General features: G+C 39.2%; 2 protein-coding genes and 1 non-coding gene across 3 annotated transcripts; 1 reads left to right on the plus strand and 2 right to left on the minus strand.

The window, feature by feature from the left end:
* Window positions 1-9327: 9327 nt before the first annotated feature.
* On the minus strand, window positions 9328-9434 carry LOC118483519. The gene has a single exon (XR_004870809.1). It is a non-coding gene; the product is annotated as a small nucleolar RNA R71 (small nucleolar RNA).
* Window positions 9435-37477: 28043 nt separating this feature from the next.
* LOC110881011 (uncharacterized serine-rich protein C1E8.05-like) lies at window positions 37478-38685 on the minus strand. The gene is made up of 2 exons (XM_022129402.1): window positions 38229-38685; window positions 37478-37482 (listed from the first exon to the last, which is right to left on the minus strand). Exons 1-2 carry the CDS (start codon window positions 38683-38685, stop codon window positions 37478-37480), a joined length of 462 nt encoding a protein of 153 aa, XP_021985094.1.
* Window positions 38686-42928: 4243 nt separating this feature from the next.
* On the plus strand, window positions 42929-51298 carry LOC110884459 (probable anion transporter 3, chloroplastic). The gene is made up of 8 exons (XM_022132167.2): window positions 42929-43420; window positions 45347-45573; window positions 47559-47910; window positions 48528-48572; window positions 49026-49172; window positions 49273-49410; window positions 49580-49613; window positions 51032-51298. The coding sequence occupies exons 1-8, from the start codon at window positions 43022-43024 to the stop codon at window positions 51199-51201; spliced, it is 1512 nt and encodes a 503-aa protein (XP_021987859.1). The 5' UTR covers window positions 42929-43021; the 3' UTR covers window positions 51202-51298.
* The last annotated feature ends 20791 nt before the right edge of the window (window positions 51299-72089 follow it).

Below are 72089 nucleotides of genomic sequence, written 5' to 3' on the forward strand. Positions count from 1 at the left end.
AAGTTCATCTCATCACGTTACGAAACCGCACCGTGGGGCATGCGGAAGCACCACCGCCGACAGAAGAGACTACACCACCACCTCTGCAAGAAAAGGACTCCCTTCCATCGTCAGAACCTATCAAAGCTCCTCGAGTTCCGTACCCCGGTAGGTTAATTCGTCGGACCAATGAGCAATTCGCAAAATTCGAAAGTCTACTAAAACAATTGCATGTCAACATTCCTTTTATTGATGTCCTAACCCAAATGCCTAAATATTCTAAGTTCATGAGGGACTTCCTTACTCATAAAAGGAAAATTGAAACGTCGCAATTAGTTAACTTAGGCGAAGAATGCTCCGCCCTCGTACTCAACAAACTCCCCCAAAAGAAAATCGATCCCGGAAGCTTCACAATTCCTTGCTCGATCGGGGACTCCCCCGTTCGTAATGCTCTAGCCGACATTGGGGCTAGCATTAACCTCATGCCCTCATCAATGTTCAAAAGACTCGACCTAGGAACAACGAGTCCTACAAAAATGAGCATACAACTTGCTGATCGGTCCGTCAAATTCCCACAAGGTGTCATCGAAAATGTCCTAGTAAAGGTGAACAAATTTGTCTACCCGGCCGACTTTGTTATACTTGATATGGAAGAAGACACCGAAGTCCCCGTCATACTTGGGAGACCATTTCTAGCCACTGCACAAGCAGTGGTAGACATGAATAACGGAACGCTCACCTTAAGGTACGGAGATGATGAAGCAACGTTCGGGGTTGGGAAGAGAATAGAGGACGATGATCCGGTAAACTACATGAAGGTTATTGATTCGAGTTTGGATGCTGTTCTCCGACGGTGCAACATGGGATGCAAAACATCCCACTCAGAAATTATATAACCTCACTTTGGGTCTAGCCAAGGACCCTTATAAACGTGGCGCACCACGGAGGCATTTCGCGGAACTATCCTTAGCTTAGTTTAATCTTTTAGTTTTAATTTGCAGAAATAAAACACACTCGTGGTGGTAAAGGATGATAAGGGAAATGAGAAACATGGCCCCATGCACAAGAACAAGGCCACACGTCAATAATTTCTCCGTACAGTAGGGTCAACACGGGCCGTGCCCAGCCAACACGGCCCCGTGCTGAACCCCCTTCAGAAAAATGCCCAGTTCAGGTAACTGGACACGGGCCGTGTTCACCAGACACGCCCCTGTGTCCAGGCTTCTGTTTCTTTTTCTTAATTAACGGTACTGGCACCTGAACACGGGGCCGTGTCCGGTCCCCACGGGGCCGTGTCCAGACTGCCAGTAACATTAATTTTTGCTTTTAAACACCATGTTACACATTCAATCAACCTAAAAATTTATTTTTGGGACACATTGAGGACAATGTGTAATTTACGTGTGGGGGGGGGGATGCTTAAACCTTGAAATTTTGCAAGTCCTAATAACAAGCCTTACACAAAACTCTATTGGAACCGCTAATCACCCCAAATTTTTTCAAAAACTTTTCATTTTTTTTACTTGTCTTGGTTTAATTTGGGAACAACAAGTTCTAAAAAGGTTATATTTTTACAAGTTTACAACCGATAGCGTCGTGATAAAAAAAAGAACTAACATAAGAAAATTATGAAACGACATGACAAGCTTAGTTAAAATTCGATTATATATACTTGATCACATAGAAAAACCCATTCCCACAAAAAGTGAGTTTTGAGCCTTTATTGAGCATACAAATACACATCTTTAGACTAAATGCTCATTTTTCGTTTCTTGTGTGAATAGCCGCTTGGTTCTTACGACTCTAGAACTTGCCACGACGATTCATTCCCGGGCCTTACCAACTTAAACCCAAGTAAGTAAATGATGGAGGCATTAGGACTAACCCTTTTTCTTTCAAAACCATTATTTTCATTTTTCTTTTCACCTACCCAAAAACTCCCCCTAGTTAACCCCTTTGAGCCTAAACCTTTCATTTCTTTACCCTAAAACCCTTTTACCCACCAAAACCCTTTTTATTTTTACCCTTTATTTTAGTAACAAGCTCGGTTTTCGTGTGACTAAAAAAAAATGATGAAGTTAGAAATAAACAAACAAAGCTCTTAAAACAAAAGCTTGTTTGAAGAAATACTTCATTAAAAAAAAGTCACTAAAACAAAATGTTTTACGAAAACTGACGCTTTTTACGCTTTTCGCCCTTTTCTACTAACCACTAACCCAACTACCCACCTTTAGCCCAAGCCTTTACCCAAAAAGTCCTCTTGATATTTACAAAGGTAACAACTTAAAAAGAAGGAGGATTGATTGCTTGGCAAGCCTATGGTAGGGATAAGTTCCACGCCGCTCTCGAGTGATTCACTAAAAATACACCTTCGGCCGAGTGTGAGTGATTTCTCCCGTGAGGTATGTGAACTTGTATATATATGGAATTTTAAAAAGGCATGCTATGCCCAAATAAGTAATTTATCCTATGAAACGTTCTAAATAAATCATAACGAATAGGATTGTAAATAAATAAAAATAAAACCAAAAAGATCTTGGATTCCCGACACTCTATGACAAGCCAAAACCTTCTCTTCTACCCATTCCATTTGGGAGTGTAAGCCACATATTAAAGAGTTTTGCTTGAAGACAAGCAAAAATTCAAGTGTGGAGGTATTTGATGTGTGTAAAATGCAACATATAAATTACATCAAATGAGGCATAAAACTAACCCTTTTTAAGTACTAATGTTGGAAAAAGAGTGTTTTTGTCTTCCTTTTGTATTTTCAGGATTAAATGAGCTCAAATTCACAAAAGAAGCAAAAAGACAGCTAAATCTAACATAAATACAAGAAAAGGAACATAAGTGGATTGCCCAACCAACTCAACAGCATCCTCCCAAGCAAAATAGAGAAGGCAGAAGACTGAACACGCCCCGTGCTCAGCCAGCACGGGGCCGTGCCCAAGAAGCAGCAGAAAAGACAAACCTATAGAAGCTTCTATTGCCCACCACGGGGCCGTGCCCAGTGAACACGGGGGCGTGGCGAAAGTACAGCAGGCACATTAATTGTAATTGCGAATTACAATTAATGAAGAGAGAGAGTGTCAGACAGGCACGGGGCCGTGTCCAGCGGACACGGGGCCGTGCCCAGCCTTCTGTTCAGCCTATAAATAGGAGTGTTTGGTTTCATTGCAACTCATCCCTTGGCACACCACCTCTCTCACACTTCATCCACCACCCACCACCATCACAACACCATCATCCACCACCATCATCCATTGTCCATCATAGAGTGTGTGGGTCGTCTCGGGATCCAAGATTGATCGTAAGAGTTCTTGACAATCAAGGCCATGTTTGCCTAAGTCTCTTACATCACTTGGTGAAGACAAGTGTTTAGTATAATACTTTTTATTTTTAATCTTTTGCACTTCTTAATTGGTTTTGTATTAATGACTTTAATAACTAGTTGCTTATGTTGAAAGTGATCTTTCCTTATCGTTTGTCCGTGGTGTCTTGGCATTATTTTACTGTCTATATAAAATAAAAGATTTTCACCATTCATATCTCCACGGTCTATATGGAGGTATGTTGGCTACCTGGTCGGGGGTTAAGGGAACGGTTTGGTAAGGGTCTTGCCCTTGTTCAGCGTTTAGAGGTCCTGCAAGGGACCTGGGTCAAATTAAGTAGGATCTCCTTCAATACCCATAGGTATTGGATGGCGGGGATACAAACTCTTTGACCCCCTCATAAGTTAACTACTATTAATACTATAACCCGGCTATTTAGGACTGTATCCCTGCTGACTCAGACTACTTAGTCGAGGGTAACGTCACCTCCAAAAGAGGGGCCTACCATAATTTGCATTAATAACTTAATTCATTATCTTTCAATAATCCGACCCTTTAGGATTGTGTCCTTGCTGACTCAAACTACTGGGTTGAGGGTAACGTCGCCTTCAAAAGAGGGGCCTATTACAATAACTAAGATAATCTCTTAAACAAGTGCAAAAGTGCGAAAATAATCAAAGGTTATACTAATACACGAGTCGGATCCAAGTGATTCATCTTGTCTATCTGTTTTTATTTTTATTTTATTTTTCAGCATTTAGTTAGTTTTTATTTTCTTAGTTTAAAAATCTTTTCTAACATTTTTTATTTGATTAGACGTTGAGGATAAACCGGTACTAAAAGCTCTTGTGTTCTTGGACGACCTCGGTATCTTACCAACACTATACTACGTCCACGATGGGTGCACTTGCCCATATGTGTGTTTAGTGTTAGTAAATATCGTGTTTTATAAATTTAAAACTTGGCTAAAAGTGTAAAAAAGGGCTTAAATATACATCTAAAATATAACACACTTCACGCACATCAAACATATGGTAGTGTTTTGTTTTAATTGGTTGACTCGATGTAATTTTTATTCGCTAGCGCTCATTATTGGCCATGACAAATTACAGTTTTGCCTCCAATTTAAGATTATTGTTTTTCTCTATCGCTTTAGTTTTTTTTAATTAGTAAAGAAATATTTAGCCTGACGTCCCACAACGCGGACAGGGCAAAAACTAGTTTGATACATACCTTACCGATAAAAAAAAGAAAATAAAAAAGCAAGCGCATGTTATGGAATTAGATGGACCCACCCATTATGGGCTATGTACAAAACAACCCTTAGATTGGACCAATCTACAAACACGAATTGTCTCCCTACCTTAGCTTAGACCATATATTGGTCTAAGATTTGGTTTGTATCCATTCAATTCAAATGAAACATACTTGTGTTCTAGCTATGTTGTTTTTCTTCTTTATTCTTTATTCGGGCTACACTAATATGTCTTTTAAAAAATATACAGGCCTGCTTGTAAGTCTTGTTTATGTCATATGACGTTAGAAAGAGAAGAAATGAAACCAAGTGACGTAAAACTAAGACTACACGGTATGGAGGGGCTTGAAGGAAGTGCGTGGAGCGACATGTGGCAACCACGTCAACATGGTGGCGTGAAGAAAAAAGCACGGGGTGGGAAAGTGACATGAAAGAGAATGAAAAATTTTAAAAAGAAAATAAACATCAACAATCAAAACAAACCTAAACAACACCCGCCAATCAAGAGCCTCCACCTCACCCACATATTTGCCCTCACACCGGTGGAAATTCTCAAGCCCCAAACACAACACTGTTAACAACGCGGGGCACGGGGTGGTTTTGTGGACGTGGACTGACAACAACGCCGTGTTTCCACGCCCATACCGTGTGGTGTAACCCTTATAAAATTGGGTGTATAAGATAGATCTGTTGATCAGTTCTGTTTAAACATAAAGGAAAACATGTAAATAATACCTGATACAGCAAACGGACCAGCAGAGAATTCAGTCAGAGACGTAGCCACGAAGTTCAACATAGTTGTCAGCTTGATCTGGTTCCCCTTTAGGATGTATCTTCTTGATGGTAGTACCGAGTTCTTTGGGGTTGAAGAACTCGTAGTAATGGAGAGAGAGGAGGGGCGATTTTTAGTGTGATGTTATGAATGTCTAACCCTAATCCCTCTCTAGTGATCTCCTTATATACACCCAAGGGGAAACTCAATTAGTTAATTAGAGTAATATGGCCCATCAACAATTACCAACTAATTATATTATAGGTTTTATTATTTTGATCTATATTATATAAATGATAATGATGGCTACTAGATTAAATATAAATAAATAAATATTTAGTCTTACATTCTCCCACTTAGCCGAATAATCATTTATCATGAGTATTAGATAAGTCTGATCAGAAGTTATTACTCATTTTAGCTTTAAACCAAGAACCGTAGCAGGGAAATACAGCCGTTGAATCATTATTCGACTCAGGACCCCCATTAATCATACTACAGCCTCAATTTAAAAACTAACAGTTATGATCAAAATAAGTAAGCCCTTTAACGTTTGATTTGTATTTATAGTTGTCTATATGTCATTACACCGGCAGAACATATGTAAGAGACATACAAAATCAAACTGATGAGGAAAATTAATTAATAGTTAGTCATTCATAGTATGATATGCAGTTGTACATAGTCATCAATATGCCCGTGATTATTATAAGCGCTTACATAATAGTTATGGGTGATAGACTTTTAGTTATAGGATCATTAAGCATATCATGAATGCATTCGATACGAATATTTAGTTTCCTCAATTCGTTCATAAACGAATAATTAATTGCATATCGAAATTTAATGCTGCACCTCTCGAACTGTTATTTTTCCAGGAGACATGGTAGCTGACTTTATCACAATAAGTCTTCAATATATTAATTATATGGAGTTAATAAAGTTATGAGTCCACTGATAAATTTTCAACAACATTTAGTGACTATTACTTTGTGATCAACAATATATTATGTCTATTGAGATAGGTTTATTATGACTCCTCCATGAGATAGGTTTTGGCTGCTGACATAAAGATATACCCGAAATTACATTCTATCATTTTTGAATATCACAAAGTTAGAGTAATCAACCGGTTTGAGTTCTCCCTTCTTCTTTAAATTATAGCCTCTCATTTCTTTTAAAGATATTGTAATACTGTATTAGATGCTTCAAATTAATCTAGACATATCTAGTGTGTTGCAATGTGAGTAATATCTAAACGAGTATAGACTTGAACTTACATAAGGCTTCTAATCAGTGAAGCGTAAGGAAATAATCTCATTTATCCTATTATCCTCTAAAGGAGAGCAGTATTGTTTGTTACATATGCAAGGACCAATTTAATGTTAAACTTATGGAACGGAAGTAATGTCCCATTTGGTCTATGATGTGTGTAAAATGCAACATATAAATTACATCAAATGAGGCATAAAACTAACCTTTTTTAAGTACTAATGTTGGAAAAAATGTGTTTTTGTCTTCCTTTTGTATTTTCAGGATTAAATGAGCTCAAATTAACAAACGGAGCAAAAAGACAGCTAAATCTAACATAAATACAAGAAAAGGAACAAAAGTGGACTGCCCGACCCCTCGACAGCATCCTCCCAAGCAAAACAAGGAAGATAGAAGGCTGAACACGCCCCGTGCTCAGCGAGCACGGGGCCGTGCCCAAGAAGCAGCAGAAAAGACAAACCTGTAGAAGCTTCTATTGCTCACCACGGGGCCGTGCCCAGTGAACACGGGGGCGTGCCCAAAGTACTGCAGGCGCATTAATTGTAATTGCGAATTACAATTAATGAAGAGAGATAGTGTCAGACAGGCACGGGGCCGTGCCCAGGTCTCTGTTCAGCCTATAAATAGGAGTGCTTGGATTCATTGCAACTCATCCCTTGGCACATCACCTCTCTCACACTTCATCCACCACCCACCACCATCACAACACTATCATCCACCACCATCATCCATTGTCCTTCATAGAGTGTGTGAGCCGTCTCGGGATCCAAGATTGATCGTAAGAGTTCTTGACAATCAAGGCCATGTTTGCCTAAGTCTCTTACATCACTTGGTGAAGACAAGTGTTTAGTATAATACTTTTTATTTTTAATCTTTTGCACTTCTTAATTGGTTTTGTATTAATGACTTTAATAACTAGTTGCTTATGTTGAAGGTGATTCTTCCTTATCGTTTGTCCGTGGTGTCTTGGCATTATTTTACTGTCTATATAAAATAAAAGATTTTCACCATTCATATCTCCATGGTCTATATGGAGGTATGTTGGCTACCTGGTCGGGGGTTAAGGGAACGGTTTGGTAAGGGTCTTGCCCTTGTTCAGCGTTTAGAGGTCCTGCAAGGGACCTGGGTCAAATTTAGTAGGACCTCCTTCAATACCCAAAGGTATTGGATGACGGGGGTCCAAACTCTTTGATCCCCTCATAAGTTAACTACTATTAATACTATAACCCAGCTATTTAGGACTGTATCCCTACTGACTCAGACTACTTAGTCGAGGGTAACGTCACCTCCAAAAGAGGGGCCTACCATAATTTGCATTAATAACTTAATTAATTATCTTTCAATAATCCGACCCTTTAGGATTGTATCCTTGCTGACTCAAACTACTGGGTTGAGGGTAACGTCGCCTTCAAAAGAGGGGCCTACTACAATAACTAAGATAATCTCTTAAACAAGTGCAAAAGTGCGAAAATAATCAAAGGTTATACTAACACATGAGTCGGATCCAAGTGATTCATCTTGTCTATCTGTTTTTATTTTTATTTTATTTTTCAGCATTTAGTTAGTTTTATTTTCTTAGTTTAAAAAATCTTTTTCTAACATTTTGATTTAATTAGACGTTGAGGATAAACCGGTACTAAAAGCTCTTGTGTCCTTGGACGACCTCGGTATCTTACCAACACTATACTACGTCCACGATGGGTGCACTTGCCCATATGTGTGTTTAGTGTTAGTAAATATCGTGTTTATAAATTTAAAACTTGGCTAAAAAGTGTAAAAAGGGCTTAAAATATATAGCTAAAATATATTACACTACACACGCATCAAGTTTTTGGCGTCGTTGCCGGGGACACAAGGATTTTAAGAAAGTTAGGAATCAACGGCCTAATCATTTTTTTTATTTTCTTTTAATTTTTTTAGGATTTTCTTAGTTTTTCAGCTTCTGCAGAGCTCAGCACGGGCCGTGCCCAGCATTGTTACTAACAGTTTTTAGTTTTCCAAGTTACAGAAGGCTGACCACGGGGCCGTGTCGGTGCAACACGGGCCGTGTCGGTGCAACACGGGCCGTGTCCAAACTCTCCAGTAACTGGGATCTGGAAAACAATCACTGTAACTCCGACCACGGGCCGTGTTCACTGAGCACGGGGCCGTGGTGAACCTTCTGACCAACAGCCTTTTTTTGTTTTTGTTGCAGGACTTGGAACCAGACGCCACCTCTACGTAGTGTATGAGCTCCAGTTCTAATAAAGACATAAAAGAACCTCTAGAAGAACCCGAACACTTTCTCAGAAAAAAGACTAAAAGCTAAAAGCCAAGAGAAGGTTTCGGGGAACCCACTTCGAATTGCGGACCAACGTACCCTCATGGATTATCTACGACCCACTGTAGGTAATCTCGGTGCTGCTATCAATGCACCGAATGTTGAAGCCAATAACTTCGAACTTCGGCCGCATTTGATACAGATGCTTCAAAACTCTGCAACCTTCCATGGGCTTGCGGACGAGGATCCCCATCTACATATTACTAATTTCTTAGAAATATGTGATACCTTTCGGATCAATGGAGCATCAAATGACGCCATCCGCCTCCGAATGTTTCCTTTTTCACTAAAAGACCGAGCAAAAGCTTGGCTTAGCGCCCTCCCAGCTGGATCGGTAAACACCTGGAATGAACTAGCCCAAAAATTTCTATATAAGTATTTCCCTCCCGCTAAAATGGCTAAATTAATGACTGAAATTAATACATATTCACAAGAGGACGGGGAATCCTTATATGAAACTTGGGAAAGGTTCAAGGAGCTATTGCGAAAGTGTCCACATCACGGCCTTGCGATATGGCAACAAGTATCCACTTTCTATAATGGGTTGTTGCCACACACAAGGCAAACACTTGACTCTAGCTCCGGGGGACTTTTAGGTAATCGCCACCCGCATGAAATATATAATCAAATTGAGGAAATTGCTTAAACCAATTTTCGGTGGCACACTCCCCGAGGCAATAAATCCATTGCCCCGGGTGCCCAAAATGTTGATGAAAGCACTTCTTTACAAGCCCAAATCGAGGCCCTTTCTTCAAAAATAAAAAAGTTGGAAATGACAAAAACGGTCTCGGTTATGGCTTGTGAAGGGTGTGGTGGGCCACACGAAAATTGGAGTTGTATGAAAGAAACAAACGATCAACAAGAATCGGTAAACTACATTGATAATAGACCTAGGCCGTCGGGTCCTCCAACGGGCACCTACAACCAAGGATGGCGAAATCACCCTAACCTTGGTTGGAGAGAACCCGGCAATGGTAGTAACCAACAAAGCGTAAACCAACGAACAAACTTTCAACAACCAAGAAATGAGTCACAAAATTTCCCTCAACTACAAGGTGGACGAGAAAGGCTTGAAGATACTATATCTCGCCTCATCTCCGACACTGAAAAGAAAAACTCGGATAGGTTTCTACAATTAGAATCAAATTTTAGAAATCAACAAGCTAGTATTCAAATCATCGAAAAACAAATAAGTCAACTAGCACAAAATTTCTCCGAGAGACCACAAGGCGCGTTACCAAGCAATACCGAAACAAACCCAAAGGCGCAAGTTCATCTCATAACACTACGGAACCGCACCGTGAGTCCTACGGAAGGCCCGCCGCCTACCGAGGAGACCGTAACACCGCCCTTACAAGAGAAGGGTTCCCCTCCCTCATCAGAGCCTACCAAGGCTCCTCGAGTTCCGTACCCCGGTAGGTTAATCCGTCAAAAGACCAATGAGCAATTCGCAAAATTCGAAAGTCTACTAAAACAATTGCATGTCAACATTCCTTTCATTGACGTCCTAACCCAAATGCCTAAATACTCTAAGTTCATGAGGGACTTCCTCACTCATAAAATGAAAATCAAAACATTGCAATTAGTTAACTTAGGCGAAGAATGCTCTGCCCTCATACTCAACAAACTCCCCCCAAAAAAAATCGATCCCGGAAGCTTCACAATTCCTTGCTCGATCGGGGACTCCCCCGTTCGTAATGCACTAGCCGACCTTGGGGCTAGCATTAACCCCATGCCCTCATCAATGTTCAAAAGACCCGACCTAGGAAAATCGAGTCCTACAAAAATGAGCATACAACTTGCTGATCGATCCGTCAAATTCTCGCAAGGTGTCATTGAAAATCTCCTAGTCAAGGTCGACAATTTCGTCTACCCGGCCGACTTTGTCATACTTGATATGGAAGAAGACACCGAAGTCCCCCTCATACTAGGGAGACCATTTCTCGCCACCGCACAAGCAGTGGTAGACATTAATGACGGAACACTCACTTTGAAATATGGGGATGATGAAGTAAAGTTCGGGGTTGGGAAGAGAATAGAGGACGATGACCCGGTCAATTACATGAAGGTTATTGATTCGAGTTTGGATGATGCTCTCCGACGGTGCAACATGGGATGCAAAACATCCCGCTCAGAAACCATATAACCTTGCCTTGGGTCTAGCCAAGGACCCTTATAAACGTGGCGCACCACGGAGGCAATCCGCGGAACTATCCTTAGTTTAAGTTTAATCTTTTAGTTTTAATTTGCAGGAAGATAACACACTCATGGTGGTCAAGGATGACAAGGGAAACGAGAAACATAACCCCATGCACGAAAACAGGGCATCCGACAACAATTTCTCCATTACAGTAAGTTCAGCACGGGCCGTGCCCAGCCAACACGGCCCCGTGCTTAACATCCTGCAGACAAATGCCCAGTTCAGGTAACTGGACACGGGTCGTGTTCACCGAACACGCCCCCGTGTCCAGGCTTCTGTTTCTTTTCTTTAATTATTGTTACTGGCACCTGAACATAGGGCCGTGCCCGGTCACCACGGGGCCGTGTCCAGACTGCCAGTAACGTAAAAATTTTGCTTTTCACACCATTTTGCACATTTAATCAACCTAAAAATTTATTTTTGGGACACATTGAGGACAATGTGTAATTTAAGTGTGGGGGAGGGGGATGCTAAAACCTTGAATTTTGCAAGTCCTAATAACATGTTGGAACCTGAAGGTTTATACATGTAGGTTAGCATAGTTAAAGGGTTATTTCTGTATTTGCTTAGTTTACATTTGGGCCGATTATGTGTGGGTTGGGTTATTATGCTAGGAGTCGCTTGGGCCTAGGTTTAGAGTCCATTCGTTTTGTATTTAAACAAACCTCAACCATTTGGTTGAGGTTGATCAGTGGTTGCGACTCAAAGGGGATAGCCGAATTCCTCAAGGAATCTTGTATCAGTCTTAGTTCATCTTTGAATGCAAGATATTCCGGTTTGTGATTTAATCATTATTGTTTTGTTTATTTATTCATTCTTGAATCGGCTTGTGATTGTTTTCCGCACCTTCACAAGTTAGAGATTGATATCGTTGAAGGATCCTAAACGGATTTTACAATTGGTATCAGAGCCAAGAAACCAATCTTGGTTCGGTTTTGATATCATTCGGATTCAAGAACAACTTATGCTACTGACTGGTTTTTCAGTGTTTGTTTTGCAGTGATAACATCCAATCTACAAACTGTTCTTGGAAACTATTGAAAGAAATTACTGATTTTGGTTTGTGTGATTTCAGAAAATTGTTAGCTGATTTCTCGGAGTTTGGTGATCAAAGAAAATTCAAAGATTACGATATCTTTGAATTTTTTGAAAAGTGCTGAAAATCAGGGATTACGAGTCAACAGATTTATCTCACATTTGTTTTGCAGGTCTCGACTCGCAACCATCAGCTGTCTCGACTTGTCTTGTTCCGGTCTCGACTCGCAACCATTAGCTGTCTCGACTTGTCTTGTTTTGGTCTCGACTCGCAATCAACCAAGATCTCGACGTGTCTAGTTTTGGTCTCGACTCGCAACCAACTACGGTCTCGAGTTGTCTGCTTCTTAGTCTCGACTCGCAACCGTAGTCTCGACTCGCAACGTCACTTTGCAACGTGATTTGGACTTGGACTTTGAACTGTTGACAAATTTTTGGACTTAAAATAATTAATTGATTAATTAATTGATTGATTAATTATGTCTACAAATAACGTTGATTTGGCTGCCCTTAACAAACAACAAGAACTGGATTCAAAGCTTGGAACCACAACACGCATTCCAAGGTTGACTGATGCAAATGATTTTTCCGAGTGGAAATGGCGTTTTGAACAACACTTGAAGGTCAAAGATTATAAACTTTGGAGAAGCATTTTAAGGGGTCCAAGGGAGATTATGATGGATAGTTCCACTGAACCAGGTGTTAAAGTAAAGAAACCCAAAAGTCAATATACCGAAGATGATCTACTTATAATTGAAGAAGATGAAAGAGCACTTTCCTACTTAACCATGGGATTGGGTCCAGACATTACTATTGGATTTCGCACCTGCAAATCTGCCAAAGAACTGTGGGAATCATTGATCGACGTCTACGAAGGGAATGAAGATATGAAGGAGAGTCGAAGAAATCTGCTGCGACAAAATTTCAACAACTTCAACCATATTTATGGTGAAACTGTTGACAATCAAATTCAGAGGTTCGTGAAGATAGTAACACAAATGCAAATGGAAGAAATTCATACATCAAATGCATCTACCAATAGACAGCTTCTAAATGCATTGCCAAAGAGCTGGGATCATCATGTCGCTATGATCAAGAAAACTAAAGATCTTGCTAGGTGCAACCTGTCAGAGATGATCTCTCATATCAAAGCCTGTGAACTAGATGATAAACAAAGAGAAACCAACTATAAAAACAGCATGCTAGCCGCAGGATTCTCTGTTGCTCCCACTTCATCAAACGACAATAACACAGCTCTTTTGTCTCAAGGAGGTTTTCAAATGTTTAGCAATGCAACATCTGCTAAGACTGCCCCCACTTCAGCAAATGTCTATTGCTCTGGGTCCTCTAATCAAGCTACTCCTCCACATCCAACAGTTGCTTCCACTTCTACTATAAATGCTGTGAATGCCTCCACTGCTGCTTCCGCTTCCACTGCGAAAAATGAGATGATTGCTTTCTTTACACAACAGTCGAAAGAAAATTTGGATATCGCAGCTTCCGTTATAAATTGTTTGAACGCCTTCGTTGCAGGAAAAATTGATCCTCCTAAATGGTGTGGAGATGACCTACATCAGATCCATCCTGATGATGTTGAAGAAATGGACATCACCTGGCAGATGGCGATGGCTGCTTTTAGGGCACAAAAGTTCGTGAAAAGAACAGGTAAAAACAGATGGGGCGCTTCTTTCACAGGAGCTTCTAAGGTGCCTTTTAACTTGCGCTGTTACAACTGTCATGAGGAAGGGCACTATGCTCGAAATTGCACAAAACCACCGATAAATAGAGAACAAACTCCTCCTCAGCCCGTAACACCTAATCGAGAAAGAGCTCTTGTGACCATATCTAGTATAACAGATGCTGCTGCTACTGGAAGTCCTCAACCACAAGGATTAGCTCAAGCCCTGGTGGTTCAGCCCAACATCAACTTTGATTAGAATTCAGAAATTGAGCGTCTGAACATCTCAGCTCCAGAAAATCAAGCTGCTTCAAATAACATTGCTTTCATGACCTCAAATGATCAAGATTCTGAGCCAGAAGAAGAGACTTCAGCTGAAAACCTTGCTTTTATGACTCAAATTCTTTCAGCTCCAGTTAAAGGTCTCACCAAAGAAGAGGTACTTTCTGTTTTCTGTACTCCTGAGTATAGGGAAAGGGTTGAAGCCTATAGAATACACAACGCTGAGCTCATTCAAGATTATCAAGACATAAAAATAAAAATTTTACCTTATCAAAAAACGAAAAACTTTATAAAGAAAAATTGAGGCTCAGCGAAAAGACATCATCAAACTCAAGGATGATGTTAGTGTAAAAACAACCCATTTCTTAGAAGCTCAGGAGAAAGTATGCATTTTAACTAAGGAACTGGAAGATATCAGAGACAGATATCAAATAAATGAACTTAATATTAAGAAATTTGATTCTTCCAGCAAACTAGTTAAATTGTGTGATCAACAGCTCGCATACAAGAAAAAGAAAGGGTGTGGTTTGGGTTTCAATCAGGCTCCTCCTCCTTATAACGATAATTATACGTATTTACCTATGACTGAGGAGGAGATGATGAATGAGAGTAAAATGACTTATGGTCCCAAAAACAATAAGTCGTCATCTAATGACAGACCAGTTGAGAAACAGAAGTCTACTCCATTAAATTTCGTTTCTAAAGGCTCAATTGATCCTAACGTCTCGTCTTCATGTGCAGATGATTTTTCTGAAGTAAAGTGTGGAGATGTTCATGGGAGTGAACCAGTTGTTCTTTCAAATATTTCTGAAAATTATTTTGAACAAACTGAATCTGACATTGCTTTTGGTCGTTCTTTATTTGCGTCGTTTTCTGCTTATGTTTCGTCTTGTGAGCCTGTTGTTTTGGGCAAAACTGATGATGTTTGTGTTGAAACTTTGAACAATAAGTGTGGTGATGATCGTTTTTCAGCTAATTTGTGTGATTGTGATGTTTCTAACGTTTCAGTTGATGACAGTGTTACAGGTGAGGTCCCTCAGGACGCATTCAGTGAAACCACTGAAACGACTTCTCAAGAAAATCAAGAGTATCCTGATTCTTCTTCTGAATCTGTCTCAGTGGGTGTCCCTAATGTGGAATCTAGTGGGACCCCATTGGAAACTGTAGTTGAAATTGAACCTGAATTAGTTTCACATGATAAATGCGTTGAGGAAATGCATATTGATGAGACTTCTACATGTTCAAATAATGAACCTGAATTAGTTTCACATGATAAATGCGTTGAGGAAATGCATATTGATGAGACTTCTACATGTTCAAATACTGAACCTGAATTTAGTAATGAAGAAAAGGGAATTGAGATAAGTGAGGAGTCATTAGATAAACAGCCACCAAAATGCTCAGAACAACCACAAGCAAAACATGTTCAGAAAACTAAAACGCCAAATCATTCAAAACCAAGCAAATCTTGTAAAAATTCTCAAAATACTCACAAAATGAAACGTCAAACATGTTTTAACTGTGGCATCGCAGGCCACATTGCCAGAAATTGTGTTCAACTCCCAAGGGCATCGTACAAGAGGAAGTTTGTGCAAGATCAGAAGGTCAAGTCTAACCGATATCGTTGTTCAGAGTCAATGACGACTGAAAAGACTAAGACAATGAAAAACAACTATCGCAAGACTAAACCTTCTGATCAGGATTGGAATGCAGCCAAACGCAAAAATCAAAATCAACAAAATGATTTTCGAAGAAATCAACATAATGCTTTTGGTACCTACAATTCTAACTGGTTAAACAAGCATTGGAAACCTAAAGCTAAGGCCACGCAATCCAATCCGTCTCATACATGTTATCGAAATTCTGCCATTAGAAATACTTCGAAGTTTTTAAATAAAGATAATTTAGTGTGGCAGAGAGTGACTTACATTGATGCACAAGGAAAACCCAGATCCACTATGGGCTGGGTTCCTAAATCTAACTAATTCCGCTAATCGTGCAGGAACAGCTGTGGAGGACTACCGTACGCCTCTGGTACATGGATAGTGGTTGTTCCAGGCACATGACAGGAGACTTATCCCAACTGGTGAATGTCAAAGAATTTAATGGTGGATATGTCTTATTTGCGGGAGGAGAATCAGGCAGAATCACATTGAAAGGAACCGTACGAAACGGCGTTTTAAGCTTCGAGAATGTTAACTATGTTCCAGAACTGAAACACAATCTGTTGAGCATTTCTCAGATTGTGATCGAGGAAATTCAGTTCACTTTACAAAGAAAGAGATGGTGGATAAAAAGAAAAGTGGGCCCTGTCGAATGGTACAAACACCCAGGCCAGTTTCAGTCTTTCACTAAGGTTGATCTGACAGAGTTGTCTAAGGCACCTTATGTAGATGACAACCCTGGAGTTCCTGGATATGTGTTTTTCGGGAGATTAAAGAGGGAAGTTTTTCATAACTTTCCGTCGATGCGTACGGCAGAGTCGTTTGTTAAACCAGCTAAAGGTATTAGAGATCCATTCACAAAGAAGCGTATGAAGATTGTGCACTGGCCTGTAACTGACAAAGAAAAGTTGATTCCGTTGGTGAAAAAGATTCCTAAAGGTGCTTTGAAGTCTTTACATTTCTGGGCTTATGATGAGCGTCTTGGTCAGGCTGTGTTTGTTTGTGATGGTGATGTAAGCTTTCGCTTAGTGGATTTGCTCAATCTTGCTTTTGAGGATCTGGAGGTGCTGGCACAGAATCAGATTAGAGCTACTGAGAAGTATGAAGAAATTGCTAAAGGATGGACTGCAGCTGTTGCTTCAGCCATTCATATTCGTACTAAAGGTTTTGGTGGACTTAAAGACCGTTTGGGTGGTGATCGTGACAGTTGAAGTCTCAAGAACCAGCATGCATAAACCTAGGGGGAGATTGTTGGAACCTGAAGGTTTATACATGTAGGTTAGCATAGTTAAAGGGTTATTTCTGTATTTGCTTAGTTTACATTTGGGCCGATTATGTGTGGGTTGGGTTATTATGCTAGTAGTCGCTTGGGCCTAGGTTTAGAGCCCATTCGTTTTGTATTTAAACAAACCTCAACCATTTGGTTGAGGTTGATCAGTGGTTGCGACTCAAAGGGGATAGCCGAATTCCTCAAGGAATCTTGTATCAGTCTTAGTTCATCTTTGAATGCAAGATATTCCGGTTTGTGATTTAATCATTATTGTTTTGTTTATTTATTCATTCTTGAATTGGCTTGTGATTGTTTTCCGCACCTTCACAAGTTAGAGATTGATATCGTTGAAGGATCCTAAACGGATTTTACATAACAAGCATTACACAAAACTCTATTGGAACCGCTAATCACCCCAAAATTTTTTAAAAAAATTTTCATTTTTTTTTACTTGTCTAAGTTTAAGTTGGGAATTCTAAGACTAACAAGGTTATATTTTTATAAGTTTACAACCGATAGCGTCGTGATAAAAAGAACCAACATAAGAAAATTATGAAACGACATGACAAGCTTAGTTAAAATTCGATTATATATACTCGATCACATAAAAACCCATTCCCACAAAAGTGAGTTTTGAGCCTTTATTGAGCATACAAATATACATCTTTACGCTAAATGCTCATTTTTCGTTTCTTGTGTGAATAGCCGCTTGGTACTTACGACTCTAGAACTTGCCACGACAATTCATTCCCGGTCCTTACCAACTTAAACCCAAGTAAGTAAATGATGGAGGCATTAGGACTAACCCTTTTTCTTTCAACACCATTATTTTTATTTTTCTTTTCACCTACCCAAAAAATTCCCCCTAGTTAGCCCCTTTGAGCCTAAACCTTTTCATCTCTTAACCCAAAACCCTTTTTACCCACCAAAAACCCTTTTTATTTTACCTTTTATTTTAGTAACAAGCTCGGTCTTCGTGTGACAAAAAAAAATTATATATATTTTACAATGAAGTTAGAAATAAACAAACAAAGCTCCTCAAACAAAAGCTTGTTTGAATAACTACTTCATTAAAAATAAAAAGTCACAAAAACAAAATGTTTTACGAAAACCGATGCTTTTTACGATTTTCGCCCTTTTTCTACTAACCACTAACCCAACCACCCACCTTTAGCCCAAGCCTAACCCTTCACCCAAAAAGTCCTCTTGATATTTACAAAGGTATAAAGTTAAAAAGGAGGAGGATTGATTGCTTGGCAAGCTTATGGTAGGAATAAGTTCCATGCCGCTCTCGAGTGATTCACTAAAAATACACATTCGGCCGAGTGTGAGTGATTTCTCCCGTGAGGTATGTGAACTTGTATATAAATGGAATTTTAAAAGGTATGTTATGCCTTAATAAATAATTTACCTTATGAAAAGTTTTTAATAAATCATAACGAATAGGATTGTAAATAAGTAAAAATAAAACCTAAACAATCTTGGAAAATCGCGACACTCTATGACAAGCCCAAAACCTTCTCTTCTACCCATTCCATTTGGGAGTGTAAGCCACATATTAAAGAGTTTTGCTTGAGGACAAGCAAAAATTCAAGTGTGGGGATATTTGATGTGTGTAAAATGCAACATATAAATTACATCAAATGAGGCATAAAACTAACCCTTTTTAAGTAATAATGTTGGAAAAAGTGTGTTTTTGTCTTCCTTTTGTATTTTCAGGATTAAATGAGCTCAAATTAACAAAAGGAGCAAAAAGACAGCTCAACATAAATACGAGAAAAGGAACAAAAGTGGACTGCCCGACCCCTCGACAGCATCCTCCCAAGCAAAACAAGGAAGACAGAAGGCTGAACACGCCCCGTGCTCAGCGAGCACGGGGCCGTGCCCAAGAAGCAGCAGAAAAGACAAACCTGTAGAAGCTTCTATTGCTCACCACGGGGCCGTGCCTAGTGAACACGGGGGCGTGCCCAAAGTACCGCAGGCGCATTAATTGTAATTGCGAATTACAATTAATGAAGAGAGATAGTGTCAGACAGGCACGGGGTCGTGCCCAGCGGACACGGGGCCGTGCCCAGGCCTCTGTTCATCCTATAAATAGGAGTGCTTGGATTCATTGCAACTCATCCCTTGGCACACCACCTCTCTCACACTTCATCCACCACCCACCACCATCACAACACCATCATCCACCACCATCATCCATTGTCCATCATAGAGTGTGTGAGTCGTCTCAGGATCCAAGATTGATCGTAAGAGTTCTTGACAATCAAGGCCATGTTTGCCTAAGTCTCTTACATCACTTGGTGAAGACAAGTGTTTAGTATAATACTTTTTATTTTTAATCTTTTGCACTTCTTAATTGGTTTTGTATTAATGACTTTAATAACTAGTTGCTTATGTTGAAGGTGATTCTTCCTTATCGTTTGTCCGTGGTGTCTTGGCATTATTTTACTGTCTATATAAAATAAAAGATTTTCACCATTCATATCTCCACGGTCTATATGGAGGTATGTTGGCTACCTGGTCGGGGGTTAAGGGAACGGTTTGGTAAGGGTCTTGCCCTTGTTCAATGTTTAGAGGTCCTGCAAGGGACCTAGGTCAAATTTAGTAGGACCTCCTTCAATACTCAAAGGTATTGGATGGCGGGGGTCCAAACTCTTTGATCCCCTCATAAGTTAACTACTATTAATACTATAACCCGGCTATTTAGGACTGTATCCCTGCTGACTCAGACTACTTAGTCGAGGGTAACGTCACCTCCAAAAGAGGGGCCTACCATAATTTGCATTAATAACTTAATTAATTATCTTTCAATAATCCGACCCTTTAGGATTGTATCCTTGCTGACTCAAACTACTGGGTTGAGGGTAACGTCGCCTTCAAAAGAGGGGCCTACTACAATAACTAAGATAATCTCTTAAATAAGTGCAAAAGTGCGAAAATAATCAAAGGTTATACTAACACACGAGTCGGATCCAAGTGATTCATCTTGTCTATCTGTTTTTATTTTTATTTTATTTTTCAGCATTTAGTTAGTTTTATTTTCTTAGTTTAAAAAATCTTTTTCTAACATTTTGATTTGATTAGACGTTGAGGATAAACCGGTACTAAAAGCTCTTGTGTCCTTGGACGACCTCGGTATCTTACCAACACTATACTACGTCCACGATTGGTGCACTTGCCCATATGTGTGTTTAGTGTTAGTAAATATCGTGTTTTATAAATTTAAAACTTGGCTAAAAAGTGTAAAAAGGGCTTAAAATATATATCTAAAATATATTACACTACACACGCATTAGTCTATCTCAACATGTTATGATATCTATTATATAAGAGATATCTCTGAGATCTATTATATCAAAGTTTGTGACAACAATGCTTTGACTTATGTAACATATACTTGTCAAAAAAATGTCATCTATATAAAGACAAGTTTATCTTAGTTGCTCCCACTCATCTTGAGGTAGGTACATTAATCCACTAGGTTCTTGATGAAAATAATTGCGTTAAGATTTCATCACATTGTTTGCATTAACCCATACATAGATTTTATTGGCTTATAGACAAACTGTTCTTTAACCTTAAGTTTAGAACTTTCAGGTTGTTTTACGAACATGTAAATATGTCAGCCAGTAGTTAGGGAAAGTTGTTTTAATGTTCATCTAATGTAGCTCAAAACTATTATAAGCTACTAGAACAGTGATGATCCTAAAAGAAATCTTTTGTAAGATATGTAAGAAAGATTCTTTAATAATATATCTTTTCCTGAGTATAACCTTTGACAATCAATCATACTTCTTTGTGTCTAAATTTTTATATCAGCATTTTGGTTTAGTTATGAACAATCTTAGGTTATTCAATCAAATCCTAAACGTTATACGAACACATAAAATCAGTTTTACTAGAAAACAATTTTATTCCATTTAGAAGATTGATTGACGCTAATGGCTTAATTAGAATAGATAGGATCGGTAAACTTTTCCAAAATCCATTTCAACTTCAATTAGGGAGGTTATGTAATCATCAAAGTTAGTAGGTTTTTAAACCTAGATGACCTCCTGAGTTGATTATTGGGTTTGTTAGAAGTTTCAGTTTTATGGATTAGCTCTTGATTAGGTTGCTATCATTTTCAGAATTCTATGTTTGTAAGAGTTGGTGCAGTATGGTGTACAAGAGGTGTAATCGGAGTTAAATTCAGAGTGAAATTAATGACAATCTTCCCCTGCCTCTTGTATTCCTTGCAAGTCATGATAAGGACTTTGACTGCTCCCACTGACCTTAGAAATCTTTAGAAACTCAGCATGCTTAGGGTCAATATTTAATGACCAACAAATTCTAATAGAGAAACCCAAATTAATGACGTTAATCGTTGTAGTTTCTCTTGTTGAGGATTATCTTAGTTTAGGTAAGAAATCTAAGTGTGCCCACAATTAAGCTACAATGAAACTTTTGTAAGTGTAGCATTAGATTGTAAGGAGACAAGTTTTGACGAAACAGTGCCAAAATGAGCAGTGTCTTGTACAAGAGGTGTAAATTGAAGTAACGTGAAGTTTGCACTCCCCCACCTCTTGCAACTTTTTACAAGTTATATTTAAGACACTTAATGCTCCCACTGATCTATGATGTCTCTAGAAATGCTACAAGATAAGTTTCAATTAATTATGTGACGTGGGAACCTATCATATATATGTTAGACTTTACTTGATTTCCTTAATGTCCAGATGTCATAAGAAACTTAGGGACATATTTAATAAAAATCATGTTAAGCACATATATGAATAGATTTCTGTAAGACCATGGGCCATATGCGACTAATTTAGATACAAGCAGATAGTCTTTAATTGATAAATGAATTATGTCTGAATATTCCATTTTGGAATAAGTTTCACGAATGTTAATGAAATATAACTTATGGTGGATCCATACTTATTCCTTAAGCCAAATAATGATTTAGGGCTTTTAACGTCATGATTTAAAATCGAGTAAATTACAAAAATCGTCCTTTATGTTTACACTAAATTGCAAAGTGTGTCCTTTATCTTCAAAAAGTACAAAAAACGTACTCGATGTTTGCAAACCCCTACACATTATGTCCTTTATCCCTAACTTAGTTATTTTTCACTGTTAAGTGGGTGTGAAATGGCTTAAATACCCTTAGTGTTAATAAATAATCAAAAAGTTAAAAAAATATAATTAATATTTAAAAATTCATATGGTACCCACCACCACCCCACCATCTTCATCTTCCCCACCTCCTCCGTTCACCACCACCCCCACCACCACCTCACCTCGCCGGAAAAACACCACGACTGCCACCTCCGCTCAATCCGCTTTCGCTGTAACATAATGAACCAATTATATAAATATCAACATCCATAAACAATAACAATAATGCTTATAATTTCTTCAACAAAACACAGATCTATTACCGTAAACATTCGGCCACAATCGTCTCCGCTTTCGAGTATACGTAATCTCAACATTCTCCCACACCCCTCTTCCTCACACACTCTCGCATCATCTCCGAATACAGCAAAACCTTCAAACCTCCACTCGAATTCACCAAAAACCGCTACAAATCTCTACAAACAGCAGAACTAACCGTAACAAATCCACCGGCATTCAACTCAAACGGAGAATTAGGCAACGACCACACAAATTCAACAAAGTCCGTAAACATTTCAACAGATCTACAACGAGAAGCGAGTTCGATTGGAGAAACTGGACGCCCAATCGATAATAAAACAGCGAATAAGCTCCATGATCTGGTGGATAACTCACAGTCTGCAATTTTGAAGGTTTTTTATTCCAATTTAGTTGCCTTTGTACATATTTCTTGATTTAGTTTAATTTCATTTGATTACGTGTTGTTTATGGTGATCAATCGAACTTAACTTGATTAAAAGACTGTTATTTATAAGCTGCTTGTTGGATTTCTGATTTAGATGTCTCGGTGGTGTGCATAATTCGGATAAGATCTGGGGGATTTATTTGATTTGTTAAGTGGGATTTAACTGAGGAACACTAGTGATTGAGGAAATTGTGTTTCATGATGATATTATAGATCTTGATTTGAGTTGTGTGAATTCTAAAGATGAGTGAGGTAGTGGCGTTTTTTTCCGACGGGTGAGGTGGGGGTGATGGTGGTGGTGAAAGGTGGAGGTGGTGAAGATGAAGATGAAGATGGTAGGGGTGGTGGTGGTGGTGGGTCTCATATGAATTTTTAAATATTAATTATATTTTTTAACTTTTTAATTATTTATTAACACTAAGGGTATTTAAGTCATTTCACACCCACTTAACAGTGAAAAATAACTAAGTTAGGGATAAAGGACATAATGTGTAGGGGTTTGCAAACATCGAGTACTTTTTTTGTACTTTTTGAAGATAAAGGACACACTTTGCAATTTAGTGTAAACATAAAGGACGATTTTTGTAATTTACTCTTTAAAATCACTTAGAATGAGATTAGATAAAAAAAAATCATCCTCATTAACCATGTCATGATTTCTCATGAATTTCGGTTATAATGGATGAAATTTAAAAGTCTCATTTTTATTTTATCAAATTCTCATTTGCATGATGACAAAATTTGTGAAAGTTTAAGGTATCATTTAGTTCCATATTAGTAATGTTTCTATCCAGATATTAAAACAAATAATATGAGAGTTTAAGTAAGTGTGGCTTTATGTTGACCATGCAAACCTCACAACCTTCATAACATAGCTTAATTATAATACTATATTCTGATTAATCTTGAGAATATGTAAGGTATCGAAAAGTTTTGTTAAAAGACTGCTTATTATGGTTTTTATAGTCTTAACATTTAATTTTGTCACTAACTCTCATGTTAATTATTTGTTGGCTTCTGGTAAGGAAACGTTTAGAACTAGAGTCGACTTATCATGTGTTAATAGGAATATTAAAATTACCAGACTTAAATATCATTAGTAAGTGACTATCTAATTAATTTATCCAACTGTTCTTTAGAATAATCGATAGTCTCGTTGCCTATGCCTAGTCTAATGGCATAATTATGCTATGAGCTTCTCCCTTGAAAAACCTTAAAGTTGGAATTTTGTACTTGTATTTTTGACTATGGACCTTAGAACTATCCTCTTTTAAGGTTTCAGTGGTTGTAACTTGTAAGGTGAGTAACAATTTATTTTCCAGCTTCAAACATTTATTTCTTTGTACATATGTTGCTTATCAACACACTCATTATACTTTGTACTTTTGAGTGTTATAATCAATATATAAGGTATCAAATTGTACAAGTGAAAATCTTAGTATGTAATGTATTGGAAAAATGTACTTATTTCCATGCATAAGCCCTTAACTTCATGGGTCATGGTATTGTACATTATTATGTATTCACATATACCACTTAGCTTATAGTTTAGAATTTTAAATGAAGTCATGCATCTAGGAATTCTTATGATTATTCCACAGATAATAGATTAGTCTTAGGAAAGACTTAATCTATAATAACTTTAGTGATAACATTTATGTTAAAGAGTTCTTGATTATCATAAGAGACATCATGTTCGATTTATCCTATTCATCATGCTCTAGTTTTCTTCTGTAGTACTTATATTAGAAGAGAGCAATAGGATTATCGTGTCTTAAGAGATAATCAAGGATTTAATTTAAGAGCTAATTCTTATAGAAACTTTAAATAAAGCAAAACATTTTAGGCTTAAGAATTAGAGTGGATGAGATATTGATTTATAGAAGAAAGTTATAGTGAGTAAAGTTATGGGTACTTAAAAATTAAGGCAGACAAAATTGATCATAAGATTAATGAAGGATCATTAATATGAGGATCATTATATGAAGAAGTTGTGATATGTCTATTACTAACATCAAAATAATAGACTTGGTTAAAATTCTACTTAAACGAAGACAAATCAGCTTTGGCCAGAAGTGTAATCATTTAAGTATGTGTGCAAAGTAATCATGACAAATCAGCTTTGGCCAGAAATGAGACAATCACTTTCGTTATGCACCTGTCAAGTATGCTAGACATAAATGAATTAAAATCAGATTTAATGCATACTTAACATAGCTTCTATAATACTTGAACAATAAATAGATGTATTAAATCAGCTTTGGCCAGAAATGATACATCAGAAGCTCATTCAAGTTAAGCTATTTTGGTTTTGTGAAAATTATCTGATTCTGATTAGTTAATTAAGTGTTTACAAAACCAAGTATTTAATAGCAAACCACCTGTTAGCGCGAAGTCATTATGATGTCTCGAGTCGCAACCTTGTTATTTCGAGTCGGAACCATGGTCTCGACTACTGTATTTTATGAGATCTCGACTCATAATGAGGTCTCGAGTCGCAACCACAGTCTCGAGTTGGGAAGATTGAAGCCTTTAGTCGAAACCTCAGTGGTCTCGAGTTGAAACTTTATGGTCTCGAGTCGAAACTTTAAGGACTCGAGTCGAGACCTTTGTCTCGAGTTGTAAACATTTGAGGACCCTTATGATTTCGAGTCGAGACTTTATGGTCTTGAGTCGAGACCTGATGGTCTCGAGTCGTAATCTCATGGTCTTGAGTCCACTGTTAACAGTTGTTATTGTGATAATAACTGAAAACTCGAAATTTTAGGGATTGTGGGATAGTGTTTCCTGTTTTATTGCTGATCTAAACTAATCAAAGATTTCGAAAATTATAATTGATTATCTTTTAACAGTTTCCGAAAATTTTAATAGATAAAATTCAGATCAAAACAGTAAAAAACACCCACTAATCCAAATCATATTCCAAAACTTAGGGAATTTTCGAGTTTTCATAAGAACATATGATGAGCCCTAGAAAATTAAAACATAATTCTGGAAACCCGAAACCTGAATTTTAATGGTTTTGTAATGGATTTCGGAACAGTAGGTTTTACTCATTATGATTTCGAGTCAATTATTAAAATTCCTTTTCGAAAACAGTGATCCGAGACATTGTTAAAGGACTCGAAACCGATTGTTTATAATACTTTCAAAAATTCTGTTTTCCAGAATTCAATCCCAGAATTAACGGATACGAAAACAGAACTGAGTTATCAACATACGCTCTGATACAACATGTTGATCAGTTCTGTTTAAACATAAAGGAAAACATGTAAATAATACCTGATACAGCAAACAGACTAGCAGAGAATCCAGTCAGAGACGTAGCCACGGAGTTCGACATAGTTGTCAGCTTGATCTGGTTCCCCTTTAGGATGTATCTTCTTGATGGTGGTACCGAGTTCTTTAGGGTTGAAGAACTCGTAGTAATGGAGAGAGAGGGGGGGCGATTTTTAGTGTGATGTTATGAATGTATAACCCTAATCCATCGCTAGTAATCTCCTTGTATACTATACACCCAAGGGGAAACCCAATTAGTTAATTAGGGTAATATGGCCCATCAACAATTACCAACTAATTATATTATAGGTTTTATTATTTTGATCTATATTATATAAATGATAATGATGGCTACTAGATTAAATATAAATAAATAAATATTTAATCTTACAAGATGAAATCTACACAATGTATGTCTACATTATACACATACAAATACACACACATAGATTGTATGTACGTAAATGAACACCTTCTAGTTTTCTGTGAAACCGATCTTGAGATTGTATGGAATTTGTTGGAGAAATTGTTTAAATAAGCATGAATCTCAGCCAATGAGGTAGTGGTGAAGTGGTTGGGGAAAAACTTGGTGTTCCTAGTGACTCAGGTTCGACTCCCACTCTCCCCATTATTTTTTGTGGCATCCAGATGAAGGGAGAATACGGGTGGCGCCGGTTCGTCTTGGATGGGAGGCAAGATTTTACCAATTAATTGTTCAGACAAAAGAACAATTCGGACGACAGAAGCCTTTCGCGCAAAAGGGTATCACCCTTTCGTGCGACAGGGACTGTTTGGTGAACCGAACTTCGTTTGAACGTTTTAACTATTAATCAGTTATGTTTGTGAATTCAGTTAAGTTATTTAATTATAGTTATAGTATAATAACAGTCCAGGATGTCAAAGAGTTCATAGAAGTCATGCATGGAGGTATATACCTCGTTATATTTCACCAAAGCACAAATTAGTTGACAAGTTAACTAACCGGTTGGTCATGAATAACAGAACTGTAAACAACAGGAATGAAATAACCAAACAAGGACAAGCCAGGTGTGCTAACTCAACATTAGAAAGAATGAACTAAGTGTTGGAGGCTAGACAGGGTTAACTTGTTCTAGGTCTAGGAGATTGTTCGGGTGTTCGTTTTACAAGTTCAAGTGAGGTGGTGGAACTAGATTGGAAGCCAAGTGTAGGATCGTTGTGCAACCCGACTGAGTCGATCAGAAGAGTTGTTTATTCGGTTCAAAGACGGAATCAATGAAACGGACGCTCAATTGTAATTATAATCTCTCTATTATTGATCTGATAATGTTTTACAACCTGGAGACAATCCGGCAGAGCTTCGCTACTCAGATCCGAAAAATTACAAATGAATAACCAAGTGCACCTATATATAGTGTGGCTGATTTCGCTTGAAAAGGCACATGCACCTTCAAGCGGAATCACTTGCATCTGATTTCGCTTGAAATATGCATTGTGCAGTTTCAAGCAAAATCACCTCCTTTATCTTGAAAATCTGATTCTTGCACCTCGGACACTGATTATCCTATTCTATCCTATTACTTGATACAAGACGAAGTCAACAGACATAGTGCACTAACAGACTCCCCCTTGGATGTTGACGAAGTCTTCAGTGTCTAGTCTTTAGCATGACACATCTTCAGTCTTGATCATTCTTCCTGCTCATCCAAATTGTAACATTGTAAGCATCTATCAATCCTTATCTTCTTCTATCAGCTTCAGGCTCCCCCTTTCGTCAAGCTTCCGTGCTTTGGGATCGACACCTAGCTTCCATCTACAATCTTCCCCTTGTTTCAAGCTTGTCTTCAGACTCCCCCTTAGACTCAGCTCTCGGGATCGTAGTCTGGATTATCTGCAATCACTCAAACATTAATAAATACAATGTTTTCATATCATCAATCAAATTCTCTAATCCACTCCCTCTATCAACAAACTAAATGATTTAGCAGCATTAAAGAATCCAACTCCCTCACAAATAATCATCCAAGTCCAAACTAATGACCTTGGAGATATCACAAACTGTTTTTGATTTTTTATAAAAGATTCAAGTTTCAAATTAATGAACTTGTTTTATTTACAGAAACACAAACATCATACTCAGATTTTGAAACTCAGCATTTCAGACATCGGTTGTCGAAAATAAAACAGAAACAAAAATCTTTTTGTATTTTCTGAAAACATAAAGCAATAAAGAAATATGTACAAACATATTTACAGACAATATTTTTGTTTGAGTATGCGTCAGAGGATCATATCAGTTTTTGACAAGTCACAAGTACCGTTGAGCTTAGTTACACATTAAGAATTAAACAATTCACTTAGATTGTCGATATACTGATCCACTTAAATTTTCACACAAATTTCAACTGATTCAGGATACGAATTAGATGTTTTAAAAACTTAAACTCATTCATGTGTCCCACCTCTTGAATATACTCCTGTATCCAGATCCCAATATTCAGTCTTACAGGTGAGTATACCACAGATGATATCTGCAAGGGGTTAAATTGCGAAACCGTGAGAGCTCAGGTCAGAACTTCCGTTCAGCAGAGAGATGACGGTTCGACTTTAGGTGTGTCCCATTTAGAGGATCTTTTCTTCAACAGCAATGATTATCAATTTTATTATTTCATCATTTTTGCTGAGGGCGACGCTGTATTTCAAGCAATGCGAAAAGTATTATTCGGGGACTAGGTCAGAACTTCCATTCAGCAGAAGTCCTGGAATAATACCCCAGATATCACTGAGTATAAAGACCTAATATCTCAGAAAAAATGACCTTTCAAACGAGATTTCAGGGGTTACCTATATATCCAAGTAGTGTTCCCCACGAAATAAGAAAGTGTTTGAATTTAGGTTTATATCCCGAAAAAGTTTACTAAATGTATAAAAACCTATCGGCATATCATCAGCGAGACTGTTTAATGCTATTTAATCATTACATTTCTTTAGCATACTGTAACTGTCTACTAATGTACTATCATTTCCTCTTTTTACACAAAAACTCAATTTTCGAATTTTATCTTTTGCCTTTTTCAAATTTTCTAATGTTTTTGGATTTTCTGATGACAATTTTTTTCTCCCCCTAAAATACAAAATCATTAAAAAAAATTTGATAACCGATGCTGATAGATTTCTCGCCATCCATTTTCTGCTTTTTGTGCTCTGCTTTACAAAAAATATAACATACCCCCATGATTTACAACGCATTGAATTTCGACATTTTGAAAACCGTTTTTCAATCTTGTGAAAGTAATCATGTTTGTTCCGCCGTGAGGGTTTCGCCATATTCAAGTAACACACATTTTTTTACAGAGAAACCGATAAACTCCCTGTTCAACCAAACAGGGTCCAGCAACCTCTTCCTGTGCCAGGCTGCTCCAACTTCCATTCTCACAATCTTCGGCTTTGTTGAGCACCTGCACATTCAAACTACATCAATTACTTGAACAATTTAGCCCAGGTCTGTTGGACCTTAGGCATTTCAACACAATAATTTTCATTCAATGCTGGAAACTCTTTGTCATCATTCACAATGATTTTATCAATTTTCACTTCAACATTTTCTTCTTCTACAAAAGTCATCTGTTTCTTAGCACTCCATTTCTGTCCTTTTGGAGTACCTCTTTTGTAAAAATGTGAGTCTTTTTGAACACTTTGTTTTTGAACAACAATTGGTTTCCAAAACTGTTGAGGTTTTGTCATATCAACTGATGTTTTCCAACTTTGTGTTGTTCTTAATCTGGGTGTTTGAGAATTCCAGGTCTGTCTTGAATCGAACATATTCAGGTTTGACTTCCAAATTTGATTTGAAGCAAACTTGTTTGTATTGTACCTCCAAGTTTGTTTCGAATCAAATCTGGTAGACCTTTGTTTCACACCCTCAGATTTTTGTTTCTCAACATTTTCAGGCTTCTTTTTTATCTCAACATTGACAGGTTTCAGATTTGGACACTTTCGTGCAAGATGTCCAATTTGATCACATTTAAAACATGTTCTCTTGGACACATCTTTGACCTGTGGTTGTTGCTTTTTCTTTTGAGCTAAAAACTCGTCATTAGACTGTCGTCTAAATTTTAGTTCTTTCTCTTCTTCTGTCGTTGTTCCATGAACAAAACTCATCTTTGTTTGAGAATTTGGTATTTCATTTCTTTTCCAACTTTGTTTCTTCTTATAACCCAACCCAGTCTTCATGTTTTTCTTTTTAAAATCAGGTTTGTTATAAAAAGTTTTACGACCTTTACCAGCAAACTTTGAAATTTGAGATTTCTCAATTTCAACCATTTTGAAAACCTTATCAACCTTTTCTGAGATCACATTCTGAATTGGGAAAACAACATCTAAGAATAATTTGTCCGATCCAGTCATGGTATAAACCAATCCTTTTGAATCATCATTCAAATTTTTCTCAGATTTTGACTGTTTAAGATAGCCATCATGAAAATTTCCCTCATTTTCATCATGTGATTCAGACTTACCTTTGTTTGACTCATCTTTCAGAACACTTTCAACAACCTTACTTACCACCTCTGAATCATTAGCTTCATCAGATTTGGAGTAAGTCACATCGATACTTTCAGGTAATTGGTCAACTATGTTCAAACCTTTTGCCACCTTTTCCTCATCATAAAAAGTATAATTGTTTCTCAATGGTGGTGGAACCTGATGAAACTCTGAACCAATACCCTTTTTATTCTTGTTATCTTTATCATCTGGTGTGATGTTGAAAATGCGTTAGAGAATGTACGAAGAGTTATGATAACTTTGAAGTTTGGTAACAATCTTTTCTTTTTCAGCCAGAACTTGTTTGAGATTAACAACTTCATCAACACACTTGTTTAATTCAAGTTGCTTTTCTTTAAACTTTCTCTCATACAGTTCTTTGGTTGTTAAAGTTGCAAACAATCTTTCATTAAAACTTTTAACTTGTTTTTTCAAAGTATCATAAGCCTCTTGTACTCTCTGACTTGACCTCTTCAAATTATCATAATCTTTTTGAAAATCTTGAAACTTATTATCTTTCACCACACAATCAACACATTTAGCTGTACACCTTTCTTTCAAAATCTTATTTTCATGTTCAAGACCATGACATTTCTGTGTTAGTTTTTCAACCTTTAGTTTCAAAATTTCTTCTTTTTCAATCATTTCTTTATATTTTAATTTGAAAACATTTTCAAGTTTGTTTGTTTCAATATCTTTTGTTTTGATTATTTCATCCTTTTCAATACAAGCTCTGCATATTTCCATGCATTTCTTGCATTGTTCAGTCAGTTTTAAGATTTTAGAATCAGAATTTACCTCAGTGATTGGCACATCGGTGTTTTCAGCTGCCTTTGTCTGTTTCAGCTCTTCTTCTCTTCACCAGCACCTTCATCACTAGCAGATTTCAAATTCTCAATCTTTAACCTAGTCAAACTTTCGGTTTTCTTTGCTTTTTCAACTTCTTCTCTCTTCTCTTCTTCTTCCATCTTCTGTTCCTCTTCAATCTTCTATTCCTCTCCTACATCATTCTTTGCCATAATTTTCATTTCTTCAACCAGCTTTTTCAACTCTTTTTCTTTCCTTTTCTTCATTTCTACCACCTTCGGTAGACTTGCATCACAAACTTCTTTTATCTTGTTCAACAAATCCGGCAAATATCCTTTATCAGATAACCTTCTTGTGTTGAAAGTAGCCTGTTTTGGAATCAAATTTGTTACAGCCTCAAAATCCACCTTTGATGGGTCAACAACCTGATTACCCTGTGGAGCCAGGTAACATTCCAATTCATCATTCCATCTTTTGGCTCTTTGGGCTTCTTTGAATGGTTCTCTTAATTTTTCAATTTCCCATCTCGCGTAATCTCTTCTCCACCATAAATCATGATCAACATTAGCTACAAACGCATGTCCAACACAATCTTCTTCAGGGAAATCTTGACTCCAGTCGTAACCTTCATCGTCATGAATAACTGCCAGAGCTCTTGATTTTTCTTCAGGCTGCTTCAATCTTGGCGGTTCTGATTTATTCTGATGATAAATCGCTTTCTTGTAGTAATCTTCTTTGAACGGGTTTTCAGAATCATTAGCATACGCATTTCTACATTCACGCTTAAAGTGACCTTTCTGTTTACACTTGAAACATGTCACTTTAGACTTGTCAAAGACCAACTTGGTAGATGGTCCACCAATAGACTTTCTTCCTGTAATCTCCATGAAACGTTGAGCTCTCCGGACTGCACTGGCCATACACCACCTTATGTCGATCAATTCCATTTCCTCAGGATCTATTTGATCGTAGTCTTCCTTTGTCAGATTAGTGTTGCCTATCTTGCCTGCCACAAGGCTCTCATACGATTCAAGTACAGATGCTAAAAATACCATCTGTTGTTTTGCTGACTCTTCACTGAAATTCTGCCCATTCTTCAGATCCACTGCAATATTACACTGAAATAAATTCTTTGATGCAGATTGGCTTGAAGTTGTTGAAGAAGATCCACCGTGAAAACCACTGTGAGGAGTTTCATGATTCACAGAATTTGAACTTTCTGCAGAAAATGCTGTTCTTGGGGATCCAGCCTTTGGAAGTTCTCCTCTGTAATACAACTCCACATTCTGCTGATAGGCTGAATTGTTGATTTTAGATTTCTTGATCTCCAACTCGTGGCTTTCTAGTCTTTCAATTAGCAAATCCACTGTCAACTCTTCAGCAACGAATGGAACAATTTATCGACCAACTCCTCTTGAGTGTATGTGATTTTGTGTCTTGCCAGCTCCATTTTCAGATGCCCAAATCTCTCGATCATTTTACAAATAGATTCATTTTTCATTCAACCAAATAAATCAAATTCTTTGCGTAACAGTTTCTTTTTGTTTTTCACAATCTCAGAAGTACCTACACATTTTCTCTCTAAAGCTTCCCATAAACTCTTTGATGTTTTCTTTTGTTCAAGTAGCGAAATGATATCTTCTCTCACTGACTGTTTTATCAATGTAATCATTTTGTATTCAGCTACAATATTTTTTACATCCATTTCTGTGAATTCTTTTTCATCTATCAACTCTCCTCCTTCTTTTACTGGTTCTATATATCCATATTTCAATTTTAACCAACTTTCAGGAGCAAAAGCTTTTACCCAACCCTCAAAACGATTTTTCCACCAGTTATAATCTTCAATCTTCATTAATTTCGGTGGTTTCTGTTAACTTCCATACATATTCTCATATTTCAAATTCTCTGAAATCTCTTTCGAATATTCTCTCATATCAGATCTTCTTTTTGTCGATTCTGAAGTGAACGCGTTGTAGAATGTGTTGTAAAATTCTTCACCACTGCTCGACATCTTCAAACAATTTCACAAGTTGTATATCTTCAATCACCTGGACAAAAGAAACAAACACAATCAGTTTAAACAGTATCAAATAATCTGAAATAAACTGACACTCGGTTGTCGTGAAATGATCTTGACGCGAAAAAGTTCACTTTCAAGCGGAATATGAATCTCAAGCGAAATCAGACTTTTGAAACGAAAACACTTGTGATGTTCAAGCGAAATCAGGTTTTTTTTTTAAACAGACATCCATTTTCAAGCGAAATCAGAATAATATTCTCAAGCGGAATCACTTGAATAGCATTTTGGAGCGGAATCAGCTGGTCTTTCAAGCGGGACTACTGTTTTAAGCGGAATAACTTGCAATTTCAAGCGGAATAGTATATTTCGAGCGAAATCAGCTGAATATTTCAAGCGAACCTATAAAGTTCGTTCAAGCGGAATCACAAATTTTCCATTTTTGTCACTATTAAGCCGAATTATGGTCTCAAACTCTCAAGGCTTTGTTATTATACTGTTTTGTACAATCTGTGAAAACTCAAACCATTTTGACCATAGAAACTTGTTCAGATTGAAAAAGAAGGTGTAGAAGTCAGAAAACTAATGATATCAAGCTAAACTCTTCTTCCTGAGCTCTGATACCACTTGTAGGATCGGTTTTGACACCGTACGATTGCGTAACAACACGTTCGACGTGCGGAATCCGTGAACGTGCGTGACCGAACACACAAGAACGTACTATAACCGTGATTCAATTGATTATGACGAGTACAAAGTGCCGAGAATCACGTGAGAGAACTTTCTCTCTCTAGACTTTCTCTCTCTAAGATTAGCTCTCTAATTCCCAAATGAGCAAAAGTCTTAAACCTAACACTATAACTCCCTATTTATAGGCCAAGGCTTTTAATGAAACTTCTCATTAATTACAAGATTGCCACCTTGCCTTTTGACTAGATATAACACTATAAAGACTCGTTATCTTCAGTTTCTCGCTACGGCTCGGATTGACGAAGGCGATAGACATTACTGCACTAACACCAAGGCATCCACGTTTCACACACTGTTACATCAAAATTGTTCATATCGAAAATGAGGATCTGAGGAATATTCAACACTTAGAAGATGTCGGAACTAATGAAACTAGAACCTTTCATGTGAGAGGAAGGCCCTTGTCGCGTGAAAGGATTAACCTTTCGAGCGAGAGGGGTGCCTTTCGGGCGACAGGCATTGTTTCGAGACGTAATCAACTCGGTTTTGGTTGAACTGTTCATCTTCTTGGCTGGAATCGACTCTATCACTAACCCACAACTATGAACTTAGTTCGTGAGCTCGACGAGTCTCTGATTCGGCCAAGTTCAGTAACGGAAAATTTGTTTTGTAAAAAGGTTTGAAAGTTAAACTCCAAATCTTAGCTTGGTCCTCAACATAGTGAGAATTGTTATCAGATTGCCAAGGCAAATCTGTTGTACCAGCTGATTTGATATGGAGTTCTTGCAAAAAAAAAGTAGAAAAGTAGAAGATTCTAGAAAAAGTAGAGTGTTTGTGAGTTGAAACTCACTCAGGAAGTTGCTGGAAGTAGTTGAGCTCGAGTGTGCGAAGTCAGAATTTTAGAGAGAATTTCGGAGTTGTAGAAGTGAAAAAAATGAAGAAGTGGGTTGGTATTTATAGGCTGAAGCTGGGTTGACAGGTATTTCGGACGAGAGGGGCCTCTCGTGCGAGAGGGCCTTTCACATGAGAGGCGCTTTCCCCTTTTGTTCGAATTTCAAGTTTGTCGTTATAGCGTATTTTGTCGGTCTTAAGTGTTTTAAACATATGGGTGTAATGCAATAATGTAATTTATGAATAAATGAATGAATGAATTTGTATACATAATAAGCATGAGGTTGCGTAAATATGTATTTAAACGATCGATTGAACGAGTAACAAGTATATATAAAATATGAATTTCGTTACAATCAAAGTTTCAAATTGTGAAATTGGGAGTGGATTATGAATATGATACTAATACAAGTTTCCAAAGATAGAAATACAAGCAATCTTTCTAATTGGGGAAAGTTCTAAAAAGCGAGGCATTACACAAACCTAGGCAGTACAATCAAGATTGATACAGGGCCTGACCCTAGTAGTCCTACCAAACAGTTTAAAAGATGTTATTTTTGTTTTGCATCAATGATGATAGGTTTCAAGACAATTAAAAGAGATATCCTGGGTCTAGATGGTTGTATCATGAAAGTTTCGTTACCTGGTCAGATTCTTACAACTGTTGGGATTCATGGTAACAACGGTATTTACCCAGTAGCGTATGCTTTAGTTGAGGTTGAAACTTTAAAATCTTGGGAATGGGGTTCCTAAGGGACGATCTTGACTTACCAAATATACACCAACTTCACTCATTTCAGACATGCAAAAGGTAATATAAGTAACCTTTTTAATCTATCTTTCTTGTTTTGGGGTTAACAGTTCCTTTAATGTTCTGTAGGGTCTTGTGCCAGCTTTGTCAAAGGTTTTCCCACGTGCAGAGCAACGCTACTGTTTAAGGCATATTCATGACAAAAAAAAAAAGAAACAATGGTGTGGTGACTTGTATAAAAACATGTTATGGGGAGTGGCTAGTAAGACATTGGTGTCGTATTAGGAAAATGATATGGAAGAGGTGAGAAAAGCGTAACCTCAACTCCATGAATGGATGAAACAAATCCCACCAAACAGTTGGTGTCGTGCTCACTTCACTAAGAGGGCTACGTGTGACATCTTGTTGAACAACATATGTGAGGTGTTCAACATCGGAGTTCATAAGAGTTTACATGATCAAACAAATTGTGAATGTTAAGAAGATAATCGCTAAAGTTATGGGTTCATTAACTCCCCATGCTACATAGGTGTACAACAAGATAAAGGAAGAAGCATCACAACTAAATGTGTTGATAATCATTACCAGGTTAACAGTATGAGTTCTCGGTGCGTGGTTGATGTGAAGGGGAAAACATGTACTTGTGAGAAATGGGATCTGATGGGAATGCCATCTAAGCATGCAACTGCTGCTATATGGGACATGGTTAGAAATGATATTAGGGTTGGTCTTCCGGGAGAGTGGGTGTCAGGAGTGTATTGGTTGGATACTTGGATAAAGGCTTATGAGAATGTCATAAAACTAATCCCAAGGCCAGACAAATGGAGACCCTCTTGATGTCTAACAACACTAACACCTCCAAAAGCATCACAATAGGTAACTTTACATGCACTAGTAGTTTTTTATGCTAAAATTATACTAATTTAAATACAATTGTTTGTAGGTTGGTAGGCCTAAGAAGAAAAGAAGGAAGACATTTGGTGAGGTTGAAGTTGAAGCATATTTTGAAACTGGCGGGAATATGACCCGGAAGGGCACCACCTCCACATGTAGCAAATGTGGTCACTAGGGCCAAAACATGAGAAGTTGTAAGGGATAATGTGGGAGCAATGGTCATCAGTCACAAAATGCTACACAAGGTGCACCTAGGGCAAGTCAGACTCATTAGTGTCGTGTAGATGGTTTCATGAGGTGGATTAAGGTTGTTAAGACAATTTGATGTTGGATGTATGAATGTTAACTTAGTTGTAACTTCAGAGACAATTTATTAGGTTTAAGACATGTTCTGTATGCTTATGTAGGCAATTTGACTTTGGATGGTTTGACTATTTTATGAATGTGTATGTTCTAAACTGTTTGGTTCTACAATCAATTATGCATGTATATATGTTAGACTATTAATTGTAAAACAGGAGAACTCCTTGTAGCCAAGGTTTTGACCAAAACCGACTAGAAACAAATAGAGTGCAGGAACAATGTATGCATAATAAAAACCATGTTGATCATTATAATTTAGCTCAAATCTTGTTTTTACTCTCATAACTTTTTAAAACATAGTGTTTAATGGAATTACAGATGTGTTGTTGGGATAAGCTCACATTCCTCTATGCTTTAACCTGAATTTTTATTAAAAACAGAACATAGCCAAATATATTATTGTTATTGTTATTGTTGTTGTTATTATTATTATTATTATTGTTACTGTTGCTGTTATTGTTATTGTTACTATTACTATTATTGTTATTGTTATTGTTATTGTTATTATTGTTATTGTTATTGTTATTATTGTTATTGTTGTTATTGTTATTGTTTTATTGTTATTGTTATTGTTTTATTGTTATTGTTGTTGTTGTTGTTGTTGTTATTGTTATTGTTATTGTTATTGTTATTATTCTACTGTTGCTGTTGCTGCTACTACTGCTACTGCTACTGCTACTACTGCTGCTACTACTACTGCTGCTACTACTGCTACTACTACTGCTACTACTGCTACTACTGCTTGCTGCTGCTGCTGCTACTGCTGCTACTACTGCTCCTACTGCTGCTACTGCTGCTGCTGCTATGCTACTGCTACTGCTCCTGCTACTACTGCTGCTGCTCCTACTACTGCTGCTGCTGCTCCTACTACTGCTGCTGCTGCTCTTCCTACTGTTGCTGTTGCTGCTGCTATTGCTACTGCTGCTACTGCTACTGCTCCTACTGCTACTGCTACTGCTACTGCTGCTGCTACTACTGCTCCTCCTACTCCTCCTCCTACTCATCCTCATCCTCCTCCTCCTCCTCCTCCTACTCCTCCTACTGCTGCTACTGCTGCTACTACTGCTACTACTGCTACTACTACTGCTACTACTACTGCTACTACTGCTTGCTGCTGCTGCTACTGCTGCTGCTACTGCTGCTGCTACTACTGTTGCTGCTACTGCTCCTACTGCTGCTGCTGCTACTGCTGCTGCTGCTATGCTGCTGGCTGCTGCTACTACTGCTACTACTCCTGCTACTACTGTTGCTGCTCCTACTACTGCTGTTGCTGCTCCTACTAATGCTGCTGCTACTGCTGCTACTACTGCTGCTGCTGCTGCTGCTACTGCTCCTACTGCTGCTGCTATGCTGCTACTGCTGCTGCTGCTATGCTGCTGGCTGCTGCTACTACTGCTACTGCTCCTGCTACTACTGCTGCTGCTCCTACTACTGCTGCTGCTGCTCCTACTACTGCTGCTGCTGCTCCTCCTACTACTGCTGCTGCTGCTACTGCTACTGCTACTGCTGCTACTGCTACTGCTCCTACTGCTCCCTCTACTCCTCCTCCTACTCCTCCTCATCCTCCTACTACCACTACCACTACCACTACCACTACCACTACCACTACTACTACTAGTATTACTATTATTATTAAACAATGTCTTATAACAATAAGTGCTCGTCTAGACATCTCGTATTCCCAATAGTCATTTTACTTGTAACTTACTCCTTTGACAGGATATAAGATACAAGTTTCATATTTCTCACGTTTATAACTGTTACATCAAGGTTTAGAGTATTACATTGTCATCCAACGGTCTTAAACTTCAGAGACCGACTTGCGGTTTTAGTACTATATGTTGGGTCTCGTGTTATGGGTTAGCCATCTCGTAACTTCATACACCTATTTAGTTGTATATAATTTAGAGTTAAATGCTATTTTAGTCCCTTTGGTTTGGGTCATTTTAGCAGTTTAGTCCAAAGGTTTGCAATGTTGCTATTTTAGTCCAAATAGTTTCAAACCTTGTCTTTTTAGTCCACTGGGTTAAATTCATTCATTTTTTCTGTTAATAAGAAGGACAATTCGATCATTTAATATACAATTCTGTTAACTAGAAGGGCAATTCGGCTATATAAAATGACCGAATTGTCCTTCTCGTTAACAGAAAAACGGATAAAGTTAACTCAGTGGACTAAAATGGCAACGTTTGAAACTATTTGGACTAAAATGGCAACGTTTCAAACCTTTGGACTAAACTGGCAAAATGGCCAACCATAGGGACTAAAAAGGCATTTAACTCTTTATTTAAAGCTTACCATGTTGGGCTCGTGTTATGGGCTAGCTTTCTCATAACTTTGGGCAATAACTTACAGTTTTGATGGAAATGTCAACTAGTATATAATTAATATTTGTAAGAAAAACCTAAAAGTATTTGATTATTAGTAAAGAATAAAGAGTACATCAGAAATAATCAACAAACTAAAAGGATAACAATACAAAAAAAAAAGTGATAGGACCATGTTGTTTTGGGCCTAACCGATTTACGTGCTTTCTAGGTCTAATCTTGGGCTTGGAAATGGCCTGGGTCAGGTTTAATTTATATTTCTTCCCTTAAAATGCAATGAAACCACAATAATTAAAATTTATGATTTATATCTCTTCCTTTATATTTAAAAATCTACCAAAATTAAGCCAATTTTGAAACTAAAAAGGCTATCTAAATTAAATTCTCTAAAACTACGCCCAAATGACAACCCATTAACCCCAAACGGCTTCTTCACGTGACACCTTGTGCTTCTTTTACATACATCTATACAACTAAAATCTGAATGACACTCTGGTCCTTTTTTACAGTGACTCGTGATTGTTACACAACACTTTGAAACAAGATATTTTTTTGATAATTTTTTTTTAAAATTTACTCATTATAACAAGATATTTTTTTAATAAAATAAATTCTAATTTACTCATTATAAAATAAATAAACAGCCCACTAAATACTTAAATGAATCTACGTAAAATAAATAAAAAGCCCACTAAATACTTAAATATACGTAAATTAAGCCAATTTTAAAACGAAAAGGGGCATCTAACTAAATCCACAGCCCAAATGAGAACCCATCAACTCAGAGCCCATATCTTTTAGACCTAAATTCTCTTCCCCTCCCCCAAATCAACGCCATGATGATATGATATTATTATAGGTTACCAGGCTTTAAAAATAGATTGCCCACTTGACATTTATAAAAATATTTATTTATATTTATATACACTACAAATCACATGGAGGGAAATCGTGACCTACTGGTTCAGCTAAATTACGAAGTTGCATCATTTAAATTTACAATTTTGTCATTGTTTTTTTTTTCTTCCAGTCAAATCACGATTTTACCATCAGTTTAAATCTACAGTTTTGCTACGGTTTTTGTTTTTTTTTTCCCTGTCAAATTACAATTTTGCCCTCAGTGTAAAATTACAGTCATGTGACCGTTTTTAGTTTTTTTTTTTGGACAAAACTATAGTATTGTTTTGTTTTAATGTGTTAACCCGATGTAATTTTTATTCGTGCCAGGCGGCTGCTTGGCACACGCTTATTTGTCCTGAAAAATTTCAATTTTGCCCCAGTTAAAATTATAATCTTTCCATCGATTTAGTTTTTTATAGCAAAAGTATGGTAGCGTTTTGTTTTAATTGGTTAACTCGATGTAATTTTTTTGAGATTGTGTTATTAGTAGTATGTACAAAGTTACCGAAACACAGACGTACATGTGAAAGAAATATTCGGCTTATTGCCCCGTAACGCGGGCAAGGCAAAAACTAGTTGTGTGACAAATAACAAAACAATCTATCCTTGATTCATAGTATAATTTACTTATATAACTTGTCACCGTTTGGACCCTCAGACGGTCCACCATTACCGAGAGGAGATTGAAAACTACCGGGCAGCGGTCCACCACTACCAGGAGGAGATTGAAAACTAACGGGCGGGGGTGGATAATAAACAGCATAATTACCCTGAAAGACATCCAAACCCCAAGGATCCTGACTTGCAAGACGCAAGATTGAGACCGAACGGAACATTTAGATCAAACAAACCCGGATTGCTATTTTGATTGTTTTGATGACTCCCCTGATTCGACTTGCTAGCCGAGTCACTACCGAAAAAAAGTTTTTGTCACCCCAAAACGACATTGATAACGTAATATAATTTGAATACAGAGAAATATCGAAGAAATAAATAGAAGTTGAATGAAAATGAAATAAATAAGATTAGTGTCGTTTATATAGATGTTTTTACGGAATATTACATTGTTTCAAATGATTAACACGTGAATCGAGGAATCTAACGTCGAATCAAATAACTCGCACAAATATCAAGGAATATAACATCTAATCGCATAACTGGCACGAGAATCGAGTAATATAACATCAAATCGAAGAATCTTACTTCTAGTCGCATGCGTATCGAGGAATAATACGTCGAGTCAGACAGTTAAAATAAAAAAAAAAAGCTTATTCTATTCTCACACCACTAAAATCTTATTTCCATATCCTTTACACTCTCTCTCTATATGTATCTATATATATATATAGAGAGAGAGAGAGAGATAAAGGGGAGTGGTGTGTTAATTTTAAGACAAAAAAAAAATACGAAATTCGAACTATACGGGCTGTATAATCTTATACGGCCCGTATAAAGGTGTCGTATACATTATATACGACCAAACAAAAATCTTATTCTCACATGATGTATACAGTCTGTATACATTATGTGAGAATAAGATTTTTCCATGTGGGATTATTAATACCCTTTTTGGAATGAATACTTTCGATATCAGTACGGTACCGAGCTGATACTGTAGTAGTTGGCTAGGTGTAAATGCCCGGATAGTCCTTGTGGTTTGCCCTTTTTCATCTTTAGTCCCTAACTTTCTAATATTACAGCTATAGTCCCCAACTTTTCAATTTTCGTTCCCGGATAGTCCCTGTGCCTAACATCAGTTAGTTTTCTCAGTTAAGATGGTGTGAAATAACAAAAATACCGTTTTCCTTAAAAAGGGCAAACCACAGAGAGTATCCTGACATGTAATAAATAAAAAAATAAAAATCTAATTAATAAATTAAATTTCAAGTGGACCCCACAACCTATCCCACTCTCACCCTACCCCTATCATCTTCATCTTCTTCTCGACAACACATACCTCAACTTTATTTTGTAATCTTTGTATGTTGTTTCGTTTTGTGTGTGCTCTAGCATCTTGGTAGGAGTGTTTGCCGTTCAAAAAAAAAACATACCTCAACTTTGGAGCTTCATAACCTGAAAAAGACGCAAACATTAGACCAAACTAATATAAACCTCATCATCACTATAAATCAGTCTTCCACCACCTGCATGGCTCTTAAAAACACACCCAAATCACACACACCCTATTAAACCTCACTACTTTCCCCCCTCCGGCGACCCACCGGACAATCTGCTGCAAGATTCTTCACATTCCAACTCAATTTTAGCAAGTCTGTGTTAAAGTTTACATTTTGACAATCTTTTGAATAGGGTTTTCTTGATTTCTTGATTTTCTTAATTTTCTTGATTTTTATTATGTATGGGCATGCTTTTGTTAGATTTTATGTAAAAATATATGTTCCCCTAATTGTCGGTAAATTAGAAACGTGGGTATTTACAAATCTTGGAAACATGTCAAAATGGTAGACCCATTGACACGTGTTGCCACGTAGGAACCATGGTCGACACACATGTCAAATTCAATAACCCTCCACCTCCCAACTCCTATTTCATGCCACCAAAATCCACCATTCTCACATTCATCACATAACAACAATTATCAACTACCCATTTGTGATTGATCTCATACTCAATATCAAATTATTTTCATTTACATTTCAAACTTTCCAGCATGGCTGCCACTGCAATCACTTCGAAATCCACTGCAAGATCTTCAAATCTGTCGAATACCCATTTCAATTCAATCCATTTTAGAAAACCCCTTTTCGTATTTCGCAATAATATCAAACAGAAATGGGGGAATTTGTCACTGCAAGGTGGCGGCTTGAGGAACAGAGAGGCGGTTGTAGAGAGAGAAACAATAAAAAGATTTGGGTTAGTGAGGTGTACGGCGGAGGGGATAGAGAGAGGGCAAGATAGTAATTTTGTTATGCCGGAAAGATTAAAGGTGGTGGCTTTAATGGCGTGTGTTATGTGTTTGTGTAATGCTGATAGAGTTATTATGTCCGTGGCTGTTGTTCCTCTTGCTGCTAAACATGGGTGGAACAGTTCTTTCTTGGGCATTGTGCAGGTAGTATTCAGTATTCAACCCTTTGATTATTATTAGGGTGAGATGGGCACTCCCGGAGAGTCCCCTCTCTTACGCACGGCCAATCAGCACGCGCCACGTCAACTCCTCTCTTAAACTCCCCTCACACCCTCAATTTGATGCCGGCACTCCTCTCTTAGGGGACTTGCTTTTTTATTCAAAAAGAAAAAAAAAGAAAATAATTTGATTGGTTGAAAAGCTTGTAGGCCACCCCCCTCTCTCTCCCTTCACGCGGTAACCTCCCACCGATGCCATTCACCGAATTGGGTCACTGCAGGGATGGCGGCGGTGTTCCCGCTAGGGGAATTGGGTCACCGAAGCCACTCCCCCCTGGTGCCCCGTATACCCTTAGCTTTAAGCTTTTATTATATTTTAAGAAAGACAGAACGGTACATGCACTAACCGGCCTTTGTCCCGATTGTTGAGTGTTATGTGTCTTGTATCCAAGACTTGATGCAAAACTACTATCGAGCCAGCACATGGTAGACCCTCCTCAGACCCTACCTTAGCTTTGCTATTGATGGATTTATTGAGTATGATGATGATTATATTTTAAGAAAAAGAATCATTGAATTGATGGATTTATCGAGTATGATGATGATTATATTTTAAGAAAAAGAATCATTGGTCACGTTTAAATTTGCATAATTGTACTAATTACTTGTTAAAGTATTGATCTTTCAAGTTTAGGTGTGCTGCATATTGAATTGGGTTGTGTTTTCATAGTATAGATTTGGGGTATTTGATTGACTTCTAGACTAAGTGTTATGATATAATGCCACTGCCACCTCGGCTTGTTAATGCTCCACACACCGTCCTGGGGCGCCAAAGATGGATTCGCCAAGCCCATGACGTGCGTTTCCATTGCTATGTGTGGGGGCCACCTAAAATCAACCAATCACCTTTTTTTTTATAACTTTTAGCTGAACGATAATGTGATAGTTAAATGGTGAATTAGTTAAAAACCATTGTCTACGTGACAGTGGCGTTATTACACTTTTTAGTTAAACCACAATGCATAGTGTTATTCAATAGATTAGGGATATTTGACTTTTATTCAATCTTTTGTGGTTGTTGGACTTGGAAAGGTTGATGGCAGCTACTTGAGGAATATTACATGATGTGAAAGAAATGGGTCCAAACTCCAATCATAAACCTTGAGAAATTATAAGAATCTTGTAAACATTTTTTTTTTTTTTTGAACGGCCGACAAAACATTATTTTATTAATTGTAGCAAGACGCTACCCGCCAAATTTACATGGTACAACGAACACACCAAAACACTATAGAATTACATTACAAACTACCCACGAATTTCAAAACGACACCAATCTTCCCAAGGAAACCATTTTTGCCCGATTTTTTTTATCATGATTAAAATATGAGCAAGTAATTTATCATGATTATGTAAGTAGTTGTGTAAGTTTGAAAAAGTCATTAGCAGCCATGACTTGTAGAATATGAGACACTTGTCAAGACAGGAGTGGAAGTTGGATTCAAGTCTTGATGATCCCCACCAACATTATATAAAACGTGCAAACTTTTCAAGTACTAATAGTGCCTCTTTAGTCTTTACCTACCCTCACTATTTGTATATAGAAATCTTGAAAGGACAAAAAGAATTTTAGGTAGTGTTTAAGTGTTTTTATTACAGGGTGCTACTAAATGCACCCCTCTCACACATACTAAATGGGGCTTGTCACTTTTTCTCTCGGGGTGACGGGAGGGGGGTTGTAAATTGAACCAGGTACATACTTGAGTGACCTATATATTAGTTTTAGTAAGTATCTCTATAATTTATGTGAAATTGGTAGTCCTTGCAGCAATTATGAGTGCACGTTCATTTCGTGTTTAGGGAAATAAGCATTCAAAACTAACTAACAATTATGCACTTGTTTTGTGAATAGTCATCTTTTCTGTGGGGATACATTTTATCATCTGTTATTGGCGGAGCATTGGTGGACAAATATGGCGGGAAACGGGTGATAGCTTGGGGTGTATTCTTGTGGTCATTAGCAACACTTGTTACTCCATGGGCCGCAAATCATTCAACAATGAGCCTTTTAGCGGCCCGTACTTTCTTTGGCCTTGCACAAGGAGTTGCTATGCCTTCAATGAACATTATTTTATCAAGGTAAATGCTATTTTATTTTGCTTAATATTTTCATTTAGGCCGTGGGGTATGGGGCTTGGGTTGGGGCGTGGCCCCTTGGGGCTTGGGTTTCAAGCCGGGCGTGGGGCGGGGGACCAAGGTGACATGGCGGTTTGTGAATGGGCAAAAGAAAAGATCCGTTGGGCTAGCCGTTGGCCAACGGCTATATTTAAAAAAAAAAAATTCTTCCATTTTTTCACTATAAAAATCACATTTTACTTCCATTTTTTACCACATTCAACCATATCTTCTATACATCTTCAATTCTCCTACTACAAAACGAAAAAATGCATCCTTACAACCGTCCTTTTGACCCGAGCAACCCGTATGGATTCCAAGAAAATAATCCTAGCCCACCACCCACTCGTCCAGTAGCTCGCGTAGGGGAATCTACAGCGACCAGTTGGATGACATTTCATGCAAATTGGATACATTCAACGTATTCCAACAACAAAGGGCCGAAATACGAAGGAGCAAAGAAGCTAGAGATGCCACTAGAGATGCCCTGAAACAAAGACGGGATGATTTGAAAATTCTATCCCAGCCGATTGATCACCTACAGGGTGACGAGTTATAAATAGTCTTGGCGTTGAGAAAAGAGATAAAAAAAACAAATATAAAAGTTAGGAATTTTTTTTTTTTGTAATCTTCTTTTTTTGTAATTTTCTTTATTTAAAATTATTAAAAAAATTAAATTTGTGTTATTGGGTCTGCCCAGCGGGTCAGCCCAGCCGGTCAGCCCACAAGCCCACCAAACCCACGCCCCCCAAACCCTCGCCCACCATACCGTGTGTTCTTGTGGGTTTCCCATGTCTGCCACCCCGTTCCACATGTCAACCAATGCCCAACCCAAGCCCCAACCCCCGCCCCACCATACCCCATGGTCTTATATTAAGCGTTTTAATAGATGGATTTTTGTGGTTTTTTCTTTATTAGTTTTGCTCGTTTTACGCATGGGAATATAAAATAAATTTTAGCTTACTATTGTTCTAAAAGCATGATGTTTTAAACCTTTTTTTAAGTATATGTCACAATCCTAGAATTAATGTTTTAGTAAACATTAAACAAAGAAAGACAAATTTGTAAAGATGGTAGGGGAGTGACATATCCAAAAGTTTTGGCTATTATTGTAACAAACAAATTTTATAGGAGTGCAAGATAACAACAATCTATTATATTTTTTGTTTTCACACTACAAAAAACTATTCATGGATATGCAAGTGCATAGCGTGACTTACGTATTTTCTCTCCAACGGGTAAAATAAAATATATGCGCACACACACACCTATACATATATAGGGTTAGGTTTATGAGAAAACCACTAAAAACTTGGAAACCGAGAAAACTACCACCAACGAATCAATTTTTTATTTCATTTCATTTAATAATAAGTTTAGTATTGTAAAAAAAGAAGTCTATGTAGATCTAGGATGTAGCTCGTGAACTACATATATGAAGTAAATTGTGTATATATGTAGTTCACGAGCAATGCATAAATGTAGCTCGTCAATCTACATATATATTTGTTTTATATTTTTCAAATTTCTGCAAAAAATAGAACATATATTATAAAAAGAATGGAAAAATAATATTGAAAAAAATTCCTTTTTAAAGTGGTTTTCTCGAAGTTTTCAAGTATTTTACAAGTTTTCGTATGATCTCTTCTCTATATATAGCTCAAAAGAAGACGGTGAAATGGGTTGAAGGGTCGAACCTCCTAAAATATAATATTTCAAAAAGTTTAGATTACTATTGGAATAATTTACCATTTTAATCATATTTGACACAATTATTTATCAAAAACTGCAAAAACTTTGGTCAGAAGTGTTCCGGTCAACCCAATCCAACTCGATCTGCCCATTTTGAGACATATAGTTACTATTCTCAATATATATACATATAAATTGTGCTTGAGCATTTAGGTAACACATAACTCAATTTTTCTGAAAATTGTGCACATTTTTAGGTGGTTTCCATGTAACGAACGCGCTACCGCTGTTGGTTTATCTATGGGTGGATTTCATCTTGGTAATGTTGTGGGGTTGGTACTAACGCCTATAGTAATGTCATCAATCGGGCTTACAGGCCCATTCATTCTTTTCTCGTCTCTCGGGTTTATGTGGCTAACAACGTGGACACTTCGGGTCACAAACAACCCACAAGAAAGTCATACAATAAGCAATTCTGAATTGCGATTAATTCAAGCAGGAAAATCAAATGCAACTCCTCTAAAGAAGGGAGAACTCCCTCCGCTACGCCTGTTGTTATCGAAAATGCCAACTTGGGCCATCATTTTTGCTAACATGACTAACAATTGGGTGAGTTTATTGTTATTGTAATAATATCTTATTTACCATTTCATAATGTCGTATTTGTCCTTTCGAACACTGGATTTTGTTCAATTAGGAACCACCTTAAGTTGTGAGAACTTGCGAACCATAGGTGGAAATCCTACTTCATGTATGGGTTTTTCCACCATTTTTTGCACAAACGTAGATGAACACGTAACTAACACATCTATTAGATTTTTTTTTTGTCGAGCCGGCTTTTATCGTCATTTACACTAATGTAAAGAACATTTACAATAGTCCGTGATGTCAACATTTACACACATGTAAATTTGTTTTACGCTGATGTAAATTCACGCATCCGATTTTTTTTTGAAAAAGTTATTTTTTATATAGTTTCTGAAAAGGTTAATTTTTATATAGTTTTTGGGAAAAAAAATTAGCTTTGTTCTCTCTGTTGAGTTGTTCTCATTTTACCCTATCCTGTTAACAACATCTAATTTACCATTTTAAATAAAATAAATAAACACAAATACTTATAACTGTTGTATATTTATATATATATATATGTATTATGGGTAAATATTATTTTAATCTATGGGTTTTGGTTTGCTTCAAGCGTTTATGTTGTATTTTCATGTTTGCAGGGATACTTTGTTCTCCTCTCATGGATGCCTGTTTATTTTAAAACCGTGAGTATTGATTCCTCGGGATTTTCGATTCTTATTCATAAGCTACTCTTCATAATGAATAATGCTCCCTGGAGGTTGCAAAACGGGCGGGTTGGATTACGGGTCAAAGAATTATTGGTCGGACTTACCACAGACACTCTGGTTTCTTGAACTTTACTAATAGTAGATGTCTTATATATAATTAGGAAAAAAACTACTATAATTAAAATGAATTTTTAAAACAAAACAGTTTAGAGGTGTTATGCATTTTTACTTCCTTTTGGGTGACATTTAACCCATCTGACCCCTAGCACGTTGCCATATTTATGTTTTTTAATCTTACCCATTTGACCTGTTAGAGACACTATGATCCAAATAAACCCATTTACCCATGAATTGCCACATCTAATGCTCTTAGAAAAGAGCTTGTAAATGTGTGGTCCACTAAGTGGGTCCTACTTGATGTGTGTGTAGGTATTTAATGTAAACTTAAAGCAAGCAGCTTGGTTTAGTGCGGTCCCATGGGGAACAATGGCGTTCTCAGGATACGTTGCGGGTGCTGCTTCTGATTATTTATTAAAAGCAGGATACTCCTTGACTTTTGTCCGAAAAGTCATGCAGGTAATATAACATTTTAGCCATATTATAACAGCCAACATTTGTCATAAATTGACGACGTAGTGATTATCTAAATTTGATTGAATCGTGTTGGGCTTTGCAGTCGATTGGTTTTATCGGGCCAGGATTGGCTTTGCTTTTCTTGAATTACGCCAAGTCACCGACAGTTGCTTCGGTGTTTATTACAGTGGCACTCAGCTTGAGCTCTTTCAGTCAAGCTGGATTCCTGTTAAATATGCAAGTAAGATCAATCTCCCATTAATGTTTGTCTTTTATTCCTTTTTTTTTTTTTAATTTACTATAATTACTACTACTTAAAGTCTTTCAAAGAAAAGGCAGTTTCTCTTTTTCGGAAGTAAACAGTTAGTTTGATACTAATCACCATTCTACTTTTCTCTTCTTTTTTTTAGGATATTGCACCCAAATATGCAGGATTTCTTCATGGTATGTACTTTCAGCATCTTTGCATGTATGACTAGGGATGAGCAAAAAAAGAAATAACCGAACCAAAACAAAAACCGACGGTTCGGTTTTTGGATTTTTAATAATCGAAAATTTCAGTTTGGTTTTCGGATAACCGGAAAAAACGAACCGAATTGATAAGTTACAATAGTAGGCCCAACCCATATATTTTTATGTTCAATTTAAGTTGCTTAAGTGTTTAACCCATGCTAGTAGGAATTATTAATTTTATTCTTGAATATTAAGTATTTATAATAGAAACATTAACATGTATACTTGTAATTCAAATGATTTATCTATTAATTTTATTATTGAATATTAAGTATTTATAATTAGGAATAATGGGATTTTAATAATCCCAACTATTGCCACTTGGCCGGCAACGGTCCCAACTTCAAAAATTCCCACTAGTGGTCCCATCTTTTCACATATTGGCCTTCAATGGACCCTGGTTAACAGAACCCTAACGCCGTTAGTCTCCAGTCGCCGAAGAAACGTTTTTGGCCGGAAAACTCCTTTTTGGCCGGAAAACTCAACATTTTTGTCTTAAACCTCTTTGTAACCTTATTACGGACCTTTAGGAACCTTTTCTAGTAATAGCCCCAATTATTAAGGTCGTCGGAAAAACTCCTTTTTCACCGAAAAACTTCTTTTTGGCTGGAAAACTCAACTTTTTGGCCGGAAAACTCAAAAGTTTTCATCCAAAACCTGTTTGTAACCATAGATTGGATCTTTAGGAACCTTTTTCCGACCAAAAACGTTTTTCCGACGGTCGGAGACTAACGCCGTTAGGGTTCTGTTAGTCAGGGTCCATTGAAGGCCAATATGTGAAAAGATGGAATCGTCAGTGGGAATTTGTAAAGTTGGGACCGCTGCTGGCCAACGGGCAATAGTTGGGATTATTAAAATCCATTATTCTTTATAATAAAAACATTAACATGTTTACTTATAATTGAAATGATTTATCTATTTCCTACAAGAAATAACAAAATTTAATATAAAAGTTAAATGATCTTTAAAGTATTATAAAAGAAAATTTCTTAATAAAAACTTTGGAGAAACATAAAAATAGAATAGAATGTTAGGTTTACGTGAACGATATTAGTTAAAATGGTTAAATATAATAACTTAAATGTAAACATTTAAGAAAGATTCTTAAATTTTAGATTATACTTTTTATTTTTAAATCTTACGTAATTTTGTTCCAAAACCGAAAAACTGAACCGAACTGTTGCTAAAACTGAAAAAAGCTGAAACCGAACGGTTTCCAAAAAACCAAACATTTCGGTTACGGTTTACCATAAAACCGAACCGAACCGTGCACACCCCTAGTATGACTGTTTTTGTTTGTTTATTTGCATCACTCAGAATTTGACATATTTTTCTCTATAACTAAACAGGAATTTCGAACTCTGCTGGGACATTTGCTGCAATAATCAGCACGATCGGGACAGGTTACTTTGTGCAGTGGCTGGGATCATTTCAAGCTTTCTTAAGCGTGACAGCTTGCTTGTATTTCGCCACAGCCATATTTTGGAACCTTTTTGCTACTGGCGAACGCGTCTTTTAGGTTTGTATAGAAAAGAGATCCAAAGGGGACCCCAAGTTTAGTGATTTTTTGTTGTATAAACTGTGTTGAGATCAAGGTTTGAGTGTTGTAGGTTAAAAAAGAGGGGGAGATTTTTTCAGTGTTATGCAAATGTAAGTTACTAAGTTATATATAGTGGGGGCTTGGAAAGAGTATTTGTTTGCTCTTTGTCTCATGTAAAATAATTTTGAGCATTACAAAATAGAAGCTATATTTTTATTGAGTTAATTATATGGTTGGTCTATGTGATATGTCAATATCAATATATACTAGATAGTAACATACTTTTGCAATTTGTAACATGTCAATATTAATATTTTGGTCTAGATAAATATTTATCAGATTGTAACATGTCAATATTAATATTTTGGTTTTGATAAATATTTATTGGAAAGTACATAGATATTAGATAGCTACAAACGTTTGCAATTTGTAACAAATTTAGTCCAAACTTTTGCAATTTGTAACACCTTAGTCCCTAAAAACTAACGGGGTTAACCTTTTTTCGTTAACAGATGGGAAGTAAATGTGTTGTAAATTGTAAAAGTTTGGACTATGTATTTACTTTTTTAATAAAAACTAGGGTTAAGACCCGCCCGCGTTGCGGCGCGGGTACATCGTAAACACTGAATGGATTAGTCCAAACGTTATATGATGCATTGACCATATGAAAACACACATTTCGACGTATCCAGATGAACTCAATATAACCTGTAAAAGCATTGAGATTTGATCAAAAGTAAAGTAAATCAAATTCATATCGAACAATCATAACATATTATATGTGACCCAACTCAGACATAGAAAACATAACGGGATATGCACATGTAATCGAAAGGGATTAATTAGAGCTTTCGAAAAAATAGAGAAAAAGAAACCATACTTTGTCTCCACTCGGTTCGAAACAAACTTTACGAAACATACATAAAATAAACATGAAAACATATTATATTTGACCTGAGGTATTTCCCAAAAAAAATTTACGTGGAAACGTAGAACAACTTGAATTTATACCAAAACATACATAAAAATATGCACGTAAAAATGGTTTCTTTAAACGAAAATGTATTGTATTTAACCTGACTCGTCTATAAAAAAAGTTTACGTCTGAATGTAGAAAAAATCATATTTATACATACCTCGTACATAAAATATGCACGTAAAAAATAGTTTTTAAGTAAAGGAAGTATAGGGGTAAACCGAAACAAAATATTAGTAAAAAATTTAATAGGTTAAATAAAACCTTCCCAAGTAGCACCAATGCCACAACGACATCGACTCTCAACATCGTAAAAATAAAATAGATAAAATGGTAAAAACTACACTGAACGAAAAGCAGACTAAAATCGTTGAACCACGCACACCTGTTACAGTGTGTTAAATCGAAGAAATTAACCAGAAACGTAAAACGCAGAAAATAATAACTTAGTCGATCTAGGACCCGCCCGTTGCGGTGAAATTTTCAAAAGGGAAAAAATGGACGCATTGCGACGGGTTTCTCAAATATGAAAAAATAGAGCAAAAAACGTCGAACCTCACATGCACGCTACGACATGTTAACTCACAAAATTTAGAACGAAACGTAAAACGAAAAACTTGCGAACGATAAAAAGTATGGGGGACGAAAGTTGTAAATAATAAAGTGTTTGTGTTAAATTATAACGCAGAAAATAATAACTTAGTCGATCTAGGACCCGCCCGTTGCGGCGAAATTTTCAAAAGGGAAAAAACGGACGTATTGCGACGGGTTTGTCAAATATGAAAAAATAGAGCAAAAAACGTTGAACCTCACATGCACGCTACGACATGTTAACTCACAAAATTTAGAATGAAACGTAAAACGAAAAACTTGCGAACGATAAAAAGTATGGGGGACGAAAGTGGTAAATAATAAAGTGTTTGTGTTAAATTATAAAAGATGGAAAACTTTAGGTTAAATGTAAAAAAAATTAGAAGGGGTTAAAATACAAAATATGAAATATTTGGGTTAAATGTGAAAAATCAAGTTTTTTTTTTGGAAAACTCCCCAAGCTTGGGGTACAAGTTCTAATGCACAAAAAAGTTGATTCTTTATAATGTAATAATAATGTATCAAAACAAAAATATTGATTGATAGAGGATCAACCTAGTAGTTAGTTTTAGTTAGTTTTTTAACACTGTGACGACGGGCCAGTGGAAGCCCACTTTACTCGTTTTGGGCCTTTCCCTTTGGGGAGCCCAATCACCCAAAAGCCCACTGGGTGAACTACCCTTGCTTACCAAGGTTTCTTCTTCATATGGGCGGGAAAACAGCTAAGAGGCAACAGGTTCATTAAATGCCTGATAAGAGAGGCATCCGGTCACCATCATAGTACTGATCCGGCTATGCATTAATGGAGAAAGGAATCGCAGCCGTTGGGGGTCAGACACGTGTCTGACCTTCCCAAAGCGTCATAGTTACCGTTAGATAACATGAGGGACATTTCTAAGGGATAAGAGCATGCCATTATATAAGAAGAAACAAGGATAAGGCAGGGCAGGTATGAACATCTCCGGCCATTACTCTCATTAAATACTCTCATTTACTTCCTCATTAATTCCGACCAAGATTCCTTGTACTTACTACACATAACACGCTTATTAGATTCACACCAAGATAGGAACTCTCCGTTGAATACCTTCATCGGAAACGTTCCTCTTCCTTATCCGGCAAGTTTACTTACTCTCACGCCGGAGCTTGGTCACGGATCCCCCTCCCGGGGGTCCTCCGTGGCGAGGCTAACGGTTTATTATTTTGTAGCCAACAAGGACAGGAGCTCTCTACGTCAGCGAAGACCCAACTGACGTCATTCGAAGGTAGGGTATTCGACATTGGCGCCATCCGTGGGACCCAGGCCTGACCGGTGTTCCCACACTAACATCCGACGTTCAGAGAGCAACTCACCTTTCCAGAAACAGCATGGCAACTCCACATAGTTCACGTGTCACCCAAACGACTCAAAATGATCTGGAGAAAGTCACTGTGGAGGATATCACTCATGAAGAAGGTAACGAGAATCTGGTAGAAAACTTGGAAGAAACGGAGCACGTCACCCCTGGCTTCGTGGCCATGCACAGGGAAAAGATAACCAAGTATCTTGACGATCTAAAGAGGCAAGAAAAGCTGGACAGCCTCAGAGCCAGACTCTCTTTTGACACACCCTCTAATCAAGAAGGAACGGACCCCCAGAGCAAAAACGACAGTGGTGACCAGCTGGAGACATTCATGACGGCCCTAAGGCAGATGTCTTCCGAAGAAAGAGAGGACTTAATCACCGGCCAGAAACGTAAGGAAAAGGAGAAAGACAACTCAGGTGACACTGGCTTGGACCAACCATACCTACCACGAGACTTGGCCGAGGTCTCAAAGTTCACAAGGAGAATATCAGAGGCACCCATGCCCCCCAAGACAAAGCTGCCTCCAGGCTTTGACCGCTATGACGGAACGAGAGATCCAGAGGATCATCTGCATGCTTTCCGGGGGGCAGGGAAACTAGGGAGGTGGCCCATGCCCGTGTGGTGCCACATGTTTGTGCAAACTTTAACGGAGGGAGCTCGGTTATGGTTTGACAGCCTTCCTCCGGGAAGCATAGACAGTTACGAAGAGTTAAGCGAAAAATTCCTCAGGAACTTCGGCCAACAAAGGAAGGTAGTCAAGAATCCCAATGAAATCCTCCATATCAGACAGAGGGACAACGAACGGATAGATCAGTATATGGAAAGGTTTGTCAAAGAAAGCATGAACATCAAGGATGTCCGGGAGGTCATGAAAATTAGCAGCTTCATAAATGGGCTGAAGCATGCACAACTATGTGAAAAGCTGGGAGAGGAGTTTCCACCCTCTTTCGACAATCTCATGGACAGGGTAAGGGCTTTCGTCCGGGGAAAGGATACGGTCAGCAAAGCTAAGGAGACAGACACCCCGTCCCGCAGGGCCACTCCAACAACAAGACCACTTGAGAAAGGTACCCCCTATACACGAAAGCCTCCCTTTGATAGAATGTTGCATGACAGGGTAAGACCCTCATACTCCCCCTACAGACCCCGAGGGAGAGGCCCTCCCCCTTACTCCGACAGCTTCACCCCCCTTGTCAAAACCCCAAGCGAAATACTGGCCACGGAAAGGGTGAAGAATTCGTTCCCCAGGCCACCCCCCATAAAACCAGGACCCAAAGCACAGCCAAATGAATATTGTGAATTTCATAAGGGCTTCGGGCACAAAACCGATGATTGCATGTACCTCAAGAGGGAAATAGAGGCGGCGGTGAAGACAGGGAGACTAGCACACCTGGTCAAGGAAATCAAAGAAGGGGGAGGGGATCGTAAGGGAAAAGATGCAAGAGAGCCGGGGAGGGCAGATGTTGATATGATAAGGAGAAGAAATGAATGTGATGTTACCCGGAGTGTTAAGGCTAGAATCCTAGGCTCTCCAAGCTGCATGAAAGCTCCCATCCTCATGCCGTACTTAGAAGAAAACGAAGTACAACGGCTCCCGCTAAACATTTCAGCGGTGATAGCTGGACACAAAGTGTCCAGAATACACGTGGACGGAGGATCCGGCGTCGAAGTAATATATGAACATTGCTTCCTCAGGTTCGATAGAGACATAAGAGATAGACTGGAGGAGGACTCCATCCCGTTGGTAGGATTCAACAACAGTGTGTCACATCCTCTAGGAAAGATCAAGCGCCCATTTACGGTTGGCGTAGGGGATAGAGTCCGGACAATCAACTTAACCTTCACTGTGGTCAGGGCACCCTCCAAGTACAACGCGATTTTGGGAAGACCTGGGATTGGAGATCTACAAGCACAAGCATCTACTCCTCACGGAGCGTTGGTATTTCAAACACCAAAGGGTCTTGCATGGGTCAAGTCAGCTTATGAAGTTGTCTCTTCAGTATCCAAAGGGGAGGAACCGGGAAAGACCCCAGAGAAGAAGGTGGAGGAATGGGTCCTCTGTGATAAGTTCCCAGAACAGACAGTCAAGGTAGGAGGCCACCTGAGCGACAAATGCAAAAGTGCCCTGAAGGAACCACTCCTCCATAACATAGACGTGTTTGCATTCCAACACAGGGACATGACGGGAATCCCCAGAAGCCTGACGGAGCACCGGCTCAACACTTTCACATGGGCGAGACCAGTGAGGCAGAAGAAGCGAAGCATGGGTCCAAACAAGAGAAGGGCTGCTTGTGAAGAGACCCGCTGTAGGTCCCTTTTCGCGGAGGATTACGAACCTAAACCTTGTTATACAAACCTACTAGCGAGTGCGGAATCCAAGCTAGCAAGCAAACCGAGTTAGTAACAAGTAGAGAAACAAACACACAAGTTCACCGATTAACACAACTTGTATTAATGCAATGAGGGTTCGGTTACAAGCTCAATGTTTACAAATCTAACATGTAAACTCTCAAGTGTGTGTGTGTGTGAGTTCCGACAGAATGCTCTCAAAGAAACTCTCTATCTCTCGGTTGTCTTTCTGTCTGTGTGTCTGCTGAAACTCAACACATGCATGGGTATTTATACCCAGCCCAAGATGCTATGTCCGAAGGATTCGACAGATGGTCCGAAGGATCATCTGTCGACCACATGTTACACGAAAGATCAGCATGGACCTCGAAGGATCATCCTTCGAGGTCTAATGGTCGAACCATATCTTTCGAGCATCTCGAAGGATCAGTTGTATCCTTCGAGGCTATCCTTCGATCCAGACAAACATCTTTCTAACTGTTGACTAAGTCAAACCGGAGGATGGTTGACTTTGTCAACTTACAGGACTGACATGGACATCGTTTATATACAGACCGAATACAGACAAAGTACAGACACAAGTGCACCAACAAACTCCCCCTTGGCTGTAGCTTTGTCTTTGATCTCTAAGCTTCGTCTTGTTCTTCTAAAAGTGTAGACTCGTCTTGAACTTCGACGGTCTTTGGTCTTCAGGTCTTCAAGACTCTGATGTCCTATCATGTCTTCAATGTCGGAGGATCTTCAAAGTCTTCACGTCTTGAAAGCAGGAAGTGTATCAACAAACTACCCGTATCATGTAGGAAGTGTGTTGACAAACTCCCCCTTAACATAAGCTCCCCCTTGAGTTATGCTCGTGAAATACTTTAACTTTATGAAGTAAGATCCTTGAGGTGTTGATGATGGCCAGCGGCAACTCGATCATCTTCATCAGTAGAGTGCCTTCACGTTGTGTCTTCATCCCGAAGCTTGTCATCGACCATGTTCTCCTAGCCTTTAGAATCTGCACATGCAAGAAATCTAAACGCGTAATGAGAACAACTGCTTGGAATGTAGTTAACATACACACATGACACACGAATGACCATGTCATAATCAAACACCGTCCGACAGTTTGAAAGTTTTTAATAAATTTATCAATTTTAAATTCTAACTTTCAAAACATGCAAATTTTTGACCGTTTATGAAGATTTAGTCAATTCGGTTTTCAGCCAGGTTTCAGGTAACGAAGACTCGAGTTCCAACATCGTACGATCGAAAATAAAGTAGAAAGAAAATCTTTTTGGCTTTTATAAAGTTTATATTAAAACACGCCTAAAATCTTTTTGGTATTTTTGAAAGTAAAAGACAACAATTTAAAATCCTTTGAGTGTTATCAAAACGACATCACCGCTAATGTCGTGCTGATATGCACCAAACGACGAAACTGTTTAAAAGAAAACAATAAAAGTTAAGCAGTAAATAAATAAATATATACAGACATTCTTTTTGCGAGTTTCGAGGGTAAGAGAATCATATCAGTGTACGGTCATGCCAACACACTCTTGTTGTTCAGTTAGTTAACATTTAGATAAGCATCCTATAACGATTATCGGTATTGTTGTCCACTTAAGCTCAACTTATCAGATGTAATCATGTTTAGAGGATACGTTAATGTATGATTTATACTTACCGACCGGTGTTCATCCACATCACGACACATTCCCGTATCAAGGTATGCACGAGAGTTCATCTTACCAGTGAGTATACCGATTATCATCTGTTTGACCGTATAAATTGTGAGATACTCACTTATTTTGATTTGAAAACAAGTCCTATGTGATATAATCACTTATTGATGAGGAACTTGACTTTCATATGCATGAGGGCACAGGAGCAAGTCCGTGAACAGGTCAGTACTTCCGTACAGCAGAGAGACGAACTTGACTCCCGGATAAATGTGATATTTTATCACTTATTTGATATGGACATGTGATTGTTTATCACTTATTGAGGTCGAATGCAGTATGCAATATGTACACGTATGTATAGTATCATGGAAGATCTAGACTTGCGTCCCCGTTATTTTTCGGTAAAAGATACAACCATGATACCCAGATGATAAGCAGCATAAAGACCGAATATCTCAGAACCTCGGCAATCTATCAAACGAAATTTCGGTACTAAGACCATATGCCAATGAATGGTTCCCACCTGGTCTTCAGTCGATTAAGATTTATATCACCCTGCACACTTTAAAATGATTGTGAGCCTACCGATACATCTTATATAGAGCTGCTTATTGTTTTTCATTTAAGGTTTAAAGAGGTTTGGATAGACCACTGATGTACTATCATTTTCTCTTTTGCTCGCCAGGAAACTCATTTTTGTTTTTCTATTGTTTTTGTGTTTTTGAAATTTTTCGGTGTTTTTGTATTTTCAGATTTTGGATTTACTCCCCCTAAAATCAATAAACTAAGATAAATTTAAAAACACACAAAGATATTTACAAAAATGATTTTCCGATGTTGGTTTTACTCTTGCTTGACCTTAATGCCGTTTACCAAAATTAAGTTTTATCAGAAAAGATTTAACAAATTTTGGAAAAATGAGTTGGCATGTCGGTAAGCGGTGCGGACCATGACAACATTGATGAGTTTCATATTGAAACAATCACTTGTGAGGTGATATCCGAGATCAACGTGTCAGGTCAAAGAGTGCTGTACGAGATAATAACAATTCACAAAGCAGTTAAAATATCGACAAGTATAGGAGAGATTAAGAATTTAAAGGCGTATCCTGCAACTGTTCCGTGCATTGCAAGGAATCTAAGCACTCTCCCAACTGGATATCCACCCGGTGTGGACTTCAAGGTCGAATTTGCAACTACTGAAAAATCTCTTGACAGCAACAAGCTCATAAACCTCCGGGTCCGGCTGGTCTTCCACATTTCACCAGCGAAGGTCTTTGACTTTCTCTTTCAGAAATGGTGTGCGGATGTTCAATGCACTCCAAGGCATCGACACACATTTCACTTCATTCGTTCCTGAGGACCCGATCAAAAACCAGAATGACCAAATTTTTGGCACGTTCTTCATTTGGTCGAATTTTGCAACTTCATTCAGCCACATTTTCTTTTTCTTTCCTTTCTCTCCATCAAAGGCAACAATTTCTTCTGTCGCCTATCTTGTGCAAGGACATTCCACTATCAACAATCCTAAGACTATCAATAGTTCCTCCTGGAACTTCCTGCACACTCACTCAGAGATTAGTTGGAGAGTGGGACCCAAGCCATTGTGGTCTTGGGTCTTCCATTTTCATCAATGACAATAACTTCTTGTCTTTGATGATTTGTAAATTGTGATGGTCCCCCTGATTCAGTAACCGATTTAGGTTTCCATGTCTGTTTTGTTTTATCAGTGTCATTCTTTAAAATTTTAACTTCATTACAGTTTGAAGTTTTTGAATTTGTTGATTTTACAGAAACAGATTGTTTTTGAACCACATCGGTTTTAATTGCTTTTTCAATCCTTTTGACCTGTTGGCGTTTCTGCTTCTTCTCCCTTTCTTTTACAAGGCGGGGATCTTGTCTGACAGAAGCAGATCGCTTACGGTCATTGTGATCACGGGGAGCATCAACCTTTTCTTTCTGCTTATGAAGATAAGGGCAATTTCGAATTATATGCCCAATGGTTCCACACTCAAAACATGATCTTCGTTCAACATACCTCGAAGAATCATGTGTTCTCTTAGCCGATGATGTTGAACTTTGTGAACCCGAGGTACTAGGCTGTGAACTGTTTTGTTCATTTCTTTTCAAAACAGTAGCTTTCTTGACAAAATCTAAGTTAGATTTATTTTCAAACGTTTCAATTTTGTCCGTTCCCGTCGATTTCACAAAGTTAACATTTTTCTTCTTCTTTTGAATCGGCTTCTTCTGGACTTGAGCCGGTGCCTTTCCTTTGGGCTTGGTGTGATTTTGCTGTTTTGGCATTGCTGGTAATTTCTTGTTGCCAAATTGTTTTCGAACTTCAGCCTTTGGGATTGGAGGACACTGTGTAACTGTAACATGTGGTCCTTTCTTCCCCAAAAACTTACTTGTCGAATTTTCAAAGACTTTATCGATTAAGGATTGATTAACGTTCTTAATAGGAAAATCTTTGTCTGTGTAAATTTTATCATCACCAACCAAAGTGTACAGCAAGGTCACACTCTCCGACTCCTTCTCAGACGAGGACTCAGTTGCAACAGTCTTAGCGGGTGTGGCAGGGGGATCACATAGAATGTGATTCTCAAGAGGTATGTCCTCATTTTTGACTACCGCATCAGACTTTGCTGGAGCAGCATCATCAGATTCATCATCTGAAGAATCAGCATCCTCAACCTCAACTGGAGGATCCTGTTTCTGTTCAGCAGTTACAGATGTATCTGCTGACACATCCGAATCTGAGGATACTTCTTTCTGGTATCCGAGTCCTGCTGCAAACTCCTTCACATCAAGAGGAACAGATGGTTCGAAGAACACTCTATCCTCCTCATCAGGCATGGCATCATAATTGTGTCTGACTGGTGGTGGACATTTTTTGTATCCTATGCATGTGACATCCCGTTTTTCTTTCTGAACGTCAATGATGTGATCCAACACGTAGCTAGAGCTCAAATAACTGTCTAGCTTGAGTTGGATTGCCTCACTTTCCGTTTTTACACAGACCATTTCTTTTTGCATTGCCTCAAGACGTGAGATGTACAAATTAATGTCCGTTTGTTTTCTGGAAACCATTTTAGTCAATTCAGTTTTATCTTTCTTTAATGTCTCAATCATTGACTTAAATTCTTTTTCATGGTTTTCATAAAACATATTGGCTTCTGTGCATTTTGAAAGATCCACAGTCAACTTCTGATTGTGGATGAATGTCACATCATATTTTTCTTGCAAAGCCTCGTGTTTGCTTTGCAAAGCACACCACTCATCATTCAAGGAATCATGTTTGTCTTGCAAGTCAAACAAACTAGCTTGTAAAGCATCATGTTTGGCTTGCAACTCAGACATGTTTGCCTCTAACTTAACACATTTAGCCTGCAAGCTATCACAGTTATCACAGTTTACAGCAATGGGTTCATCGACACATACCTGACTCGAAGAACCGTCGACATTAGCCATAAAGGCTGAATGGAGAGAAGACGAAGTACAAGCAGCTTGATCCATCAGAACAGATCTTCTTTGAGTTTCTGCTGCAGCTTCCTCCAAAAGTTCATCAAAGTCAACATCATTCGAGACACCAGACGTCTCACCCACATTCTCATCGCCTGACCCAGATGAATCTTCATCAACACTCCTGCTGTACCCAGAAGAGTCTTCATCCTCAGAAGATTCCCCACCACTGGCGGAAGATTCTCCACCACTGGTGTTAACTATATTCTTCACAACTTGAGCAAAGCAAGCTGTACCATTAGGAGCATCACCACCAAACTGGATTGTCCAGTCGCAACCTTCATCCATCTGAACTACAAGTGCCCGGTTGTCTTGATTGTTGACAGGCACTAATGTACGTTCATTATTCCTGTTCTGGTTCTGCTGGTTGCCCTGGTTTCTGAAGGGGTTCTGGTTTCCATGCTGTGCTGGCTTTGCACATTCCCTCTTGAAGTGACCTCGTTCACCACAGTTGAAGCACCTTACTGCTTGTTTATCGAACCCATACTTGGTGTCTCTCTTACTTTCCAAGCTGGTTCTGCCAGTACTTTCCATCCAATCCTTTGCTCTTCTCACAGCACTAGCAAAGGCCCACTTGATGTCCATCAAGTCCATCTCTTCTTTATCTATCTGCCGATAGTCTTCCTGTGTCAGATTAATGTTACCAATCTGACCTTCTATCAACCCACAGTACGCGCTCACTATTGTGTTAAGTAGCTCCATGTGTTCCTTGGCTACTTCTACACTGACTTTGGAAAAACTTGAAGTGTCAAGCTGTACTGTATTTGGCTTTGATTGTTGACCAGCAGATGATGTTCCTCCATAACATGCACGTTGTTGTTGAGCAGGAGGAGGTGGAGGTGGTTGGATTGGATTTCCAAATATGTCTGTGGTGGGAGGCGGCTTAACAGGAACTTGTATTGGATTGCCAAAACAATCTGTACTTGTGACAAACGCCGTTTGAATTGGAGCATGTGAACCAGTTCTTGCAGACGAAGAGCTGGAAGTTCCATAATACACTTCTGGATTCTGTGGCAATGGAACTCTCTTCGCCTTCAAGGTTTCCTCCTGATCCTTGTTTTCCAAAAGCTGCACGAAGTCGTTAAAACTTGTAGTTCTCAACGCTCCGTTATACTTAAGGATTTCCAAGAAACTACTCCATTGAGGAGGTAAGGCATCAGCAAACTTCTTTACCACCTCTGCTTGAGTTGTTGTAACTCCAAAATTGTTCAACTCAGTAAGCAGATGATAGAAACGACTTGTCATGTCTCCCAGAGACTCCTTATCCATGCAAGCGAAGCTGTCAAATTCTTTCTTGAGCAGATCATGACGCAACTGACGTGTTGCTTCATTCCCTACTCCTCTTGTTTTCAAACCGTCCCACAACTTCTTAGTTGTCTTGAAGCTGACAAACTGGTGATAAATATCCTTGCTCAAGGCTTGGGTGAGAATGGCGTATGCTTTCTTTTCCAGATCATACGTTTTCTTTTTATCTTCGGGAAGATCAGCAAATGACGCAGTCTCTGAAGCAGCAACCTCTATGGCTTGATCGAAATCTGTGGTGAAACGTATCCACAGTTCCGTATTTTGACCAAGAACATATGTTTTAAACCTCTCAGCCCATCCTGGATATTCATTCAGACTCATCAGTTTTGGGGGTCGATTCAAACTTCCTGTTTCGCTTTCGCTTAATAAGATACTTTGTACACTCGGAGTTTGACCCGTTACTAATGCCCATTGATTTGATGGTAAAGCATTTGCTTGTGAAGATGTAGATACTGGAGATTCGGCCCATGATGGTGATAGACTTGTACACGTGTATTTTCCACTATCAGGAGCCGGTGTACCCCACCATGAAGGAGTAACTCCCGAACTTGTATATTTACCACTATCTGGAGCAGGATTCCACCAACTCGGATTCATGATTGATAAGCAAAATAAATGCTAAGTGAATAATCCGAGAGATCACACAGCCGAACGATCCTGTTCGAAAGATCTGAAATCACAGAAACTTGTTAACAATAAGCAGACCACAATCGAAAGATATAACCTTGTTCGAAGGATCAACAGTACTCGAAAGATTACTGTTGACTCTCGAACAAAGATCTCGAAAGACTCAAGAACACGAAAGATTCCCTTTTGAAAGATCCTTATCTTTCGTGTTAAATCCTTATCTTTCGAACAACGGATCTCGAAAGATTCAACAATACGAAGGATCCTAATCTTTCGGACACTAATCTTTCGAAAAGATTCCTTTCTCGAAGGATATGTTTCAGACTTCGAAGGATGGGTCGAAGGGTATTAATCTTTCGAGCCCTCCTTGGTCGAAAGATATCGAAGGATGATCTTTCGATGTCGAAAGATATCTTTCGAGAGCTCTGACACAAACTGATCTGATGTGAAAGGTTGGTGAAAAAGGTGACAGGTTGGTAAGGTCAACTTTCGGCAAAAGGTATGGTCAGACGTACTTTCCCACCAACTTTGAAAAGATTGCCCAAAAAAAAAGAAAACCTTATCTTCACACTAGTCACCGGAAACCTTGATCGGAACTTGACCGGAAATACCAAGTTACTTAAAAACAATTTTTTTAAGTTACCCAACCCAACCTTGAACACTCCCGAAGGTTTAGAAACCGTTTTTCAGTTTAAACAAGCAAGAAAAACCACCAAAAACGGGTGCTAAACCAAGTGTTCAAACACACCAAACACTTGAACAAACCCGGTTTTAAACAAGGTAAAGAGCGAGGCTCTGATACCACTTGTAGGTCCCTTTTCGCGGAGGATTACGAACCTAAACCTTGTTATACAAACCTACTAGCGAGTGCGGAATCCAAGCTAGCAAGCAAACCGAGTTAGTAACAAGTAGAGAAACAAACACACAAGTTCACCGATTAACACAACTTGTATTAATGCAATGAGGGTTCGGTTACAAGCTCAATGTTTACAAATCTAACATGTAAACTCTCAAGTGTGTGTGTGTGTGAGTTCCGACAGAATGCTCTCAAAGAAACTCTCTATCTCTCGGTTGTCTTTCTGTCTGTGTGTCTGCTGAAACTCAACACATGCATGGGTATTTATACCCAGCCCAAGATGCTATGTCCGAAGGATTCGACAGATGGTCCGAAGGATCATCTGTCGACCACATGTTACACGAAAGATCAGCATGGACCTCGAAGGATCATCCTTCGAGGTCTAATGGTCGAACCATATCTTTCGAGCATCTCGAAGGATCAGTTGTATCCTTCGAGGCTATCCTTCGATCCAGACAAACATCTTTCTAACTGTTGACTAAGTCAAACCGGAGGATGGTTGACTTTGTCAACTTACAGGACTGACATGGACATCGTTTATATACAGACCGAATACAGACAAAGTACAGACACAAGTGCACCAACACCCGCAAACTGCTCAAAGCGGGGATAGTTAGGGAAGTCAAATACCCATCTTGGGTTGCCAACCCAGTTATGGTTCAGAAAAAAGACGGAGGATGGAGGATGTGCATCGATTTCCAAGATTTAAGCAAAGCATGCCCCAAGGACTGCTATCCCCTCCCGGAGATAGACACCCAGGTCGATTCCCTGTCCCAGTACCCACTGAAGTGCTTCCTTGACGCCTACAAGGGATACCACCAAATACAGATGTCAATAGAAGATGAAGAAAAGACCGCTTTCATCACCGATGAGGGAACATTCTGCTATACTAAAATGCCCTTCGGTCTCAAAAACGCGGGGGCGACATACCAAAGGTTTATGAACACCTTATTCAGGGAGCAAAGGGGGAGGAATCTAGAGGTGTATGTTGACGACATTGTCATCAAGAGCCTGACGGAGGCAGCCATGATAGACGACATAGCCGAGACTCTCAACACGATGCAAGATGTAAACATGAAACTGAACCCCGGGAAGTGCTATTTCGGGGTAGAGGAAGGAAATTTCCTGGGGGTGGTGGTAACTAAAGGAGGGATAAGGGCAAACCCAGAAAAAACCCAGGCTGTGGCCGAAATGCGATCCCCCAGGTCCTTGAGGGACATCCAGCAACTAAATGGAAGGTTGATTGCGCTAAATCGTTTCTTATCGAAAGTGGCTGACAAAACCCTCCCTTTTATGAAGGTGTTAAAGGACTGCATCCAGACGAACAAATTCAACTGGACCACCGAGGCTGAAACCGCCTTTCAAGAAATGAAGGCTTACATCTGCAAGCTCCCAGCGTTGGCCACCCCGGTGCCCGGGGACCCGTTTCTCCTTTACCTATCTGCCTCTAAAACGACCATAAGCGCAGTCATGATGGTGGAACGGGAGGGGAAGCAGATCCCCATATATTTCATCAGCAGAACACTCAAGGGGCCTGAGGAACGGTACATGCCACTGGAGAAACTTGCATTAGCCCTGGTCTTTGCCTCTCGGAGGCTCAGAAGATACTTCCAAGGGCATAAGGTCACGTTAGTCACTGATCAACCCCTCCAGAAAGTGCTTAGGAAACCGGAACAGTCAGGACGACTGGCTAAGTGGGCCGTAGAACTGGGAGAACACTCTCTGGAGTTCAAACCCAGGACAGCCACGAAGGGACAGATACTGGCCGACTTCCTAGCAGAGGTACCCGAAGACGAAGAGAGGGAACTACAAAAGTGGGAAACTTTGGAGGAGGAAGAAAGAAGGAGGGGGGACGAAGCCGTTTGGAAATTGTTCACTGATGGAGCATCCAGTGAGGAAGGGAATGGTGCAGGCATCACGTTGACAAGCCCCGAGGGGGTTGAGCTGACATATGCTATAAGGCTAGATTTCGAGAACACCAACAACACCGCCGAATACGAAGCCCTTCTAGCAGGGATGAGATTGGCACAGAAGATGAAAGCAAAACACGTGGAGGCCAGCACCGACTCTCAGTTGGTGGTGAAGCAGTATCGGGGGGGAATATGAAGCGAAGGATAGCATCATGGCTCGGTATGTGGCGAAGGTTAAAGAAACAACTAAGGCATTCAGAACCTTCAAACTGGAATACATCCCTCGGGGGAGGTACAGAAAGTCTGATGCACTCAGCAAGCTAGCTTCAGTAGCATTTGACCATCTCGCGAAGGAGGTCAAAGTAGAGGTCTTGACATCCCCCTCCTTGGACGTAACGGAAGTAGCCACAATCGAAGGTTCCCAAGAAACATGGATGACTCCAATCATTAAATTCCTCCGGGACGGGACCTTGCCCGAAGGGGAATGGGCGGCCAGAAAGGTAAGGGTCAAGGCCTTACAGTATGAACTAATTGGAGAAGAACTATACCGAAGGTCGTATCTGGGTCCGTCCCTAAGATGCATAGACATGGAAGAGGCCGAATATGTGATCCGGGAGATGCACGAGGGAGTCTGCGGAATGCACTCAGGACCGAGAACGATTGTAAGAAGGGCAATGAACGCAGGATTCTACTGGCCACGAATGTACGAGACGGCATCCGAAGAGATCAAGAAGTGTGATAACTGCCAAGTACATGCACCAATGACCCACCAACATAAACACCCTATGGTCCCGGTCTCAACATCTTGGCCATTTCAAAAATGGGCCATAGACATAATTGGACCTTTTCCAGAGGGTCCCGGGGGGGGGGGGTCAAATACGTGGTGGTGGCCATCGATTATTTTACTAAATGGATTGAAGCGAAACCCCTGACAAAGATCACCGGAGATCAAATGAGACGGTTCGTACTGGATAACATCGTGTGCAGGTATGGGATCCCGAAGGAACTGGTGAGTGACAACGGGGTGCAATTCGCCGGGAAACCCTTCAAGCCATGGTGTGAGCAGATGAGAATTCAACAGGTGTTCACCTCTGTAACCCATGCTCAAAGTAACGGGTTGGTAGAAAGGGCCAACCAGAGCGTTATCAAAGGGATGAAAGGCAGGCTTGGGAGAAAACAGAAAGGCTGGCTGGAAGAACTTCCGTTTGTATTATGGGCATACCGGACCACTCCCAAAAGTTGCAATGGGGAGACCCCATTCAGCCTTACCTACGGGACGGAAGCTATGATCCCTGCAGAGATAGGGTCCCAAACCGCCCGGATGAAGCTGAGGGATGAAGAGAATGAACGGGATCTAAGAGTGAACCTGAACTTATTGGAAGAAAGAAGGGAGATGGCAGCAGTGAAGGAAGCTCACTACAAAAAACTTCTGGCAAGTTACTACAACGCACGAATGAAGAAGCTCAACCTTGTCCCAGGGGACCTAGTCCTTAGAGCCAACGAGGCCAGTTTACAGGAAAACACCGGGAAGTTAGGACCCAACTGGGAAGGCCCATATAGAGTCACATGGGCCAACGGGAAGGGAGCGTGCAAGTTGGAACCTTGGAAGGAAAAGAGGTCCCCAGGACCTGGAACCTGATGCAGCTCAGGAAATATTACATGTAAGGGGCAAGCCCCCAGGAAAAAACGGCCAAGGGCCACTTTTGTTGTAGGGAAACCATATGTATGGGGACTTTCCCCCAAAAAGTAAACCTTTTGTAAACAATCTATGAAGGGAAGTATAAGTCCCCCGAAGGTTTAATGAAAGGACGGACAGAAATGTCCCATTTTGAAAACTGCGGATAATCATACCTGGGCAGACGTGCCTATAAACATCCTTTAAATCTATAACTAGAACAAGCAAACACACGTGTATGAGGCATTCAAAACATGCCCAAAGCCCGGCCGTGGGGCTAATAAAGGTCTAGCTAACCTAAAAAACGGACAAAAGCAAGTCAAAAAACATAATATCACATTATAGGCTTGTCCACCGATTGGCCTCGAACAGACAATCACAGTTTAACAAAGCAAACAACAACAAACATATAGTGCACAGGCATTCGTATACCGACAACTACGAAGGGGAGCCTGCTTTATTTAATACAAATCATACGTACAAAAAGAAGCCTCAGTAACTGGGGCAAAAAGCCAAAAAGATTATTACAGACACGGCAAGACAAAGTAAAAGCATAACTCTTCACCAAAGCAGCTTGAAAACCTCCAGAGAGCCGCCAAGCTAGCTTCCGATATAAGCCCCTGCAAAATAAAACAAACAAGACAAAAAGCAGGCAACCAAGCCAAAGAGGAGCTATACATAAACATAAACCATACGATTAGCGATCAACATGGTCCCCAACACGAAGGACCATCCAAAATAAAGTCAAGCATACGAACATCCTACGGTAAGTTAGAGTTATTACAACCATATCGAAATTTGTCAAATGTTCAGAATTTACTGGGGATCACCCCCAGAAAGAGATGGTGGAGACGAGGGACCAACGGAGGAGAACAAGGCCTTAATTCAGCAATTGAGATCATGGGATGTTCAAGAATCTTGGCAAGGACAGCTGGGGTCTTACGACCAAACTCCTCGTTCAGTTTAGACAACTTCTTCTTTGCCTTGGAGTTATAAAGGGGAGTCTCTTTCCTGCCCAGGCCCTGGGCAGAGTAAGCATAGCCATCCTTCAACCCCGCTTGATAGCCAACATCCCTATAGGCCCTGTAAATCTCCTCCAAACCGTTCTTAAAGTCTTCCGATTGAGCAACAGCGGTCAGGAAGGCTCCAAAACCTTCAGTGATCAACCAGTGCTTCTCCCCAGCCAACCGTTGGTTATCATCTGAAGTTATCCCATAGTCTGCATACATCATGTTAAGCTGCTCCTGGGATACGGAGCCAACCTCCTTCACATGCTTCAGTTCGGCAACAAGCTTCTCTTTCTCCGCAATCAAGGATGACATCTCCTGCTCCCAAGCCCGCTCCTTCCTCTCAAGTATAGCCCCAGCTCCCTAAACAGAGAACCAGTGAACATGGCAACATGAATACATATAATAAAAAAAAAAGAGGGGGGAAGGGGAGAATGTTACGCACCTTCTCCTCCTGTAACCTCCTCTCAGAAGCAACCACCTGGCCCCTAAGTCCGGCAGCAACCGATTGGGAAGCTTTAAGTTCAGCCTTGAGCCCCTCATTTGCTTTCCTCAGATCATCAATCCTTTGCAGCATCCCGACACCCCTAAAGAAGCTCTCACACAAGGACATGCTATACTGATCTTCAAAAAGATCATCCCTCAGGGCAGAATTAACAAACTTATGCGAAGGAGGGACAACATGACTTAGAAAGTCCCGGGCAGCCTCAGGAGTCCCAATCACGGAAGAGCTGGTCACCTTCCATTTAGGAACATAAGTTCCGGGGAGAGCATCAGCAAATAAAGGGGCAAGGGGGGATCGATGGGCAAGGCCTTCCTGAAAAGAGGGTTTGCTGGTCCCAGTAGCATGCAAGGGAGAAAGCTCATAGGCCGAGGAAAAACGGGCTACCCCCACCTCAGAGGTTTTGTCCCGTATTCGGGAAGGAGAAGGACCAGTTGGAATTTCTATAGGTTCCCGGGAGCTCCCTTGAGAGAAAAGAGCAAGTCAGAAATAACAGGGATGGGAAGAAAAAGAAAAGGGACCACTTACCAATAACGGAGCACTCACTAAGCTTGAAGACTTCAAATGCTTGGACAAGGAACCCTTGACTCCAGCAGGAGGAAGGTCAGAGGCAGCCTTGGAAGGGGGGGGGGGAAGCTTTTGACCACTTGCACTCCGGAGTCTCTGGCGAATGTTGCGGGGCGCAGGAGCCGGATGGGGGCTGACAGATTTTCTTTTACGAACCAGCTGTATCTCCACCTCTTCGTCGTCGCTTGGGCCGGAGGGATGAACAGGAGGAAGGTCGGGAGAGTTTTCCTCCCCACCAGAAAGCTCCTCCTCGGATCCACCCCTGGCAGCAGAGCCCCCTACCTGAGCGGATTCCCCCACAGCCTGTGCCTCTGCATTTAGCCGGGGATCGATCTCGTTATCAAACACATACTTCACGTCCTTAGAATCACCTTGAAGAAGCCGCCACAAAGTTATCTCTACACAAGACACCAAAGATGACTACGGGACCCCAAAAGCTTGAAGGAAAAAAGAAAATGACAATAAGAAACAAACATAGAACAAAAAGTACCTTTCTTGCCAAAGAAGGCTCTTGGACGAACTGGGTAGGAAGGACTCAAACCACCCATAGCAAGCATCCCCTCTGAAAAGGTAAAAGCCCTTGTCGGATTATCACACATCCTTTTCCACTGGACAGTCTCACTCGCAGAAAGGGTAGGGACCACATCCTCAATGGCAGTATCAAGATCTTTGGGAACAGGGGACTCCGGTAACATGGCCGCAGACACAAATATGAACCTGCACTTCCAATCTTTTGGGTAGGTCAAAGTGGGCATAAAGTTATAACAGGGCCTCGGGACGTTGTTTTGACGTTTAGCAAATGTAAACCAATCACCGTCGGAAATCAGCCGGTAAAACATGCAGAACAGCGGAACAGAGGGTTCCCCCGAGATCGCAGCACAGGACAACTCAAAGTGAACTACCCTCATAAACCCCAAAGGGTGAATCTGTGAAAAATGCACGCCAAAGTGACGGAGTAGGGAAATCTTGAAGGCAGAAAGGGGGTATCGGACCCCACAGGAAGAAAAGGCAAGGGTATAGATGGGTATTCTGTCCGGCGTGCATTCTGCCGATTCGTTGGGACCGGGTAAAGAGGGGGAAAACTGATCTGGAATATTGTATGCTTCGACAAAGGTTTTCAGATCCTTCATCGTTAGGACAGACCTTATTGATGACCGGCCACCGCGGCTCATGGTTGAGAAAAATGATGAAAGGGAGAATAGTTGCAGAGAAAGAAAGAAAATTGAAAGGTTTGGATGAGAAACCGGAGGAGAGTTAAAGGGGGTATTTAAAGAGATAACTGCTGACGTACAAGTAACTGTCAAGCAGTCCTCTCAAAATTTAAAAACGGGCACGTGCAATGAGGGAGTTAACTCCCGCCACAGGAGATTCGGCGACGCAATGATTCCTAAAAACTGCAAATATTAACTGATCAGAAGTGGGCCCACCCAAAGAGAAACCATCTCTCCTAAGCAGTTGTGATTCAGCCCCGGATCATGAGCCTCGGGTCTCAGAACCAGGGACTAAAGATGACTTGACGACGGGCCAGTGGAAGCCCACTTTACCCGTTTTGGGCCTTTCCCTTTGGGGAGCCCAATCACCCAAAAGCCCACTGGGTGAACTACCCTTGCTTACCAAGGTTTCTTCTTCATATGGGCGGGAAAACAGCTAAGAGGCAACAGGTTCATTAAATGCCTGATAAGAGAGGCATCCGGTCACCATCATAGTACTGATCCGGCTATGCATTAATGGAGAAAGGAATCGCAGCCGTTGGGGGTCAGACACGTGTCTGACCTTCCCAAAGCATCATAGTTACCGTTAGATAACATGAGGGACATTTCTAAGGGATAAGAGCATGCCATTATATAAGAAGAAACAAGGATAAGGCAGGGCAGGTATGAACATCTCCGGCCATTACTCTCATTAAATACTCTCATTTACTTCCTCATTAATTGACCAAGATTCCTTGTATTTACTGCACATAACACG

This window comes from Helianthus annuus, chromosome 10 (genome assembly GCF_002127325.2).
Source record: "Helianthus annuus cultivar XRQ/B chromosome 10, HanXRQr2.0-SUNRISE, whole genome shotgun sequence".
Lineage (NCBI taxonomy): Eukaryota > Viridiplantae > Streptophyta > Magnoliopsida > Asterales > Asteraceae > Helianthus > Helianthus annuus.

Bases quoted from the DNA above. Each gene is read 5' to 3' on its own strand.
- LOC110884459 (XM_022132167.2), top strand. From the start codon at position 43,022: ATGGCTGCCACTGCAATCACTTCGAAATCCACTGCAAGATCTTCAAAT. The intron at 43,421-45,346 runs GTAGTATTCAGT...TTTTGTGAATAG, and splicing joins CTTTCTTGGGCATTGTGCAG to TCATCTTTTCTGTGGGGATA. The intron at 49,411-49,579 runs GTAAGATCAATC...TCTTTTTTTTAG, and splicing joins GATTCCTGTTAAATATGCAA to GATATTGCACCCAAATATGC.
- LOC110881011 (XM_022129402.1), bottom strand. From the start codon at position 38,685: ATGAGGAGGAGTAGGAGGAGGAGTAGAGGGAGCAGTAGGAGCAGTAGC.